The sequence below is a fragment of the Hemiscyllium ocellatum genome, assembly GCF_020745735.1.
Source record: "Hemiscyllium ocellatum isolate sHemOce1 chromosome 27 unlocalized genomic scaffold, sHemOce1.pat.X.cur. SUPER_27_unloc_15, whole genome shotgun sequence".
In the NCBI taxonomy this organism is placed as follows: Eukaryota; Metazoa; Chordata; class Chondrichthyes; order Orectolobiformes; family Hemiscylliidae; genus Hemiscyllium; species Hemiscyllium ocellatum.
The window spans coordinates 2515-63462 of NW_026867482.1; the positions used below are offsets into that span (position 1 = coordinate 2515).

A 60948-nucleotide genomic window follows, 5' to 3' on the forward strand; every position below is an offset into this window, starting at 1 on the left:
TTCGGTGGGGAAACTCTAAGACTATCAGTAGCACCCTGATTTTTCGGGGCTGGCCTTGGAACCATCCCGCAAAGTTATAATTGCTCCTTTCAGATCTCCACTTTGTATTATTTGAACCCACATCAAATTATTGTACATCGTATATTTCTTTTTAGTGAGCAGTATTACTGAGGTGGGGATTCCAGATTCGCCATGGTGTGGGACCTCTGCACAGACCCAACAGTCGGCAAGTCCCTCTTGTTTAGCATAATTCTGGCACAGCGTAGTGAAGTGATTTTGCCCACTTCCTTGAATGGTTCGTACTACTAACATTACAATACTATACCAATATCTACCCATCTCTGAACCCATATATCAGCAAACGTTAAAAGAGTCTTTTGTCTCAGTTCATTCTTTCTTTCTGAACTGTCAGAGGGTTGTCTGTAGGATGAGCGTGCCACTCCACCAATGGGGTGTTCACAGGACCTTTAACGCGAGTGTGATGACCCCACCCTTTCTCAGCAGTCCGGATAACTGTTTCACTAGTTAGGACGGTTAGGAATGGTCCCTCCCAGCGCGGGTGCAGTTTGGTATCTTTCCAGGTCTTGATCAGGACCCAATCACCCGGTTGTATTCGATGTACTGCAAACTCAAGTGGCAGTGTCTGTACCAACAGGCCTGTATTCCTAAGAATAGACAAAGACGAGCCGAGCGCCACAATATAGTTCTTTCAAAACTTCTCATTGAACTCTGACCAGCCGTTAGGCAGTCTTTCAGCCTCGATAATGCTTCCCTCTATCCCGTCTACTACAGTATATTCATTGTGCTTTTTACCCTCAATCATCGGGGAGGACCCGTCGATAAGCAACCGAGCTCTCGCATGCAACGGTACGTCTCTTAAGTTCATTTGCACTTTAGTCTGATATTCAGTAATATCAAGACAGTCATGTTCTGGATTGCCAGGGACCACCCCCCTCTCTCTCCGCCACAGAAATGCAGCTGGATTCAAGCAACTGTCTGTGACTAACACAAGGTCATCCTGTTCTATTAAGATTGTCTCTTATTTCAAGATCCTAGAGTCTGTGAGCCATTGTCCTGCATTCTGATTTAAGAATTCTTTGCCTTTTACTCCAGAAACCTTGAGACTTTTGTTAATTAATTTAACACCGCTAGGTCTAAAGCTTAGAGATGATCGTGCTGCTCCTGTATCCACTAAAAACACTGTTTCCTCTCCTTCAGGTCTCACCTTTAAATTTATCAAGGGTTCCCGGTGGGTCTCAGGAGAAGGGAACCCCTGACTCCCCTAATCTTCACCAAAAACCATCAATGATACCGCTTCTCTTTGTTGTCCCAACCTTGGACATTGTCTTTTAAAATGTCCTGTTTTTCCGCAGTAATAACATCCTGCCAGTTGCTTCCTTCCCCCTGCCATCTGCTCTCTGTCTCTCTTGTCTTCCTCTGTTCTCTGATTCTAACTTTCTCATCGTAATTTCTTCAACCACTGCAACCATTATTTTAGCTTTTTGTTTTTGTTTCTTCTCTTCCCTTTTCACAGACACTTTCTGTGCCTCACATCACAGATCTTCGATCTGTTGTTCACTCCAGCCACCTAATTTCTGTCATTTCTTTTATGTCCGGCCATGATTTAGTCACATATTGGACCTTTAAAAGTTCCTGTGCCACCGGATCATCGGGATTCATTCCCAAATATTTACTACTGGCTTATTTTAATCCCTGTAAAAAGGCTGATGGGGCTTCCTCCTTTTCCTGTCTTACTTCAAAGGCTTTAAAAAATTCTGAGATTTAGGTGCTGCTTCTTTAATACCCAAAATGACCATTTCTCAAAAGTCCCTAATTTTTCCTCTACCATGTTCATCCATACCCTTCCAACGTGGGTCCACATTGGGGAATTTGTTTTTGGCTGGGATCACTCCCTCACCCACCGGATGTCTCTTTTCCATTCCCTCAGAGCAGCTCTTCTAACCATGCCCCTTTCTTCTCCTGACCGTACCTGGTGTGGGGTGCTGACTACTCAGGCTACCCTAAAAGTAAGTTTCCGACTCTCCTCTACCAATCAGGCTATTGCTACCACTGCCTGCACACACTCTGGCCAGTAATGTAGCTTTCCATTCTTTAATTAACAATGAATTAATGCAGTCATGGTTTAAATTAACCACGAATCAATATGACAGGTCACTGAGAATGTATGAAGGAATCCTGCCAATTAATATTGATTCAGGCCAACACAATTGAATTATTATAAATATTAATTATTAATTATATATATTATATAATTCAGGATGGAAACGCAACAAGTGATGAAAACATTTTAAAACCTGTAATCGCGCAGTTCTGTTTGTTTACCAGTCACTTGTGACTTCTCATTCTGTTTCTGTCATTGTTTTGCTCGAGCACATTCATTTTTAAGAACCTCAACAGATTCCACAGCACCATTTGCAGTTAATTCGATCCTCAATTTGGTGGCAATATCTCGTCATGAGCGCAGAACCGATTCTTCATGCCTCTCATCACAAAACTGTTGCCATAATCCAATTAACTTTTTCATTCCCACTCCCTTGGGCTTAAAATTTAAGGATGACCTTGCTGCCCCCGTATCGACTAGGAAACTACGTCCTCTTTGTAAGGTCCCATCTTGAAATTTATCAAGGGTTCCTGGTGGGTCCCCGGGAACAGGAACTCCTGACACCCCTATTTATCATCAAGGTTCATACACGAATCTGGACACTCTCTCTTACAGTGCCCTGTCTTTCCACAGTAATAACATCCCGCCTGTGGGGATTCCCACTTTGATCCTTGTTCCTACCAAACCCCGGAACATCTCCTCCCCGATCCTTTCTCCTCCCTTTGTTTTCAACAAGCTGCCCGCCACCATTCCGGTTTCCTTCTCCTTTTAGTTTTGTCCTTTACTTTATTACCTCACTAACCGTGGCTTATCGTTATTTTTGCCTTCTGTCTCTGTTTCTGATGTTACGTTGCCAGATCAATTGCTCAGCCGGTTTAACCAACTGAACAGCTTTAGGGCCACCTCATGGCCATTCCTCATCACCCAATGTTTTGTTTAGACCTTGATTCTTTTAAAGAAATATTGCAATATTTCTTGCTCCCTGTAATCTCAAATACAATTTATCAATTTATGCTTGCTTTTCATTAAAGCCTGTTCCTAACTATACATTTTGGAATCTTACTTGTAAATATATATTTATATATTCTAAATTCATTTATTCAGTGTTTAATATTCAAAATACAAAATGTGCACAGTTCCCAACTCTGAAATCCACCACAATCACCCGGTTCCAGTCCCCTGATTCAAATCCAAAACTCGTCCTCCCAAGTAGTCCTGCCCAGTCATTGCTCAATTACAATGCTATAGGTCGTGAAATAACCAGAGCTGCCTTAAAAGGATTTGTCTATTCAAGTTAAAACTTCAACTGTCCTCCATAAATCGCTTTTACATAAGGATAAAAGAGATTAGTTAGAAACTGATAGTAAGGCAGTCATGACCTGTAAAAAGAACATTTTATTTCATAACCTTGCAAAATCCTTAACCTTAAAAGAAATCATGCTAAAATTTCCATAATAGAAATCAGATTCAAAACAGTCCCGGATCTCAAGCTCCCGGGAATATTCAATCACCAACAAACAAATGTGCATTCAGACTGAATCACAAAGGGTTAAACTTTCGACTAGCTGAACAGCTCTTCTCTCTCTCTCTCACACACACACACAGACACACACACACACACACACAGACACCATGTCTCACAGACACTTGGAGTTTCCCGCAACGACTCCTCTAGCTTTTGAATATTTTTCTGGGCGTCTAACCATACGTTAGTTACGAAGTGCACCCTCAGTAGCCCTTCAGCTACTAGCCCTTCTGACACGAAGCATAATCTGATTCCTCCTGACTGGAAGGCTGTTTTTCATTGACATTTGATCATTTGTTTTTTATCCTTTCCTCACGTCCGGGGATTGTCCTTCCAATCTCTTCACATTTTTCCTAAAGGACTGTCCGTTGGGATGTGGTCCTCGGACGTCCCTCTCATCTCCCCTTCTACATCTAAATTGCTATTCTTATTTCCCAGTTTAATACTCATTTTCTTTATATAACCTCTCTGAAGTTCGGTGTTACCTTCTTCCACACCCACTTCAGGGTTCTAATCTCCGCGTAGGGGTTTCCCTTCTTAATAACCGGTCTAAGGCTGGGTGATCGAATCAGCTAGACACCTTACTTGTTAGATTAATCTAGCCAATTAAAGACCTTTATTCTCTATCTTTTTAAGTTGCCAATTCCTCTGTACTTCTTGTACAGAACTGACCACCAAGCTAATACTTAAAGGTCAATTTTCGTATCTTAGGCTGTACACAAAAGTTACCTGGTCGAATGCGCGCCCCATCCCGCAGCAATACCAGACAGCAAAATACATTGTCAATCTAGGTCGCCCGAAATTTACCTTTACCCGGGTCTTATGTACACAAGAGTAACCCGACCGAACCACCACGTCTTAGTGTCCTTCGCACCGTGGTGAAACAGCAAGTGATGCTACAAATCCCGGCCGCCCGCGAATGCCGACCAACCCACCACCTCTCCACACACCCAGAACCACAGCAAAACAGCAAATAATGCTGTAAATCCCGGCCGGCCCCGAATGCGGGTCTTAAGTCCATAAGAGTTACCCGACCAACCCGCCGTGTCTCAGTGCGCCTCGCTCGTGGCAAAGACTGACAACAAAACAAAACCCGCTGCCTACCCCAGTCGCCCGGATAATACTTATTTAAGATCTTTTTCTGACCCGGGTCTTGTGCACAAGAGTTACCCGACCGAACCCGCCGCGTCGCGTCTGTCCGTCTTGTTTCCAGGGTCTCCCGGTCCGGATCACGCTCTCCCAGAGCCACCTCAGCAACAAGGGGAAACTAGAGACCGCCGAAATCAGCGAGGTGCACCTTCTCCGTTTCTCCAAGAATGCCGAGCGACCGGAGCTTGGGATCCCGGAACAGGTTTAATAACATTTAGACGAGACCACCAAAACTGGAAACAAGCCAATTTATTCTATGATCTTGCAAGAAAGGGCATCAAATGAGCAAATTAGAACTTGGGTTAGTGTACAGTTATCCCCTTTGAGCTGAGTGAGGTTATCTCTCCAGACTCCTAATTACCCAGCCTCTCTTACTGTACCAGACCACTGCCCAGCTGTGCCCCACCCTTATTACTTCCCCCTTCCCCAGGTTGGCAACCTTCCTTTCTGTAAATGCTGACACACACATTTATTTTGTCAAGATCTGGTTTAACATTTTGTATCAATTCTGCTGGTACATTCCATCCTCGGACATTTCATTAACTTGTTTCGTTTTGTGTAGCTCAAGCATTTCGGTTATCTCAGCTTTTTGCTGAAAGCATACTTTTACAAAAAGAACGTTTTGTTATAGTAATTACACACCAAAGTTAGTATTTAATTAACCACAATTATACGCTGAAAAGTCCCCAAATAGCTGCAGGGTTAATAGTTCTCTTGCTGTAGCCCTTTTCTGTATGCTTTTTCTATATCTGCAAAATCAACACTTTACCCCATTTCTAACAGTATTGAGCAATACGGCTCGGGGAATGGTTGAGGGTGAGTTACCCTTTGGAGGGTGGGTGTGGACTCGTTGGGCCGAGTGGCCTGCTTCTGCACTTGGGATTCTCTGAAGGGAAGGAATTCCTGCGAACTGTGCAGGGCAGCGCAGGCGCAGTGCGGGGTCCCGCTGCCGGCCGAGCCCCGCGTCTCGTCCCGCCCCTTTCTCTTGCCCCGCCTCCCATACTCCCCCGCCCCCTCGCTTCATCTATGACGTCACAACGAGGAAGTGGCCCTGTCAGTTTCAGAGTGAAACTCCCTCCCTCTGGACAACTGTTCATCCTGGGAAGGAGAGAGAGGGGAGAGGGGGGAATCTGTTCACTTGTAGCAGCTGGAGTGAATCCAGGGAGGGAGCAGATTCTGCAAACTTAATTACCTGGGCGAGGAAGGACGGAAGGATGGGGTGGGGCTGTTTTCCCCAGAGTCTGAAGGGTGACATTCTCGACTTTTTATAGAATTCTGAGTGGCATGGATAGGGTCAATCCTCAAGGTCTTTTCCTTCGGATGGGGGAGTCCAGAACGAGAGGGTAATAGGTTTTAGGTGAGGCGGGGGGGGGGGGGGGGGGGTGTGGAGATGTAAAAGAGATCTCAGGGACAACTATTTTTGATGGAGAGGGTGATGCAGTTATGGAATGAGTTGCCAGATGAGGTGGTGGGGTCTGGTACAATTCCAACAGTTAAAAGGCATGTGGATGGGTGTATGAATACGAAGGTTTCAGTGGATCAGGGCCAAGTGATGGCAAATGCGACTAGAGTCATAGAGATGTACAGCACGGAAACAGACCCTTTGGGCCAACCCAACTCAGTCCTAACTGCCAGCACCCAGCCCACATAGGGGCCAAGTGATGGCAAATGTGACTAGATTAATTTAGGATATCTGTTCAGCTCGGACAAGTTGGGCCAAAGGGTCTGTTTCCGTGCTGTATGACACTAGTTGTCTTTGGTAAAAGCAGAAGTGTGGTTGTGAAGACTGGACTTTCAGAGCAGCTTTCAAAGATATTTTGCCCTGACTGGGAGCAGAAGAGTTTCACTGAAGTGTATTGGTGTTCATGCCTTGATGTCTCAATTTGCTCCCACCTTCCTGGGATCATTAACCATTTTGTTCCACAAATAGCTGCATTGCAGGTTACCCCATGAATTGACACACATATGTTTGCTTCCCAGAATCAGACCTGCTCACTGTCAACAGTATCCCAGTGTTGTGGAGTTATCCAAAATGCAGAGAGATGTTAGTCTTGATGTTTTTGTTTGTCTGCCCCTGAAAGATCCTGAATCAGCACCTTCAGGGAATTAGTTAGAGTGGAGTCAGAACAGAGGGGGAGAGAGAGTGGGATGGTGCTTTCAATTTTGTGGAATAACAAAAGAAAAGAATATTCCACAGAAAGTAAAATTCCTTGTTCAGAATTTCTACCTGCACTGACAGTGATGACCTTTATAATCTCTTTTTACAGAGTATTTGAAGATCTGAAGACGGAAGTTTCAAAATCAACAGATGAAGGCTGTTTGCCCAAAACATTGAGTCTCCTGCTCCTCAGATGCTGCCTGACCTGCTGTGCTTTTCCAGCACTGCACTTTTCAAATCTGACTATCCAGTGTCTGCAGTCCTCACTTCGACAGTCACTCAGTCCATCGGGACTGCAACAGTTTTCAACTATGATTCTGTGAGAAGGAGCAAAGCTTTTTGGTTTCTGTTTGAGTACATTTTCAGCATCATGGGACTGGATGAGAGACCCTACCATTGCAGTGCACTGAGTGTGGAGCCTGAAGCAGTTATATGGCCTGGAAAGAGGAATTCACGCTGGGGATAGGCTCTGCACACGTGTGTGTGTGGCTGAAGCTCCGGCCATGGAGAAACCAGAGGAATCCCGCCGTGTGGAGAAACCGTGGAAGTGTGGCGATTGCGGGAAAGGCTCCCATTTCCCGTCTGCCCTGGATACTCATCGGCACAGCCAGACTGGGGAGAGGCCATTCCCCTGCCCTGACTGTGGGAAGGGCTTCAGCAATTCCACCAACCTCCACACCCACCAGCGGGTCCACATGGGGGAGAGGCCTTTCAGCTGCCACGAGTGTGGGAAGGCCTTTTCCCAGGCCTCCAACCTCCAGACCCATCGGCGTGTCCACATGGGGGAGAGGCCCTTCAGCTGCCCCGAGTGTGGGAAGGCCTTCAGCAATTCCTCCCACCTGCTGAGGCACCAGCGAGTCCACACGGGGGAGAGGCCCTTCAGCTGCCCCAGTGTGGGAAGGCCTTCAGCAATTCTTCCCACCTGCGGAGCCACCAGTGGGTCCACACGGGGGAGAGGCCCTTCAGCTGCCCCGAGTGTGGGAAGGCCTTCAGCAATTCTTCCCACCTGCGGAGCCACCAGTGGGTCCACACCGGGGAGAAGCTCTTCAGCTGCCCTGAGTGTGGAAAGGCCTTCAGCAATTCTTCCCACCTGCTGAGGCACCAGTGGGTCCACACCGGGGAGAAGCCCTTCAGCTGTCCTGAGTGCGGGAAGGCCTTTAGTAATTCCTCCGCCCTGCTGAGGCACCAGCAGGTCCATACGGGGGAGAGGCCCTTCAGCTGCCCTGAGTGCAGGAAGGCCTTCACCAATTCTTCTAACCTGTTAAGCCACCAGCAGGTCCACACTGGGAAGAGGCTGTTCCCTTGCACAGAGTGTGGGAAGGCCTTCAGGTATTCTTCTCACTTACTGACCCACTGGCGGGTCCACACCGGGGAGAGGCCCTTCAGCTGCCCCGAGTGTGGGAAGGCCTTCAGGCATTCCACCAACCTGCTGACCCACTGCGGGTCCACACAGGGGAGAGGCCGTTCCCTTGCCACGAGTGTGGGAAGGCCTTCAGCAATTCCTCTAACCTGCTGAGGCACCAGCGGGTCCACACGGGGGAGAGGCCCTTCAGCTGCCCCAAGTGCAGGAGGGCCTTCACCCGCTCCTCGTACCTGCTGAAGCACCAGCGAGTTCATGAGCCATCGCAGGGGGATTGAAGGAATGATGGCCGAGTGCCGTTACCAACTGGACTATCAACTCAGTTCTGGGGACTCCTGAGTTCGAATCCCACCGTGACAGATGGTGGAATTGGAATTTGGTCAGAAATCTGGAGTTCAGAAACTAATGGTAAAACCATTGTCGGTGGGGTGGGGGTGGAAGAAGTCCCCGTTCTTTTTTACTGAAGGGAACTGTTGTTGTGGGAGAGGATTCACTCAGTCGTCCCAGCTGCATCCTTTACCCAGTCTGGCCTACACGTGACTCCTGACCCATAGCAGTATGATTGACTCTGCAATGCCCATCCAACTAACTTGGATAAAGGATACAGGTTGAAAATGCTGAGTGAGGCAATACTTTCTCCGGGTTAAGGCTGTACCAGGATCCAATTCCAAAGGAATAACTTGGTGGTGACCAATAATGAAGAAAGTGAGGGGTTGGAGGGAGTGTGTGCACTTTTGGCTGTGAGCTGTTTTTAAAACATTGCTACTTTTTTTGATGCCTTTCTGCTGGGAGATTCTGAAGCTGTAACAAAGTTGGGTCGCAGTAAAGATTACCTGAACTTCACGCCGAGCTCAGACTCTCATTGAGAGCTTTGAATTGCAACAGGTTTTTGTTTTAAAACTGCTCATTTCTTACAGGTGAAAGTGAGAACTGCTGATCAGAATCAAGATTAGAGTGGTGCTGGCAATGCACAGCAGGTCAGGCAGCATCCAAGGAGCAGGAAAATCAACATTTTTCGGGCAATGTTGATTTTCCTGCTCCTCGGTTGCTGCCTGACCTGTTGTGCTAATTTTTGACAGCCTCCTGTACTATGTTTCCAATGTTGTGTATCGGTTGCAGCAGTGAATGAGTAGCCAGTATTGTTAGAAATTGTGAATTTTTTAGGATGACATCATCCCATTGTCATTGTACAGTTTCCTGGCAGCACTGGGAGGTGTGGACTGTGTCCACTGGAAACGATGTGGAGGTGCCGGTGTTGGACTGGGGTGGATAAAGTTAAAAATCACACAACACCAGGTTATCTTCCTTCTGGTTTATTTGGAAGCACTGGCTTTTGGAGTGCTGCTCCTTCATCAGCTAGCTGTGGAGCAGAATCATAAGACACTGAATTTATAGAAAAAGCTGACGGTGTCATGCAACTGATGAGGTATTGAACAAATCTAGATTGCAGATTAGTCTTTCATCTTTTACCATGGGTTGCAGGTTTCAGTTCATTAATATGTAAACCCTAGAATTACTTTTAATTCACCTTCTCGAGATGGTTTAAGGTTTTATAAAAATAGGTGATATCTCAGCTCAGATACTGCATAAAAGGTGTGAGGTTCAAGTCTGTATCCCAATCTTGAATCAGATTGGTTCTATTCACCAAAGTAGGAATTTATAAAATATTACATGCAGTTTGTGTTCTTTTTGAGCAAAAATGAATATATCTGCTAATATAATTCTGCAAATGCAAATTCACCCCATTGACTTATGTGTGACTGTGTGCGCGCATGCGAGTTTGTGCATATATGCTAATGAAGTGTGTGTGTGAGATGGAGTATAAGCCTGTGATATGGTGTGAGTGTTAGGGTGTGTATGTCTGAGAGAGTGACAGATCAAGGCAAGGGGTTGCATTTTGCTAAAACAAGGAAGGGCAGGACTTATACAGTTAATGGTAGGGCCCTGCATCGTGTTCCAGAACAGATTCATGGGGGGAGGCGGTGTGGAGGGGTTCTGGTACATAAAAGCTAAAAATCTCTCAACACCAGGTTATCGTTCAACTGGTTTATTTGGAGGCACAAGCTTTCGGAGCGCTGCTCCTTCATGGGGTGTTTGTGGAGCAGGATCATAAGACACAACTACCTGATGAAGGAGCAGCGCTCCAAAAGCTAATGCTTGCAAATGAGCCTGTTGGAGTATCACCTGGTATGGTGTGAATTTTAACTTCGTACACCCCAGTCCAACACCGGCATCTCCAAATCGAGGACATAGTTCTTTGAAAGTTGCATCATTGGTAGACAGGGTGGTGAAGGAGGCGTTTAGCACACTTTCCTTCATTGTTCACACCGTTCAGTGCAGGAGGTGGGACATCACGTTGAGGTTGAACAGCATATTGGTGAGACCACGTGTAGAGTACTGAGTACATTTCTGGTCGCCCTATCGACGACCACAAGTTGATGGGTGACCTTATTTCGATTTATAAAGTCATGGGACTTGTAGGAAAAGTAAATATCACAGGGGGAAAAAATTATGCATCTCCCCTTTTTTACTTCTCTTGGCATTTGGACACTTCAATTCTTTCGGTAACAACCTCCTCGCCAGAGAGCATACTGCGCGTGCTCGTCGGCGTCAGGATGAAATTGCGCATGCTCCTCACTGCACGCAAGGCGCGGCTCGCGACTTTCTTTTGGTGGGCCAATCAGGAGCGCTGGAGGACCGGAAGGTGACTAGTCCTCCTGCCAATCAGAGCCTTCCTATTGTCTGAATCCAGAAGCTGGAACACGAGTTTCGGAAGTTGCTGCTCTCTCTCTGAATGAAGATTGAGTTTGTTCCAGACTCCCCTCTGACTTCTGCTAATCTGATCGGTTTACCACATCTGTCTGTGGCGTGCAACCCCCCCCCCCCAACCGATAGCTGGGTCTTTTTACTTTTGCTGATGCAACACAGGGTCTTATTTGGTTATCTTGTTCATACTAACTCCCTATATGCGTGACCATTGCTACGGTCATGTTAATACATCTGCTTCGATCTGTCGACCATCTCCTTTAATTAGTTATTTCTTGGAATATACCCTCACGATTCTGCCTTGCGATTTTTGCAGAAGCAAGATGCAGCTGCTTGTAACTGCTTGCAAGCATATCTAGCTTAACATATCCCCCCAGCACAGACGAGTTGGGGCAGAAGGGCTGTTTCTGTGCTGTAATACTGGAATTGTGTTTGGTGAATGCAGAAGTGTGGTTGGACTTTCAGAGCAGCTTTCCAAGATATTGTGCCCTTACTGGGAGCAAAAGAAGTTACAATGAAGTCTTTCGTTTGTGAGACAGCAACCGAGTGAGTGAGTACATCTGGGAGTTTGGTGGAAAGTGGGAATTCGATGGAAAGTGGGAATTAATTGCACTGTGGGGATGAACCCTACCCTACCCTACCCTACCCAACCCAGTCATTTCTGCTTGTGGATTCGACCAAGCCTCAAGTTGATGGGAGTAGATTTAGGACAGAGATGAGGAGGAACTGCTTTTCCCAGAGAGTAGTCAATCTATGGAATTCTCTGCCCAAGGAAGAAGTAGAGGCATCTTCATTAAGTATATTCAAAACACAGTTGGATGGGTATTTGCATGGTGTGGGAATTAAGGGTAGTTGGGACAATGCAGAGAGGAGGATCTCAGACGATGGATATATCAGCCATGATCATAATGAATGGTGGAGTAGGTTCGATGGGCCAAATGGCCAATTCCTACTTCTTTTACTATGAAACTATAACCCTGCCTTTCCCATGGCTAACCAACCTAACCTGCACATCCCTGCGCACTATGGGCAATTTAGCATGGCCAATCCAAATCAAGGCCAGTGAGCAATGTAGTGATGTGGAAAATGAACATCAGAGAATGATAGAAAGGGACAAGGTGAGTAAATGTACCAGCAATCAAAACTGGATCTGAAGATCACAAAACTTGAAACTAAAAACGATGTTTCTGAAAGTGTGGTGCATTGTAACAAAATTGACTGCACACATTGAAGAGAATAATTATGATCTGAGACTCCTTACAGAGGCATGGCTTCAGGATGACAAGGATTGGATCCTGAATATCGAGGTGATAGTCAAATGGGAAGCTAGGTGAAGGTAGAGGGTTGACGCTGCTCATCAAAGCACTGATCACAGGGAAGTCTGGTGTCAGCTCAGATTTCAGGTCCTGATTTCTCTGTCCTCTGATGTCCCTGTACCCACAGAGTAAGATATTGTTCTGTTCTGGTCTGCTGGACTTCTGCTGAAACTTTGACCCCCCACCCCTACACCTTCTGGAACAATAAAACATTCAGTCAATCAAGACCCAAGCCACAATCCCCCAGCCTGTCAACCATCCAGACAGAGTGTAGTCCTAGCCGGAAATCAAACAAGCAAAACAGAACAAAATTAGAAATAAATAAATGCTTGTGCTTAATGTTTGTTCATGAAGAAGTAAACCAGTACTAGGGCTCTCCCACGATTCTTACAGTGCCCAACTTGAGTCATTCTCTCTCCCTAACATCTAACTATTCATACCCAGCTATGATTTACAACAATATTTACACCAACAGAATTAAAGCATCTGTTATCAAGTAGACATCGGGATATACAGCACGAAATAGACTTTTCTCTGCTTCATTCTCACACACACACACACACACACACACACACACACACACACATCCATGGGGGTGAATTTGTACTTGCAGAATTAGTTTTGCAGAGACATTCTATTTTTCTCAAAAAATGCACAACCTGCAGGCTGTTCAATCCATGTAATATTTTGTAAATTCCACTTTGGAAATAGAACCAGTCTGACTCAAGATTGTGATACAGACAGACCCTGATTTCACACCTTTAATGCATTCTCAGTGCTGAGATGTCACCTTTTCTTATGAAACTTATCCCAAGAAAATGTCTTTCAGGAATTTCTGTGATTTAGAAATGAATGATACGAGCAGCCCATACTAAAAGATGAAGGACTTAACAATCCAGGGTTTTTCAATATATCATTTCAGTGCACTGTAATGTTTTTCCATCCATTCTGTGCCTTATGATTTTATTCTCCACAATCACCTGATGAAGGAGCCATACTCCGAGTGCTAGTCACAGATGTACAGCACGGAAACAAACTCTTCGGTCTATGCCGACCAGATGCCAGTATGTCGCACCTTATGTCTCTGAATCTTTCCTATTCATATCCCCATCCAGATGCATTTTAAATGTAATTGTACCAGCCCCCACCACGTAATCTGACAGTTCATTCCATATACATACCACCCTCTGTGCGAAAGGATTGCCCCTTAGGACCCTCAGAAATCTTTCCCCTCTCACCCTACACCTCGGCCCTCCAGTTCTGGTCTCGGTGCCTTGCCCCCACGACAAGGGGAAACGACATACAAAAGTTGAGCAGCCAGACAAAATGCTAAAGGAATAAAATATCGTGCCGCAGGGAAAAAAAAATTGTGGCTCTATCTTTTTTCCGCTGTTGGCATTTGGACACTTAAAATCTGTCAGAAACACCAACATCCCCATAGAGCATACTGCGCATGTTTGCCAGTGTCAGCAACCCAGTGCGCATGCTGACCAGTGTCCGCAAAACACTGAGCATGCTCATCGCTGTACGCAAAAAAGGCGCGAAACCTTCTTTTGATTGACCAATAGGCAACATTGGAAGACTGGAAGGAGACTGGTCCTCCTGCCAATCAGAGCCAGCACATTGTCTGAATGCGGAAGTCGGACCATGAGCTTCTCAAGCTGTGACTCCTAATACTCTCTCTCTCTGAATAAAGATAGAGCTTTACCCAGACTGCGAATTCCTTCCTCTGTCCCAGATATGTGAGTACGGCACTCTCTTGCTCCCATTCCATTTCTTTTTCATTCTGGGGTTCGTTGTTGACTTGCAGCAACTTAAAGAAAAGAGTGAATCCGGAAGGGGACAGACTCTGGAAATGCTGGTCCAGGTCTGTGTCTCAATTTGCAAAATAGATAGGCAGGAAGTGGAGAAGTCGACGTTTCGGGTGTAACCCATCCTCGGGGCTGGGGCTGGCTGGAGAAGCTGCAGATAAAGTGGGTGGGAGTGAAGCGGGGATAGGTTAAGACAGGTAGAGGGTACGATCTGGTTGCTGGCAGAGAACAAGGAGAGAGGTTTTTTTGAAATTGAAAAACTCAACGTTGAGTCCTTCGGGCTGTAGGCTGCCTGGAAGATGAGGTGTGGTCCCTCCAATTTGCAGTTAGGTTCGTTGTGGCAATGGAGGAGGCCAAAGATGGTCATGTCAGAAAGGGGAATTGTTATGGATGGTGACTGGGAGGTCTGGTCGGCTCTGTGGACCCAGCTGTGATGCTCAGTGAACCATTCCCCAAGTTTACGCTCGCTCTCCCCGATATAGAGAGGACCACAATCGGCAAACACAGGGCAAATGCAGTACCACAATATGAAGTTATAGCCTCGGCTGTGGCAAAGAAAAACAGAAAGGAGGTGCATTGTTTAAATGGAGATGTATTTGGATGTGGAATTGAATTCACAACTGGGGTGTCTTCCTACAGTTAAGCGTGTCATTGAATATATTCATGGTTGAGTTATCTGATTTTTGAACAAAGAAGTGGATGTTTGTGGGGGAAGGCAAGAACATGGTTTTAAGACCAGTACAGAACAGTTCCAGAGTCATACAGCACAGAAAGAGCCTTTAGTCCAACTAGTCATAGAGATATACAGCATGGAAACAGACCCTTTGGTCCAACTCATCCATGCCGCCCAGACATCCCAACCCAATCTGGTCCCACCAGTCAGCACATGGCCCGTATCCCTCGAAACCCTTCCCATTCATTTACCAGTCCAGATGCTTTTTAAATATTGCAATTGTACTAACCTCCACCACTTCCTCTGGCAGCTCATTCCAAACATGTACCACCCTCTGTGTGAAAACATTGCCCCTCAGATCTCTTTTGTATCTTTCCCCTCTCACCCTAAACCTATGCCCTCTGGTTCTGGACCCTGACCACCCCACCGCAGGGAAAAGACCACGGCTATTTATCCATGCCCTTCATGATTTTGTAAACCTCTATAAGGTTACGCCTTAGCCTCCAACGCTCCAGGGAAAACAGACCTAGCCTCCCTATAGATCAAATCCTCCATCCCGGGCAACATCCTTGTAAATTTTTCTGAACCCTTTCAAGTTTCATAACGTCTTACCGATAGTAAGGAAACCAGAATTGCACACAATATTCCAAATGTGGCCTAACCAATGTCCTGTACAGCTACAACATAACTTCCCAAATCCTATACTCAGAGAATTGGGAAAGTTTTCAAAATCTACAAAGACAACTGGGAAAGAATGGAGGGACGAACCAAACCTTTGACGGTCAGCTTGGAGGCTCAAGGTCTCAGGACAGGGGGTGGGGATGACACATGCCAGCAAATGGGACTAGATTAATTTAGGATATCTGGTCAGTACAGTTGTGTTGGACAGAAGGGTCTGTTTCCGTGCTATATATCTCTATGACTCAGGCGTCAATGTTAATGCCTTGACATCTCATTTTGCTCCCACCTTCCCGGGGACATTAACCACTTTGTGTCTGGTTCTTCCTCAAGAGGCTGCGAGGCAGGTTCACCCTGAATTGACACTTTCTTTTTGCTTCCCAAAATCAGACCTGCTCACTCTCAGCAGTATCCCAGTGTTGTGAAAGATATTAGCTTTTCAGATGGAGGTATTCAAAGTTCAGAGAGATGGCAGTCTTGCTGTTTTTGCTTTTCTGCCCTGTAAGATCCTGAATCAGCACCTTCAGGAGAATTAGTTAGGGCCGAGTGAGGACAGAGGGGAGAGAGAGTGGGATGGTGCTTTCAATTTTGTGGAATAACAAAAGAAAAGAATATTGCACAGAAAATAGAATTGCTTGTTCAGAATTTCTACCCTGCACCGACAGTGATGACCTTTGTCATATCTTTTTTTACAGAGCACAGTAGCGCCTCGACGTACGAACGACCACGTTCATGTACAAATCGGTTTACGAACAGGATTGTACGTAAAACTTTGCTTCAACGTACGTACAAAATTCAAGGTACAAACGCAAAAAGCCCATGTGCGACCACGTGGTTTCATTATTCTGCTTTGCTACGCGCTTGTTGAACGCAAAAGCGCTCGGACCCCGCATGATCTCATTCAGTTCGTCTTTGGCGTGTGCGCTGTGAACAGCCGTCCAACCATTCTTACGCTTCCCAAACAATGGGAAAAGTTGATTCAGTTCACGAACTTTTTGGATTAAGTTCGTAAGTCGAGGCGCTACTGTATTTGAAAATCCGAGGACGGAAGTTTCAAAATCAACAGATGAAGGGCTTAAGTCCGTAACGTTGACTCACCTGCTGTGCTTTTCCAGCGCCACACTTTTCGATAATGACTCTTCAGTATCTGCAGTCCTCACTTTGACGTCAATGTCTGACGGTCACGCAATCCATCGGGACCGCAACGGTTTTCAACTATGATTCTGTGAGAAGGAGCAAAGCTTTTTGGTTCCTGTTTCAGTACGTTTTCAGCATCAGTGGGACTGTATGACAGACCCTACCATTGCAGTGCACTGAGTGTGGAGCCTAAAACAGCTATACGGCCTGGAAAGAGGAATTCACAGCAGGGAGTGGCTCCAAACTTTGGCCATGGAGAAACCCGAGGAATCCCACCTCTTGGAGAAACCGTGGAAGTGTGGTGACTGCGGGAAAGGCTTCCCTTTCCCATCTTCCCTGGAGATTCACCAGCGTAGTCACACCAGGCAGAAGCCGTTCACCTGCCCTGTCTGTGGGAAGGCCTTCAGACATTCCTCCACCCTGCTGACCCACCAGCGGATCCACACTGGGGAGAGGCCGTACAGCTGCCCTGAGTGCGGGAAGGCCTTTACCCAGGTCTCTGGACTGATAAACCACCAGTGGGTCCACACGGGGGAGAGGCCCTTCAGCTGCCCAGAGTGCAGGAAGGCCTTCAGCAATTCCTCCTCTCTGCTGAGGCACCAGCGCGTCCACACAGGGGAGAGACCCTTCAACTGCCCCGAGTGCAGGAAAGCCTTCAGCAATTCCTCCGCCCTGCTCAGGCACCAGCGGGTCCACACTGGGGAGAGGCCCTTCAGCTGCACTGAGTGCGGGAAGACTTTCAGCAATTCCTCCACCCTGCTGACTCACTGGCGGGTCCACACAGGGGAAAGACCCTTCAGCTGTCCCACGTGCGGGAAGGCCTTCAGCAATTCTTCCGACAGGCTGACCCACCAGCGGGTCCACACTGGCGAGAGGCCATTCCCCTGCCCCGAGTGTGGGAAGGCCTTCACCCGCTCCTCCCACCTCCGGAGGCACCAGCGAGTTCATGTACCATCGCAGGGGGATTGAAGGAGCGACGGCTGAGTGCCATTATCGATTGGACTATCAACCCAGTTCCAGGGGCTCCCGGGTTTGAATCCCGCCGCGGCAGATGGCTCTATACAGGGTATGGGTTGAAATTGCTGAGTGAGGCAATACTTCCTCCGGGTTACGGCTGTACCAAGATCCAATTAGAAAGGGACATCTCTGTGCTGACCAATAGTAAAGACAGTGAGGTTGGGTGGGGGTATAGGCGTGAGTGGGTGTGCCTTGACCTTGAGCTGTTTAAAAAGCAGCTACTTTTTCTCTGCCTTTTTGCTGAGGGGGATTTGAAGCTTTCACAAAAGTTGGGTCACAATAAAGGTGAAGTGAACTTAACGCTGAGCTCAGACTCTCATTGAAGGCTTTGAGCTCCGAGTGGTTTGTGTTTTAAAGCTACTCATTTCTTTCAGCCTCCTGCACTAAGCTTCCAATGTCGCTTATCAGTTGGATCAGTGAATGAGCAGCCAGTATCGTTAGAAATTGTAAATGTTTCAGGAGTGCAGAATGTGAGAATTCTATTCGAGAGGGTTCAGTAAAGATTTACCAGGATGTTGCCAAGACTGGAGGGTTTGAGTTATAAGGAGAGGCTGGGACTTTGGTAACAGTTGTGGGACTGGTAACAGTTCTTATTTTGTGATCTATTTCTCCTCTGCACAGGCACAGGTGAACAGTTTGTTTTTTGTGCTTTGTGCGAGATCAGGCTAGCAGCTTTTAAATCCTTATGTTAAGCAGTTGAAGTAAATTGTCGATCAGCAATTGTATTCCGAGAGTGATAACTCCAGCTCTGGTAACCCTGTTGCATCAACAGAGAGAGGGAGAGGATGTCACATCTAAAGAGCAGACAGAAAAGTTATTTCGCTTTTTGAGTCAGTTTCTCACTCAGATGAGACGAGGAGTAAAAAGTGAGGTCTGCAGATGCTGGAGATCAGAGCTGAAAATGTGTTGCTGGTTAAAGCGCAGAAGGTCAGGAAGCATCAAAGGAACAGGAAGAAGGGCTTGTGCCCGAAACGTCGAATTTCCTGTTCCTTGGATGCTGCCTGACCTGCTGCGCTTTAACCAGCAACACATTTTCAGCAGATGAGACTGGATACTGCTTTTAATGGATCATAATTAAATGCTATAATGGAACACTTTAAATTCAAGGAATTTTGAAAGGGCAAACGAACAGTAGCTTTGAACAGTGATGTTCTTCCATTTCTAACCTTGGGTGACCCATATGAAGCATTTTTACTGAGAGCTCCATAATCATGTTCTTGCTGGATTTTTTTCAGGGCAAACAATTTCTGGTGGGAGAAATTCTGTATCCTGGGAAGGCAGGGAAATTAGAAAAAAAAAGCTGTTAAAAGCATTTGAACTGTGGGCCCACGAGCTCTCGTGGGAGCAGTGCATTTGCCAAAGACATTTCGGAGGAATTCTGTCTAACTGTTGGACTGAAAGTAGTTTCCCCACTGAACGTTAAATAGACATTGAGAACATTACGCATTATAGTGTGTTCCTGAGGACCGGAGGAAGATTGAATTTGCCAATGTGAACCACACTTTGCAGAGAGGAAATTTCTCCGGATGGAATAGGTTGATGGAAGTCAATAATTAGCACAGCCAATCCACCCTAACCTCTACATCCTAATCTATAAATTACCTTCTCAAAAATGTCATTTAAATGTAGAGCTTTTCTGTAAGGAAAATGTCAGTCTGACTCCACAGTAGGGAGATCAGAACTGAATGTAGTATTCCAAAATTGGCTTAACCAACATCCTGGACAGCCACAACATGACCTCCCAACTCATCTACTTAATGCTCTGACCAATAAAGGCCATCCTACCAAATGCCTGGTTCACTGTTTCATGTACTTACCCCCACACTCGTGGCCCCTCAACTATTCCAGAATCTTCCACAGGCCTGTCGGACGCCATTACACATGTGGCCTCCACAGCGCCCGCGGCACCAAAGGCCGCCGCCGACCGTGACGTCACTTCCGCCCCCACCGACCTCGGAGCCCCCGCGATCGCCGCCCCAACAACTGCCCCGGTGACCACCACACACACAACCGCTTCCACGATCGCCGACGGACCCGCGACCCACGCGGCCACCGGGAATGACCACCACTCCTCCGTCGCCGCAACCATTTCCGCCCCTCCGGTTGCCGTCGGCGCAGCCACTTCCGCCCCCACTGACATCACTCACCTGCAGGAGCACAAATCCTCAGGTCTCCCCGCCCCCACGCCGTCTTTCGTCACTACGCATAACCCCGCCCCCACGCCGTCTCCCGTCGCTTCATGTAACCCCGCCCCCACGCTTATTTCCGTCACGACGCATGACCTCGCCCCCACGTCGAGCAACGTCACCACGTCTAACTCCGCCCCTAACCCCGCCCCCAGCTCCAGCTCCAGCCCCAGCTCCAGGTCCTAGCTCCCAGCCTTGCCGGATTTTCACCATCCCTCCAGATCTCCCCCTCTCTGAGGATGAAAGATCAGTCCTCAGCAGGGGCCTCACCTTCATTCCCCTACGCCCTCGGATTAATGAGTTCAACACGCGGCGAGATATTGAACAATTCTTCCGCCGCCTTCGCCTCCGTGCCTACTTTCACAACCAAGACTCCCGTCCACCCTCTGACGACCCCTTCTCCCGCCTCCAACACACTCCATCCACCTGGACACCCCGTGCTGGCCTCCTACCCGCCCTCGACCTCTTTATAGCCAACTGCCGCCGTGACATCAACCGACTCAACCTGTCCACCCCTCTCACCCACTCCAACCTCTCACCCTCAGAACGTGCAGCCCTCCACTCCAATCCCAACCTCACCATCAAACCCGCAGACAAGGGAGGCGCGGTGGTAGTTTGGCGCACTGACCTGTACACCGCTGAAGCCAAACGCCAGCTCGCGGACGCCTCCTCTTATCGCCCCCTTGACCACGACCCCACCTCCCACCACCAAACCATCATCTCCCAGACCATCCAGGACCTCATCACCTCAGGGGATCTCCAACCTCATAGTCCCACAACCCCGCACCGCCCGTTTCTACCTCCTGCCCAAAATCCACAAACCTGCCTGCCCCGGCCGACCCATTGTCTCAGCCTGCTCCTGCCCCACCGAACTCATCTCCCAATACCTCGACACGGTCCTGTCCCCTTTAGTCCAAGAACTCCCCACCTACGTTCGGGACACCACCCACGCCCTCCACCTCCTCCAGGATTTTCGCTTCCCCGGTCCCCAACGCCTTATTTTCACTATGGACATCCAGTCCCTGTACACCTCCATCCCCCATCACGAAGGACTCAAAGCCCTCCGCTTCTTCCTTTCCCGCCGCACCAACCAGTACCCTTCCACTGACACCCTCCTTCGACTGACTGAACTGGTCCTCACCCTGAATAACTTCTCTTTTCAATCCTCCCACTTCCTCCAAACTAAAGGAGTTGCCATGGGCACCCGCATGGGCCCCAGCTATGCCTGCCTCTTCGTAGGATATGTGGAACAGTCCATCTTCCGCAACTACACTGGCACCACCCCCCACCTTTTCCTCCGCTACATCGATGACTGTATCGGCGCTGCCTCGTGCTCCCACGAGGAGGTTGAACAGTTCATCAACTTTACTAACACCTTCCATCCCGACCTGAAATTCACCTGGACTGTCTCAGACTCCTCCCTCCCCTTCCTAGACCTTTCCATTTCTATCTCGGGCGACCGACTCAACACAGACATCTATTATAAACCGACTGACTCCCACAGCTACCTGGACTACACCTCCTCCCACCCTGCCCCCTGTAAAAACGCCATCCCATATTCCCAATTCCTTCGTCTCCGCCGCATCTGCTCCCAGGAGAACCAATTCCAACACCGCACAGCCCAGATGGCCTCCTTCTTCAAGGACCGCAGATTCCCCCAGACGTGATCGACGATGCCCTCCACCGCATCTCCTCCACTTCCCGCTCCTCCGCCCTTGAGCCCCGCTCCTCCAACCGCCACCAAGACAGAACCCCACTGGTTCTCACCTACCACCCCACCAACCTGCGCATACAACGTATCATCCGCCGCCATTTCCGCCACCTCCAAACGGACCCCACCACCAAGGATATATTTCCCTCCCCTCCCCTATCAGCGTTCCGCAAGGACCACTCCCTTCGTGACTCCCTTGTCAGATCCACACCCCCCACCAACCCAACCTCCACCCCCGGCACCTTCCCCTGCAACCGCAGGAAATGTAAAACTTGCACCCACACCTACACACTCACTTCCCTCCAAGGCCCCAAGGGATCCTTCCATATCCGCCACAAGTTCACCTGTACCTCCACACACATCATCTATTGCATCCGCTGCACCCGATGTGGCCTCCTCTATATTGGTGAGACAGGCCGCTTACTTGCGGAACGCTTCAGAGAACACCTCTGGGCCGCCCGAACCAACCAACCCAATCACCCCGTGGCTCAACACTTTAACTCCCCCTCCCACTCCACCGAGGACATGCAGGTCCTTGGACTCCTCCACCGGCAGAACACAACTACACGACGGCTGGAGGAGGAGCGCCTCATCTTCCGCCTGGGAACCCTCCAACCACAAGGTATGAATTCAGATTTCTCCAGCTTCCTCATTTCCCCTCCCCCCACCTTGTCTCAGTCGGTTCCCTCAACTCAGCACCGCCCTCCTAACCTGCAATCCTCTTCCTGACCTCTCCGCCCCCACCCCACTCCGGCCTATCACCCTCACCTTGACCTCCTTCCACCTATCCCACCTCCATCGCCCCTCCCCCTAGTCCCTCCTCCCTACCTTTTATCTCAGCCTGCTTGGCTCTCTCTCTCTTATTCCTGATGAAGGGCTTATGCTCGAAACGTCGAATTCTCTATTCCTGAGATGCTGCCTAACCTGCTGTGCTTTGACCAGCAACACATTTGCAACTATGGAGCCTGCACTCCAAGGTCTCTTTGTTTTGCAACACTCCCCTTAACGGTGTCAGTCCTGCCTGGATTGCTTGACCAAAATGCAACAACTCACTTTTCTCAAAATTAAATTCCATCTACCACATTTTGGCCCATCCGATCAATTCTAATTTATAGCAAACTCACTTTTCTCTCATTCCCTAGAAGCTGAAAGTCTCCATCCCACACACTCTCCCTCCATTCTCACTTGGCTGACTCTAATCCCTGCTGTACCTCATCCTGAAGGATCTGGTTCATGCTGATTAATAGGGCCACACTCGGGGGAGGATCTAATTGAAACATATATAATCCTGAACAGCCTGGACAGAGTGGACATTGCAAAGATGTTTCCATTGGTAGGACAGACTCAGACCAGAGGGCACAGCCTTAGAGTGAAGGGAAAACCTTTTAGAAAGGAGAAACTTCTTCAGCCAGAGAGCGGTGAATCTGTGGAATCTATTTCCATAGAAGGCTGTGGAGGCCAGGTCACTGGGGATATTTAAAACTGAGACAGTTGGGTTCTTGAGTATCAAGGGGATCGAGGGTTACGGGGAGAATGGGGTTGAGAAATCTAGCAGCCAAAATTGAATGGGGTGATTAGATCTGATGGGCTGAATGGCCTAATTTCTGCTCCTCTGACTTAGGGCCTCTTGCTCTTCTGGACACAGAGTGAGAGAGTTGGGAGCAAGACCAGGCCATTCGGTCTTTCAAGTCTGCACCAGCATTGAACAATTCATAACTGGATATGAATATACCTACAGCTGGGTGAATAGGCAGGGACTTTTTCACTGGAACACATGAGGTTGACAGGTGACCTTAAAAGAGGTTCATAAAATCATGAGGAGGGTAGATGAGGTGAACCGCAGGTGTCCTTTCCCTAGGATGGGGGTTTCAAGATTAGGGAGCAAATGAGGAAGGTGAGTGGAGAAAGATTTTCAAAAGACTGGAATAGCGCCTTTTTTTTGAGAGTAGTTTGTGTGTGGAATCAATGTCCAGACACGGTGGTGGATGTAGGTACAGTAACAAGGTTTAAAAGACATTTGGATAAGTACGTGAATAGGAAAGGTTCAGAGGGATATGGGCCAAATACACACAGGTGGGACTAGTTTAGTTTGTGAACACAGTCAGCACGGTTTAGTTGGACTGAAGGGTCTGTTTCTGTGTTGACTGACTCTGGAACTGTTCTAAACTGGGCTTAAAACCATTTTCTTGCCTTCCTCCATAAACATCCACTTCTTTCTTGTTCAAAAATCAGATTAACTCAACCTTGAATTTATTCAATGACCCCCTAACTGCAGGATGACATCCCTATTTCTGAACTCCATTCCTCTTGCTAATACACCATTTGCCTTGCTCATTGCCTGCTGCACCTGTCTGACAACTGGCACAGAAGGACGCTGATGCCCCTCTGAACATCCACGCATCATTCCTGATGAAGGGCTCATACCTGAAACTTTGACTGTCCTACTGCTCGGATGCTGCTTGACCTGCTGTGCTTTCTTTGCCAGACTTTCCGACTCTGATCTCCAGTTCTCACTTTCTTCACATCCCAATACATCACCATTTAAACAACACACCTTTCTGCTTTTTTTTCCCACAGCAAAGGCTATCACTTCATATGATGGTACTGCACTTGCCACGTGTTTGCCAACTGTGGTCTTCTCCACATTGGAGAGACCAAGTGTAAACTTGGGAAATGGTTCGCTGAGCATCACAGCCGGGTCTGTAGCGGCCGACCGGACTTTCCAGTCACCATCCCTTTCTGACATGAGTGCTCCAATTTCAAATAACCTCCCTTCCCATCCCCCAACTCCTGTCCCAGCTCCTCCCCCTCCCTGCCAACCAGATTCCTTCCTCCCATTGATCAACCAGGTCTTATCCTCTACCTGTCTTCACCTATCCCCACTACACTATCCTGTCCCCAGCATCCCCTTGTTCTGCAGCTCCCCCTACACCCACGCCCCGTCCTGAAGGGGTACACCCGAAACGTCGACTTCTCCACTTCCTGATGCTGCCTGGCTTGCTATATTCTTCCAGCCTCCTGCCTGTTTATTTTGCCAATTGAGACACAGATCTGGACCAACTTTTCCAGAGTCCGACACCTGCCTGGATTCACTCCCTTTCCTTTCAGTTGCTACAAGTCAATAATTTATAGAATCCCTGCAGTGTGGGAAGAGGCCTTTCGGACCAACCAACTCTCCGAAGAGCAACCCATTCCCCTATTACTCTACATTTACCCCTGAGTAATGCACCTAACCTACACATCCAATTGGGCAATTCACCCAACCTGCACATCTTTGGATTGTGGGAGTAAAACCCACGGCCCATGAGCCCAGCATTAAAAATAAATGGAAAACGGCAGTGGCAAAAGAGAGCGCCGCACTCAGAAATTGGATAGAGGAGGGAAGTTGAAGTCCGGCGTGAAGGTGAATCTTCATTCAGAGGCAGAGAATCAGCAGCAGGTTCAGAAACTCATGGAGCACCTTTCGCATTCAGACATGGGGGGCTCTGATTGGCAGGAGGACCGGTCTTCTTCTGGTCCTCCTTGGCATTCTATTGGTTCGTCAAAAGTAGGTCGCGCGCCTTTTCGGCAGACAGCGAGAAGCATGTGCAGTGATTTGCTGACACCGGCAAATATGCGTTGTGCCTTACTGACACCGAGAAGCATGCACAGTATGCTCTGTGGAGATGCCGTTATGACTGACGTTTTTAAGCGTCCAAATGCAAATCAGAAAAAAAAAGGATAGAATCACATTTTTTCCTGTGGCTTAAGATTTTATTTCTTTTGCATTCTGTCTAGCTGTTCAACTTTTTTAATGCCTTTTCCCCAGGGTAGTGGGAGCGAGTCCAGAACTTGAGGGTATAGATTTAGGATGGGGGGAAAAGATTTATGAGGGAGCTAAGGGGCAACTCTTTCACACAGAGGGTGGTGTGTGTTTGGAATGAGCTGCCGGAGGAAGTGGTGGAGGCTGGTACAATTACAGCATTTAAAAGGCACCTGGATGGGCATATGAAAAGGAAGGGTTTAGAAGGATATGGGCCAAATGCTTACAAATGGGTCACGAGATTAAATTAGGATATCTAGTCAGCCTGGACTGAAAGTCTTCGTGTACGTGCTTTACAACTCTATTTCTACATAGTTGGAACCAATTTCACGAGACTAAGTATAGGCCATTCACCCCTTATAACTTGTCCTGAGCTGTAGCCTAACTGTGTAGACTTCAATGAAAGTTTCAGAAAGATTTCAGCAGCTCTTTTTTAAAAAAAAAGTATGTGCTTTCAGATGTTTCTGAATATGGTTAAAAATCGCAACACCAGGTTATAGTCCATGGGGGAATGGACGGGGGTGCAGTGGGGAATGGACAGGGGGCACTGAGGCTGTCAGGGGGAATGGACAGGGGGTGCTCTGGGTGGCAGAGGAAATGGATGGGGGACTTGTGGCTGGCGGGTTGAATGGATGGGGGTGGGAATGGACAGGGGGTGCTATGGGTGGCAGTGTGGGTTGGACAGCCGGTGCTGTGGATGGCGAGGGGGACTGGGCAGGGGGGGGGATTGGACAGGGATACTGTGGATGTGGGGGGGGGGTGGAATGGATTGGGGATACTGTGGCTGGTTGGAGGAATGGACAGGGGCTGACGTGGGTGATGGACAGAGCACGCGGTCCAGAGTGTGAGCAGAGACCGAAAGGGGGGACTGCAGAATGTGGGAAGATAGAGAGAATGGACAGGGGCAATTGGTGGAAAGAGAAAGGACAAGAAGCAGAAGGTGCTGGGGGAGGGAACAGATGGGCGGTGGGCGGGTGGGGGTGAGAGACAGAATCAATGGCGAGAGGATGGGGTGATGGACTGGACAGGGGTCAGAGGGTGGAGTGGCGAGAGAGATAGAATGGACATCCTTCATCCCCACAGTGCAACAAATTCCCAGTTTCCACCAAAATCCCAGATGAACTCACTTAGTTGCTTGCTGTCTCCCAAATATTTCATTGTAACTTCTTCCGGTCCCAGTAAGGGCAAAACATCTTTGAAAGCTGCTCTGAAAGTCCTGTCTTCACAACCACTCTTCTGCTTTCACCGAAGACAACGAGAGTCAGACACCACAGAAACCGACCCTTCTGCCCAACTCATCCATACAAACCATATATCCGAAATCAATCTATTCCCATTTGCCAGCATTTGGCCCATATCCCTCGAAATGCTGCCTCTTCATGTACCCATCCAGATGCTTGTTAAATATTATAATGGGTACCAGCCTCCACCACTTCCTCTGGCAGCTCATTCCATCCACGTACCACCCTCTGCGTGAAAAGGTTGCCCCTTAGGTCTCTTTTATATCTTTCCCCTCTCACCCTAAGCCACATCATTCCAGATGATGGGCTTGTGCCCAATACATCAATTTTCCTACTTCTTGGATGCTGCCTGACTTGCTGTGCTTTTCCAGTGCCACACCTTTTGACTCTGATCTCCAGCATTAGCAGTCCTCACTTTCTCCACTTCCCAATATATCACCATTTAAACAATACACCTCATTTCTGCTTTTTTTTTCACAGCAAAGACTATAACTTCACACTGTGGTACTGCACATGCCAGGTGTTTGAGGCACAGACTTGGACCAGCTTTTCCAGAGTCTGGCCTCTTTCTGGATTCACTCCCTTTCTTTTCAGTTGCTGCAAGTCAACAATTGGATCCCAGCATGAAAATAAAAGAAATAGAAAAGGGAGTGACAGAAGAGAGTGCTGTTGGACAGAGGAAGGAAATTACAGTCTTGGATGAATCTCAATCTTCATTCAAAGAGGGAGGAGCAGCAGCAGTTTCAGAAGCTCATGGGTCAAGATTGAAGCCGCACTGGAAAAGCACAGCAGGTCAGGCAGTATCCAAGGAGCAGGAAAATCGATGTCTCGGATTCAGACAATAGGGCTGCTCTGACTGGCAGGAGGACCAGACTCCTTCCGGTGTTCCAGTGCTCCTCGTTGGTCCGGGCTCTAATAGTATTCTTCCTATTATAGGGCGACCAGAGCTGTACTCAGTACTCCAAAAATAAATGGCCTCACCAACATCCTGTACAACCTCAATGGAGAACAAAAAATTTACAACCCAGGAACAGGCTCTTCAGCCCTCCAAGCCAAAGCTGATCCACTGATATCCATACCTCTCTCATACACACACGCTCTCTCTCAGACATACACATACACCACCCCCTCAAAACACTCACCCTCTCGTAGGCTCATACTCCATCACAATCTCACTTTATCAAGCAGGCACTCGTGCAAATACAGACTCTCCCACGCACAGTCTTATACACAAATTCACACACACACTTCCCTGATGAAGGGCCTTTCCCCGAAATGTCAATTTTCCTGCTCCTTGGATGCTGCCTGACTTGCAGCAGCTCCACACTCAATCCTAAGCCTATTACCCTCTAGTTCTGGACTGCCCCATCCAAAGGAAAATACCACATCTATTTACCCTATCCATGCCCCTCATGATGATATAAAAGTGTATAAGGTCACTCCTCAGACTCTGGCAAGCTACGGAAAACAGTCCCAACTTGAACTTCTGTCTCTCCTCACCCGGGTAACCAAGACACATACCTGAGGTTGCAAAGTCTGCGCCCTCCCTGGATTCACTCCAGTTGCTAGAAGTGAGCCTGCTCCGTTATTCATTAAGATCATGGCTGATCTATCCATCGTTTCATCTCCTCTTCCCTGCACTGTCACAAGGAACCCCTTAATTCCCCAACCAGGCCAAATCCCACCCAACTGTGTCTTGAATATACTTAATGAAGCTGCCTCTATTGCTTCCTTGGCCAAAGGATTCCTGAGATTTTGATGAAGGGCTTTTGCCCGAAACGTCAATTTTCCTGCTCTCCGGATGCTGCCTGACCTGCTGTACTTTTCCAGCACCACTCTAATCTAGACTATTCCATAGATTCACGACCCTCTGGGAAAAGCAGTTCCTCCTCATCTCTGTTTGAAAGCTACTCCCTCTAACCTTGAGGCCTAGTCTCACCCACCAGAAATTACTGGACAGGTTAGGGCTTCATCCCCACAGTGCAATGACATTGGGAAGAAGTTTCCATTGGTAGGAGAGACTAGGATCAGAGGACACAGCTTTAAGAATAAAGGGAAGACCTTTAGGAACAGAGATAAGCGACGTCTCCTTTTCTGTCGACAGCGAGGAGCATGGACAATGTACTGGTGACACCAGCGAGCAGGTGCGCTGTTGTTCACACCGAGGAGCAGACACAATGTGCTCTGTGGCGATGCTGGTGTTATTGACAGATGTTAAATGTTCAAATGCCAAGAGGAGAAATAAAAGGTAGAGCCACAGTTCTTTTTCCCCATGTGGCTCAACATTTTATAGCTTTTGTCTGGCTGCTCAACTTTTTTTTAAATGTCTTTTCCCCAGAGTAGGGGTGAGGTTCACAACTAGAGGGCATAGGTTTAGGGTGAGAGCAGAAAGATATTAAAGGTACCTAAGGGGCAACTTTTCCATGCAGAGGATGGTGCACGTATGGAATGAGCTGCGAGAGGAAGTAGTGGAGGTCGTATAATTACAGCATTTAAAAGGTATCTGGATGGGTATATAAATAGGAAGGGTTGAGAGGGATATGAACCAAGTGCTGACCAATGAGACTAGATTAATTTAGGTTATCTGGTTGGCATGGACAGGTTGGACCAAATGGGTGTGTTCATGTGCTGTACATCTTTATGATTCTAAATAATAAAAAAGTATATTTTTCCAAATACCAAACTATCTCCAAGTTAACAAGGCTTAGTGCACCACATACTTTGCTAACCATTCTCAACAGGTCCTGCCCCTTCAATAACTGAGGAACATATACATGCTGGTACATAGTATCCTTCACTAGTATTTACACACTACCCTCAACAATTGTACAAGTAACAGCAAAGGGCAAACAGCACAAGGATTAAAAAACACAGTGAGGGGTAAACAGCACAAGCGCCAGTAAAAGCCGATGGAAAGTGAGTGTAAAATGTGACTATGACAGGACAGGCCCCACATTCCTTCCCCTCCGTCCCCCCCACAACCTGCCTCACCTTTCACCTCCCGGGCCCAGTACCTTCCAGGTGGCCCCATAGTTGACACAGGGGCCGCCCCACGACCAGTAGAACTCCACCACCCAGGCGGCCGACCAGTTCCCAAGCAGGTCCTTAATCCCATCCGCCTCCAGAATGGTCACCGGCTCCTGCCTGCTGTACAGCCGGCCGGTGTGGCCGTGACACAGCAGCTGCACCAGGAAGGCGGCGGTGACCAGTGACGGGGGTCTGCCCCGGGCCGCACGGCGCCATTTTCCTAACGGCCGCCGCTTCCCCGCTCGAGCGACTTCTCCTCCCAACCGCCTTCACCCCCGCGTGACGTCTGCACGGGGGATGGGCGGGGCCGGGGGAGCCTCACCGTCACCAAGCAACAGCCACCTCGCGCTACAACTGCTCATTCACAAAAACAAACTCTCCTGTCTCGCTCTGCAGCTGCAGGGGGGGACACTGCCACGTTTCGAGGAGCCCTGTCTACATTGGGAAAGCTCACGGCTCCATTTAAACAGATATTCCGACATCTAATACAACGATGTTAACTTTCAACTGCGTTCAGGGAACATGTATTTTGCTCTGAGTAAGTCTATTGAGTTTAACTGCAGCATGGCTGTAGTTTTAAACTTGTTTGCTTTCCTGAACAGCTAGGTTTAAATGTTTTATTCATTAGAAGAACCAAAATTAGTGATAGTTCACATATCCACCCTGAAATGGGGTGGGTAACTGGATTGAGTGGGTAGGCGCCCTGCTAAGTTTAACTTTGGGGACAGCCTTTGAGCTGCATATGAACAAACTGCTTACATGTTGCACTTATCGACTGCTAAATATCGGCTCTTGTTATCTTAACACTTAGCCTTCTGATTGGACATTGCAAAGGTTCACCTCCCGCCCACACCCCGCCAGCACCCTTCCCAAGGGTCAGACCCTCCCTCTCTCCAGGCACACAGTCTGAATAATTGACGAAGCAAAATTCACTGTCAAATCCCATCAACATGGAAGATCCCAGCCCACCCTACCTCCCACTCTGTACCCAACCCATCCAAAAACCACAAAACATCATCTCATCTTTAAAATACAAAAGAAAAACTGGACCGCATCAAAACGTTCAACAACGGTCAACGCTATGACTGTTACACACTTTACGGAGCTACATTTCAACTTGAGTTCGTTTGCACTCCCTCATGAGAGTTCACATTAAAAGCTCATTGTACCAAATCAACAGCATGCCACAGCTCTCTGGAATTCAGCGGAATTCTTCCTGGTATCCCTCATGTTTTCTGGTTTTTTTGAGAAAGGAGACCCTCCCGTGAGCTTCGCCTTCAGATCTCCTTGGCTACGCCCAAAGTTTCGGCTGATCAGTTCAAGCACAGGGTCGCAGCCTTTTCTTGCTAAGCTCAGCTGGCGTAAACGTTAGCAACGCCTCTGGTTCCCGTTGGGATTTACGCTCCCGAGCGCAGACCTGGCCCGCAGCCTGTAGTCCCACAGTTCCTGCTGACTGCAAACTGCCCTTCTGTCAGCAAAAATACAAACACGACGGGGACAGTGTTCATTTCGCTATTCTCAATGTCAACTCTGACCCCACGAAAGGTTCTCTTTTCAGGGGCGGGCATGTCAATTGCCTACTTGGGGGTTGGTGAAATGTCTCAACAAGTCTTTCGGTTTGTCTATATTTACAAGAATTCGAACCCCAACTAGACATTTACATGTAAAATCTAAGAATTATACAACGTGACACATGAAAGCATGATGAGGAGCATCTCCTGTGTCCTCTCTCAGCTCAGAGAAGACTTAAACCCCGCTCCCCCCTGTAACATTCATCCAGGTGACAAAAGGATCTTAACGCAGGCGGATTATAAGGGGTTGCTCAGTGGTCACAGCGCCAAGGGACCCGGGTTCAATTCCAGCCTCAGGGGCGACTGTCCCTATGGAGTTTGCACGTTTCCAGCCTGCGTCTGCGAGGGTTTTCTCCGGGTGCACCGGCTTCCTCCCACAATCCAAAGATGCGTAGGTGAGGGTGGATTGGCTATGCTAAATTACCCATAGTGCTCAGATATGTGTAGGTTAGGGTGGATTGGTCAGGCTAAATTACCCATAGTACCTAGGGATGTGTACGTGAGGGTGGATTGGCTATGCTAAATTACCCATAGTACTGTAAGGCCGGAATCTGTCCTTGCATGTTAGTTTTAGGAGGAGAGACAACAGACGCTCAATTGTTTGGCACAAGCAGGCTTTATTGCAGAATCGTAGTTGATACAGTGAATCACCATGCATTCACTGGAGAAGGCACGTTCTGCCTTCCCCTCCCAAATCTGCTCCTGATATACTCTTTGCTAAGCAGAGCTTCGCGGAGCTACTAAGCATTGTCTTATTAGGACATTTCGCGTTTGCGAGGCGTTTCCTGTTATTGAGCTCATTTGGGCGTTGGCAGCTGAGCTGGCCACGTAAGCAACAGTTTCGATTCCCCAAACAGCAGCTATAGCTCCACCCTCCCTTGACTTATTTTATCCTAACAGTACCCAGGGATGTGTAGGATTGGGTAATTTAGCATGGCCAATCGACCCTAACCTACACATCCCTGGGTACTATGGGTAATTTAGCATGGCCAATCCACCCTTAGTGTAGGATTGGCCAGGCTAAATTGTCCTATAGTATCCAGGGATGTGCAGGTTTGGGTGGACTGGCCGTGCTAAATTACCCATAGTGCCCAGGGATGTGTAGGCTAGGTGGGTTAGCCAATGGGAATTGCAGGGTTACAGGCAGAGGTCTGGGTGAGGGAGGGTTGGTGTGGGTTGGATGGGCTGAAGGGCCTGCTCCTACACTGCAGGGGTTCTAAGCGTGAGATGAGGTGCTTGACGGAAACGATGGGGAAGAGGCAGTGAAAACACAACGAGACCGTTTGAAAGTGGGAGCATGACAGGAGGGGGTGGGTAAATGGGATGTGGTGAGGGAGGGGGCTTAGGAGAGAAAGAGACACAGAAAGAGAGGGTCACACACAGATACAACTGGTGAAAGTGGGGAAGATTGTGATAGGTTCAGATAAGGTGGAGGAAGAAAAGCTGTTCCCTATTCACTGATAGTGACAAGGTCAGGGGCGGCCTGAAGGTCAGGGGTTTGAGCAGGAGAGAGAGGGGGAAAACAGAGGAAAAACAGGTTTACCCAGCAAGCAGCAATATGCTGGAATCCGCTGTCACCTCAGAGAGACAGACAGACGCAGAGGCAGAGAGGTAATCAGATGAATGGCCTCCCTGTGCTGTGAGATCCAAAAGGAGCACGCGAGCAGCTGCCCCAGTGTTTCTGGCGGTCTGAGGCATCTCCCCCTCACCCCATTACCGGTACCGCTCTCCCGTCCCATTGGCACCCTCCTGGTGAACGGCCCACTCTCCCACTGCACTCAAGCTGCCCCTTCCCCCCACCCCGGGGCCTGGAAGAGGACGGAACAGCCCGTTCCGGAGCGGGGCTCGGGAACGCTGTCCATGTCCGCGACGTCCTTTCCGAGAAAGGAAACAAAAAGGACGACAGACAGGGGACCACCCGCGTCAACGGGAATGACAACATTTCACCCTCAGACAAGGCTTTGTCAAGAGACGTACAGCATGGATACAGACCCTTCGGTCTAACCCGTCCATACCGACCAAATATCCCAACCCAAACTAGTCCCACCTGCCAGCACCCGGCCCATATCCCTCCAAACCCTTCCTATTCATATACCCATCCAAATGCCTCTTAAATGTTGCAATTGTACCAGCCTCCACCACATCCTCTGGCAGCTCATTCCGTACACACACCACCTTCTGTATGAAAAAGTTGCCCTGTAGGTCTCTTTTATATCTTCCCCTCTCACCCTAAACCTATGCCCTCTAGTTCTGGATTCCCCAACCCCAGGGAAAAGACTTTGCCTATTTATCCTATCCATGCCCCTCATAATTTTGTAAACCTCTATAAGGTCATCCCTCAGCCTCCGACGCTCCAGGGGAAACAGCCCCAGCCTGTTCAGCCTCTCCCTGTAGCTCAGATCCTCCAACCCTGGCAACATCCTTGTCAATCTTTTCTGAACCCTTCCAAGTTTCGCAACAGCGGGGAGACCCAGAAATGGAAAAGACTGAAGGGGGAAGTCAGCGGTAAATCTTTTGAAGAGGTTACAAAGGAGAGACCTCTGTCTGCAGCGGGAGTGACCCCCACAGTAGCAGGTCGAGGTGGACGGCATTTAAGGAGAAGCTGGTTACAGACGTCAGGGAGAAAGGAACTGAAGGGAATGCTGCTGTAAGGGAAATCAAGTGTGAGCAAGTGAAGGGGAGGTGCGTAGAGGCTCACATGGGTCAGAAATACTGAGAGAGACCAGTTGAGCTGAAGGACCTGACTGGAGACTCAATGGGACAGAGAGTGAAATCTTGGATCCACCTGCAACAGAAGGAGAAACACGTGATTTACCTTCCAGGATTAAGCAAGTCCCGCAGATTCTGCAGATCACTTTATTGGTCACAGCACTGAGTATAGGGGTTGGGGTCTGGACAGGACGTTGGTTAGGCCACTTTTGGAATACACAGGAACCTCGATTATCCAAAGGACACATGCAGGGTGTATTTCAGTCGCTTGACGATTAGATCCCTTCCAGTGTGGAAACAGGCCCAACCAGTCCACACTGACCCTCCAAAGAGTAACCCACCCAGACCCATTTCCCTCTGACTAATGTAACTAACACTACAGGCAATTTAGCATGGCCAATTCACCCTGACCTGCACATCTTTGGACTGTGGGACGGAACCGGAGCACTAGGAGGAAACCCACGCAGACGCGGGGAGAATGTGCAAACTCCACACAGTCTGTCGCCTGAGGAGGAATGAAACCCGGGTCCCTGGTACTGTGAGGTAGCAGCACTAACCACTGAGCCACCGTGCTGGTTCATCTAATTCTGGATAATCGAAGTTCCTCTGTATTATGTGCACTTCTGGTCTATCGGAAGGATGTTCCCCCGTGTGGACCCGCTGGTGGATCTGGAGGCCGGACGAGTGGGGGAAGCCCTTGCCACAGACGGAGCAGGTGAAGGCGCCCTCGCCGGTGTGCACCTGCTGGTGCCGCAGCAGGGTGGATGAGTGAGAGAAGCTCTTGCCACAGACGGAGCAGGTAAAGGACGCTCCGCGGTGTGGACCTGCTGGTGCCGCAGCAGGCTGGACGAGTGAGAGAAGCTCTTGCCACAGACGGAGCAGGTGAAGGACCGCTCCGCGGTGCGGACCTGCTGGTGCCGCAGCAGGCTGGACGAGTGAGAGAAGCTCTTGCCACAGACGGAGCAGCTGAACGGCCTCTCCCCGGTGTGGACCCGCTGGTGGGTCAGCAGGTGCGATGAGCGGGTGAAGCCCTTGCCGCAGACGGTGCAGGTGAAGGGCCGCTCCCCGGTGTGGACCTGCCGGTGCTTGAGCAGGGTGGACGAGTGAGGGAAGCCCTTGCCGCACACCGAGCAGGTGAAGGGCCGCTCCCCGGTGTGGACCCGCTGGTGCTTGAGCAGGCTGGACGATTCGCTGAAGTCCTTCCCGCACTCGGAGCAAGCGAACGGCCGCTCCCCGGTGTGGACCCGCTGGTGGGACAGCAGGTGGGGCGACTGGGTGAAGCCCTTGCCGCAGACGGAGCAGGTGAAGGGCCGCTCCCCGGTGTGGACACGGTGGTGGATCTCCAGCATGGAGGGATAGTGGAATCCTTTCCCGCAATCCCCACACTTCCACGGTTTCTCCATGGCGCGCAGAATGCCTCCTGAGACTTCCTTTCCCCACAGTGGGCAAACTGGCTCAGGCACGTGCCCCTGTGGTTCAGGTAAAGATGATACTTTAAGAGCCTACTGAAGCAGACAAAAACGTTCAAAGAATTTTCCCCTTCTGGACTGAAAGAGGGACGTCTCTCCTATCCCACGAATCAAGGGGCTCTGTCAGACCTTCACATGGTACTCAGTTGGGGAGCTCTACCTGCAAAGCTGCTCTTCTCATATCCTGTGAAAAGGGGATTACAAAAGTCATTGCTGCCTGCACATGACAGGAATTCAGAACAGATCATTCTAGTTTCTGTAGAACTTCCCCAAAACAACCAAGTTACAATATGCAGATGCCAGTGTTGGGCTGGGGTGTACAAACATAAAAAAAATCACACATCACCAGGTTGTAGTCCATTAGATTTGTTTAGAAGTTCGAGCTTTCAGAGCTCTGCACCTTCATCAGGTAGCTAGTAAAACCTCCAGGCGAAAAAGACAGCAGATGCTGGAGATCAGTGTGGTGCTGGAAAAGCACAGCAGGTCAGGCAGCATCCGCGGAGCAGGGAAAAAAATTTAAAAAAAAAAATCGACATTTCAGGCAAAAGCCCTTCATCAGGAATGAGGAAAGAATGAGGACACTTTCCTCATTCCTGAAGATGGGCTCATGCCCGAAACCTCGATTCTCCTGTTCCTTGGATGCTGCCTGACCTGCTGAGCTTTTCCAGCAACACATTTCCAGCTCTGATCTCCAGCATCTGCAGACCTCATTTTCTCCTATAACCTAGAGTTGTGTGATTTGCACGGTGGCACAGTGGTAGGGTGGCACGGTGGCACAGTGGTTAGGGCAGCACGGTGGCACAGTGGTTAGCACTGCTGCCTCACAGCGCCAGGGACCTGGGTTCAATTCCCACCTCAGGCGACTGACTGTGTGGAGTTTGCACGTTCTCCCCGTGTCTGCGTGGGTTTCCTCCGGGTGCTCCGGTTTCCTCCCACAGTCCAAAGATGTGCGGGTCAGATGAATTGGCCATGCAAAATTGCCCATAGTGTTAGGTAAGGGGTATGGGTGGGTTGCGCTTCGGCGGGTCGGTGTGGACTTGTTGGGCCGAAGGGCCTGTTTCCACACTGTAAGTAATCTAATCTCCTGTTCCTTGGATGCTGCCTGACCTGCTGAGCTTTTCCAGCAACACATTTCCAGCTCTGATCTCCAGCATCTGCAGACCTCATTTTCTCCTATAACCTAGAGTTGTGTGATTTTTAACTTTAAAAAGTGTTGCAAATCTCCACCCCACACACACACAGACACACACACTTTTCTTCAATTCTCACTCTGCTGTTTCTGATATTACCCATCCCCCAGTATTGTCCAGAAAGGGACTTATTACCTAAAAAAGCTGTAAAACTCCATCCCACACACTCTTTAACACTTGCTGTACCTAATATCCCACCTCCCTCCATGCTCCAGCAGGGTCTGACTGATGCTCATTGACTGAGCCACACTCACCTCTTCCGCGACACAGCGACCCTCCAGACCAACACAACATCAGCTCCCCACAACCCCCCGCAACGGCGCATGTGCAGGAGCATCCGGTCACGTGAATCGAGGGACCGCCGTCGTCACAAAGGCCGCGCGTTCATTGGACGAAGTGCCCGTCCGTGCGGCGGCGCTGGTCTTTGTGACGCCCACGTGACCTCTCTCCTCCTCCACCCCCCACGCGCCCCTCCCTTCACCTCGACACGGGGAGGCATGACCAATGGGGAGCTTTGGAGGACCGGAAGGAAGGCTGGTCCTCCTACCAATCAGAGCATCCCCTCATTGTCTGAATGCGGAAGTTGGAGCATGAGCTCCTGCTGCTCTCTCTGAATGAAGATTGAGTGTTACCCCAGACTGCACCAACCTCTGTGAGTACAGCACCCTCTCTTCTCACCCCTCCTATTCCATTTCTTTTCTCATTTTGGGATTAAACTGTTGGTTTGTAGGAAGTGAAGTGAAAGGAGGTGAACTCAGGAAAGGTGCATATGCTGGATGCATTGGTCTAGATCGCTGTCTCTGTCTCTCTGTGTCTGTTTGTCTCTGTCTCTGTCTCTCTCTGTCTCTCTCGTGTCCTTCATCAGGAATTGCGGAGGGGGAGGGGTGGAAAGGGTGCTGAGAGATAAATAGGAAGGTGGGAGTGGGGCTGGGGGTAAGGTAGATGCAGGTTGGGGGGGGAGGTGATGGCAACAGGGTGGAGCAGATTGGTGGGAAGGAAGATGGACAGGTGGGACAGTTCAAGAGGGTGGTGCTGAGTTGGAGGGTTGGAGCTGGGGTGGGAGGGGGGAGGGAATGTGAGGAAACTGATGATATCGATGTTGATGCCATGTGGTTTCAGGGTCCTAGGCCACCTGATACCTGGAGGAAGAATGCCTCTGCATTGGGACCCTCCAACCATACAGGATCAATATTGATTTCACCAGTTTCCTCATTCTCTCCCCCCCCCCCGCCCAATCCCAGATGCAACCCTCGAACTTGGGACTGCTCTTTTGAACTGTCCCACCTGTCCATCTGCCTTCCCATCTATCTGCTCCACCCTCCTCTCTGACCTGTCACCTTCTTCCCCCGCTTTCATCTACCCATAGCATTCTCAGCTCCCTTCCCCCAGTCCCACCTCCCTCCCATTTATCTCTCAGTCCCTTTGGGCCCACCCCACATTCCTAATCAAGGGGTTATGCCAAAAACGTCAAACCTCCTGCTCCTCAGATGCTGGCTGACCTGCTGTACTCTTGCAGCACCAGACATTTTGGTGCTTATTTGTCTGGATGTTCTGATGTGACCCATTCGCAGATGTGAAGTCACATTCGAGAAAAACTCCTTCATGGAATGTGGGCTTTTTTTTTGGCAAGGCCAACAATGTTTTTGTCACTAACTGCCCTTCAGACAAGAGGATTGCCAGACTTTAGGGGGCATTTTAAAAGTCAAGCACGTGAGCCGTCATATGCAGGCAGCACCAAGTTAACGCTGACGGATTTCCTTCCCTGAAGAGCGTTATTGAATCAAATGGGTTTTCAGAAAAGTTTCATTCTCTCAAATACTGAGACTAGTTTTCAATTCAGATTTTTAAAAAAATTTAAATTTAATTTCCCCAATGTTTGTTTTTACTGGTATTTGAACCCATGAGCCCAGATTATTTGCCTGGGGCCTCTGGATTGCTGGTCCAGTGTTGTTGTTATAGCATCACTGACTTGCCTGGACAGCATTGAGAGTCATACAGATGTATAGCACACGAAGAGACCCTATGTGCAACTGGTGCAGGCCGAGCACATAGCCAAAATTGATCTAGTCCGACGTGCCAGCACGTCCCTCCAAACCCTTCCCATTCATATTCCCATCCAGATGCCTTTCAAATGTTGCAATTGTCCCAGCCTCCACCACTTCCTCTGGCAGCTCATTCCATACACGCACCACCCTCTGACTGACAAAGTTGCCCCTTGGGTCCTTTTTATGTCTTTTCCCCTCTCACCTCTAGTTCTGGACTCTCCCACCCCAGGGAAAAGACCTTGTCTATTCACCCTATCCATGCCCCTCATCATTTTATAAACCTCAATAAGGTCACCCCTCAGCCTCCGATACTCCAGGGAAAACAGACCCAGCTTATTTAGCCACTCCCTATAGCTCAAACCCTGGCAACATCTTTGTAAACATTTTCTGAACCCTTTCAAGTTTTGTTTAACTGTACAGTAAAAATCATACTGGACTTGGATATATCTCGTGTTACTCTGCAATATGTATTTATTTATGGTTGTATAAATTTGATTTATAATTTATTTCTAGTTATATCATAGAGTGTTGTAGCCATGTTATGTATTCAAAGTTTGGGAGAAGATAGTAGTGTTATGGATGCGGATCATTAGCTGTCTTTCTGTTTGTCCTATGTAGTGTTTTGTGCAGTCCTTATTGTGTACAAAATCCCATGCAAGGACTGCACAAAACACTACATAGGACAAACAGGAAGACAGCTAACGATCCGCATCCATGAATATCAACTAGCCACGAAACGACACGACCAGCTATCCTTGGTAGCCATACACGCAGATGACAATCAACATGAATTCGACTGGGACAACACTAGTATTATAGGACAAGCCAAACCGAGAACAGCCAGGGAATTCCTAGAGGCATGGCACTCATCCACAGATTCAATCAATAAGCACATCGACCTGGACCCAATATACCGACCACTGCAGCGGACAGCTGGAACTGACAACCGGAAGCGGGCAGAGAGAAACCACTATAAATGCCGGAGGAAAGATCACAGAAGCGCTTTACAGGAGGCTCCCAAGCACTGAGGATGTCACCTAGACAGGGGACGAAGCGTCTGCAATACAAACTCCCAGTTCGGCGAACAGAACCACAGCATGTCATGTATTTCCAGTCATACTCGTTACAGGACAGGAGAATACTGGGCTCAATGCTGACTCTGTAGATGAATCTAGTCAGACTCATTCCTCTCTATATCCAGAGAGTCCTGTAAGTGTATTCCTCTATAGGGTCCCTCCAGTCTCACTTGGGTATTGAGCGACTCCACTACAGTCATCCTCAGAGCGAGCATGTTCTAGGTCTTGTTACCAAAGCAAAGTTCTTGCTCTGATTCTCTTCCCCCCCCCCCCCCCCATCTTGGTCTGTCAATATGGTAGAAAGAGAGTGGGGGGGCAGATAACTAGGTTAGCAAACTGCATGAGGGTGGCATGGTGGCTCAGTAGGTAGCACCGATGCCTCATAGTGCCAGGGACCTGGGTTCAATTCCAGCCTCGGGCGACTCTCCGTGTGGGTTTCCCCCGAGTGCTCCGGTTTCCTCTCACAGTCCAACCTTGTGCAGGTGAGGGTGGGTTGCCGTGCTAAATTGCCCAGAGTGTTCAGGGATGTGTAGCTTAGGTGCACGTGTCAGGGGTAAATATAGGGGAATGGGTCTGGGTGGGATACTCATCACAGGGTCGGTCTGGACTTGTTGGGTCGGTATGGACTTGTTGGGCCGAAGGGCCTGTTTCCACACTGTAGGGGTTCTAATTCTTAACTTTTCTTGGAGCTAGATCTGCCAAATGTCAGGAATCAGAAAAATTGGGAGGGAGCGTATTAGGTACGGCAGTAGGGAGAGTGTGTGGGATGGAGACTCTCAGGTTTTGGGTTATGGGCGTGGAATGAATATTCCGTGAAATCGATCTGTTAAACTCTGAGATTCTACGTGATACTGACAGCGATGACTTTCTAATTGACAGGCTTTCACAGGAGGATTTACCTGCATATCTTGAACTAATTGCCTCAGCCAGCTTGACTCATTGGGACTGGAATTTTATTGATCTTTTGAGTGGAGAAGGAGGATTGTCCCGCCTGCTTCCAGAGATCTGACTGGTAAAGCACTGAGATGCCGCTGTTCGAGGGTGGAGGGAGCTTTACCGGAGCGGAGAGTTAGCCAGCCGGCCACCCGCAGCAGAGTGGGACGTCAGAGGGAGCGTCGAACCTGGAGGGAGCCCGCGCCGTGGGGAAACCGTGGAAGTGTGGGGAATGCGGGAAGGGGTTTCGAGTCCCCTCTGAGCTGGAGATCCACCGGCGCGGTCACACCGGGGAGAGGCCGTTCTCCTGCCCCGAGTCCGGCAAGGCCTTCATTGGGTCCTCCAAGCTGCTGAGGCACCGGCGGGTCCACACCGGGGACAGGCCGTACCCCTGCCCCGGGTGTGGCAAGGCCCTTCACCCAGCTGTCCCACCTGCAGACGCACCGGCGCCTCCACACACCAGGGAGAGGCCTCTCACCTGCCCCGGGGGCGGCAAGGCCTTCAATCGATCGCCGACCCTGCGGACGCACAGGCGCCTTCCCAACGTGATCGCACGGAGTTGAAGTCTGCAGCGAATCCCACCCAGGACTGGGGGGGGATCGTGCCCGTGGGGGGATTGTGCCCCGTTCGAAGACAGTGGGTGAAGCGGGAAGGGAGCGAGGCTTCCTTTCTGCCGGACTGGCCGCTCTCGCTCCCTTTGCTTCCCGTGGGACCGATGCTGTTTGAGGCTGGGACTGCACGTTCCCCGGGCCAAAGATCTGCAGGAGCTGAGGAAGTGCACTCCTTTCACACCGGATGGTAAATCATGTTTGTCCCATCTATTTCAGTCTTAAATACCCTCCGTGACCTGGCCTCCCAGCCTCCTGTGGCAGTGAATTCCACAGATTCACCACTCTCTGTCTGAAGAGGTTTCTCCTTATCTCCGTTCTAAAAGGTCTAAGGCTGTGCCCTCGGCTCCTGGTCTCTCCTACCAATGGAAACATCTTCCCAATGGCCACAGATAGATCAAAGTCAAATACAATAGCCTCTATTCCATTGAGTGTCCAGCACACTTTATAACACTTTGTAAAATCAGGAGGGCCATTGATGAGGTGAGTGGCAGGTGTCTTTTCCCGATAGAATAAAGAATATTCCAGCACAGGAACAGGCCCTTCGGCCCTCCAAGCCTACACCGATCCAGATCCTCTATCTAAACCTGCTGCCTATTTTCTCAGGATCTGTATCCCTCTGCTCCCTGCCCTTTCATGTATCTGTTGAGATACATCTTAAATGATGCCATTGTTCCCGTCCCTACCATCTCCGCTGGCAACACATTCCAGGTACCCAGCACCCTCTGCATAAAGAACTTTCCATACATATCTTAAATCTTTCCCCTCTCACTTTGAACTCATGACCCCAGGTAACTGAGTCCTCCACTCTGGGGAAAAACATTTCTTGCTATCCACCCTGTCTATACCTCTCATGATTTTGTTGGCCTCAATCAGGTCCCACCTCAACCTCCGTCTTTCCAATGAAAATAATCCTGATCTATTCAACCTCTCTTCATAGTTAGCATCCTCCATACCAGGTAACATCCTGGTGTACCTCCTGTGCACCCTCTCCAAAGCATCCACATCCATTTGGTAATGTGGCGACCAGAACTGTACATGGTATTCCAAATCTGGCCAAAACAAAGTCTTGTATAACTGTAACATGACCTGCCAACTCTTGTACTCAATACTCTGTCCGATGAAGGAAAGTGTGCCATATGCCGCCTTGACCACTCTACTGACCTGCATTGCCATCTTCAGGGAACAATGGGCCTGAACACCCAGATCTCTCTCTACATCAGTTTTCCCCAGGACTTTTCCATTTACTGTATAGTTCGCTCTAGAATTGGATCTTCCAAAATGCATCACCTCACATTTGTCTGGATTGAACTCCATCTGCCATTTCTCTGCCCAACTCTCCAGTCTATTCTCTATTCTGCTGTATTCTCTGACAGTCCTCTTCACTATCTGCTACTCCACCAGTCTTAGTGTCAACTGCAAACTTGCTAATGAGGCAACCTACACCTTCCTCCAAATCATTTAGATATATCACAAACAACAGTGCTCCCAGCACGGAGCCCTGTGGAACACCACTGGTCACCGTCTCAGTTTTGAGAAACTCCCTTCCAATACTACTCCCTGTCTCCTGTTTCCCAACCAGTTCTCTATCCATCTGGCTAGAATACCCTGGACCCCATGTGATTTCACCTTTTCCATCAGCCTACCATGGGGAACCTTGTCAAATGCCCAAGTAAAGTCCATGTCTATGACATCTGCAGCCCTTCCCTCATCAATCAATTGTGTCATTTCCTCGTAGAATTCTATTGAGTTGCTAAGACATGACCTTCCCTGAACAAAACCATGCTGCCTATCACTCATAAGCTCATTTTCTTCCAAATGTAAATAGATCTTATCCCTCAGTATCTTCTCCAGCAGCTTCCCTACCACTGACATCCAGCTCACAGGTCTGTAATTACCTGGATTATCCCTGCGACCCTTCTGAAACAAGGGGAAAACATTATCAATTCTCCAGTCCTCTGGGACCTCACCTGTGTTCAAGGAAGCTGCAAAGATATCTGTTAAGGCCCAAGCTATTTCCTCTCTTGCTTCCCTCAGTAACCTGGGATAGATCCCATCAGGACCTGGGGACTTTGACCACCTTAATGCCTTTTCAGAATACACGTCACTTCCTCCTCCTTATGCCGACTTGCCCTAGAGTATTCAAAGATCTATCCCTAACGTCAACATCCACCATGTCCCTCTCCTCTATGAATCCTGACACAAAGTACTCATTAAGAATCTTGCCCATTTTCTCTGACTCCACACACATCTCTCCTCCTTCGTCCTTGAGTGGGCCCACCCTTTCTCTAGTTACCCTCTTGCTCCTTCTATATGAATAAAGGGCTTTGGGGTTGTCCTTAACCTTGCTCGCTAAGGATATCTCATCGCCCTTTTAACCCTCTTAATTCCTCATTTCAGATTGGTCCTACTTTCCCGTTATTCTTCCAAAGCTTTGTCTGTCTTCAGTCGCCTAGACCTTATGTATGCTTCCTTTTTCCTCTCAGCAAGTCTCACAATTTCACCTGTCATCCATGGTTCCCTAATCTTGCCAATTCCATCCCTCATTTTCACAGAGACATCTCTCTCCTGAACTCGAATCAATTCTCTTTAAGAGCCTCCCAAATATCGAATATGGATTTTCCTTCAAAAAGCTGCTCCCAATCCACACTTCCCCAGCGCCTGCTGAATTTGGGGATAGTTGGCCTTTCCCCAATAAGCACTCTTCCTTTCGGACCACTCTCGTCTTTGTCCATGAGTATTCTAAACCTTACGGAATTGTGATCCCCATCCCCAACGTAATCCCCACCTGAAACTTCACCCACCTGGCCGGGTTCATTCCCCAACACCAGGTCCAATATGGCCCCTTCCCGAGTTGAACTATTTACATACTACTCTGGAAACCCTCCTGGATTCTCCTTACAAATTCTGCTCCTCTAACAGTAAGTGAATCCCAGTCAATGTTGGGAAAATTAAAATCTCCTCTCACCACCACCTATCCTACATCTTTCCATGATCTGTTGACATATTTGTACCACTATCTCACGCTCACTATTGGGAGGCCTGTAGTATAGCCCCAACATTGTTACTGCACCCTTCGTATTTCTGAGCTCTGCTGAAAATGTGTTGCTGGTTAAAGCACAGCAGGTTAGGCAGCATCTAAGGAATAGGAAATTCGACGTTTCGAGCATAAGCCCTTCATCAGGAATGAGGCGAGTTTGCCAAGCAGGCTAAGATAAAAGGTAGGGAGGAGGGACTTGGGGGAGGGGCGATGGAGATGTGATAGGTGGAAGGAGGTCAAGGTGAGGGTGATAGGCCAGAGCGGGGTGGGGGCGGAGAGGTCAGGAAGGAGATTGCAGGTTAGGAGGGCGGTGCTGAGTTGAGGGAACCGACTGAGACAAGGTGGGGGGAGGGAAAATGAGGAAACTGGAGAAATCGGAGTTCATTCCTTGTGGTTGGAGGGTTCCCAGGCGGAAGATGAGGCACTCTTCCTCCAGCCGTCATCTTATGTTCTGCCGGTGCAGGAGTCCAAGGACCTGCATGTCCTCGGTGGAGTGGGAGGGAGAGTTAAAGTGTTGAGCCACGGGGTGGTTGGGTTGGTTGGTCCAGGCGTCCCAGAGGTGTTCTCTGAAGCGTTCAGCAAGTAAGCGGCCTGTCTCCCCAATATAGAGGAGGCCACATCGGGTGCAGCGGATGCAATAGATGATGTGTGTGGAGGTACAGGTGAACTTGTGGCGGATATGGAAGGATCCCTTGGGGCCTTGGAGGGAAGTGAGTGTGGAAGTGTGGGCGCAAGTTTTACATTTCCTGCGGTTGCAGAGGAAGGTGCCGGGGTGGAGGTTGGGTTGGTGGGGGGTGTGGACCTGACGAGGGAGTCACGAAGGGAGTGGTCCTTGCGGAACGCTGATAGGGGAGGGGAGGGAAATATATCCCTGGTGGTGGGGTCCGTTTGGAGGTGGCGGAAATGACGGCGGATGATACGTTGTATGCGGAGGTTGGTGGGGTGGTAGGTGAGAACCAGTGGGGTTCTGTTTTGGTGGCGGTTGGAGGAGCGGGGCTCAAGGGCGGAGGAGCAGGAAGTGGAGGAGATGCGGTGGAGGGCATCGTCAATCACGTCTGGGGGGAATCTACGGTCCTTGAAGAAGGAGGCCATCTGGGCTGTGCGGTGTTGGAACTGGTCCTCCTGGGAGCAGATGCGGCGGAGACGAAGGAATTGGGAATATGGGATGGAGTTTTTACAGGGGGCAGGGTTGGAGGAGGTGTAGTCCAGGTAGCTGTGGGAGTCAGTCGGTTTATAGTAGATGTCTGTGTTGAGTCGGTCGCCCGAGATAGAGATGGAAAGGTCTAGGAAGGGGAGGGAGGAGTCTGAGACAGTCCAGGTGAATTTGAGGTCGGGATGGAAGGTGTTAGTAAAGTTGATGAACTGTTCAACCTCCTCGTGGGAGCACGAGGCAGCGTCGATACAGTCATCGATGTAGCGGAGGAAAAGGTGGGGGGTGGTGCCAGTGTAGTTGCGGAAGATGGACTGTTCCACATATCCTACGAAGAGGCAGGCATAGCTGGGGCCCATGCGGGTGCCCATGGCAACTCCTTTAGTTTGGAGGAAGTGGGAGGATTGAAAAGAGAAGTTCTTCAATACACGGAAGATAACAAATGTTCATCAAATTGATTCCTGAGAGGAGAGGATTCATGGATCAGGAGGGATCGAGTCGATTGGCAATGAATTCAATAGGTTTGAACACAATGATGGGGAATCGCATGGGAACCGATAAAATTCCAGGAGGGATGGGTTCAGATTTTTGGGACATTGGGGCCAGTGCTGGGGGTGGAGGGACTATTACAAATCAGATGAGCTACACCCGGGCCAGACTGGAACCAATATCCTTGGGGGTGCTTTTGCTATCGCTGCTGGGGAGGGTTTAAACTAATGTGGCGGGGGATGGGAAACAAATGAGGAGGTTCGTGGTCAGGAAGGAGGTAGTAACTAAAGCCTGAAAGGAGCGAGATAATAAAGTCAGTGTGACAAAGGGGAAGAGTCACAGGGAACAGATGATGAACGCAAAGGGACAGGTGGTCTGAGGTGCATTTGTTTTAATGCAATAAGTGTAGTAGGTAAGGCAGATGGACTTAGGGCTTGGAGTCGTACCTGGGAGGATGATGGTATTGCTAATACTGAGACTTGGTTGAGGAAAGAACAAGATTGGCAACTAAATATCCCAGGATATCGATGCTTCAGGTGGGATAGAGAGGGAGGTAAAAGAGGTGAAGGAGTGGTATTACTGGTCAGAGAAGCTATCACAGCTGTGCTGAAGGAATGCACTATGAAGGACTCGAGCAGTGAGGTAATATGGGAAAAGTCCTGGGGAAAACTGATGTAGAGAGAGATCTGTGTGTTCAGGCCCATTGTTCCCTGAAGATGGCAATGCAGGTCAGTAGAGTGGTCAAGGCGGCATATGGCACACTTTCCTTCATCGGACAGAGTATTGTGTACAAGAGTTGGCAGGTCATGTTACAGTTATACAAGACTTTGTTTCGGCCAGATTTGGAATACCACGTACAGTTCTGGTCGCCACATTACCAAATGGATGTGGATGCTTTGGAGAGGGTGCACAGGAGGTTCACCAGGATGTACCTGGTATGGAGGATGCTAACTATGAAGAGAGGTTGAATAGATCAGGATTATTTTCATTGGAAAGACGGAGGTTGAGGGGGGACCAGATTGAGGCCAACAAAATCATGAGAGGTATAGACAGGGTGGAAAGCAAGAAATGTTTTTCCCCAGAGTGGAGGACTCAGTTACCTGGGGTCATGAGTTCAAAGTGAGAGGGGAAAGATTTAAGATATGTATGGAAAGTTCTTTACGCTGAGGGTGCTGGGTACCCGGAATGTGTTGCCAGCGGAGATGGTCGGGACGGGAACAATGGCGTCATTTAAGATGTATCTCAACAGATACATGAAAGGGCAGGGAGCAGAGGGATACAGATCCTGAGAAAATAGGCAGCAGGTTTAGATAGAGGATCTGGATCGGTGTAGGCTTGGAGGGCCGAAGGGCCTGTTCCTGTGCTGGAATATTCTTTATTCTATCGGGAAAAGACACCTGCCACTCACCTCATCAATGGCCCTCCTGATTTTACAAAGTGCTATAAAGTGTGCTGGACACTCAATGGAATAGAGGCTATTGTATTTGACTTTGATCTATCTGTGGCCATTGGGAAGATGTTTCCATTGGTAGGAGAGACCAGGAGCCGAGGGCACAGCCTTAGCCCTTTTAGAACGGAGATAAGGAGAAACCTCTTCAGACAGAGAGTGGGGAATCTGGGGAATTCACTGCCACAGGAGGCTGGGAGGCCAGGTCACGGAGGGTATTTAAGACTGAAATAGATGGGACAAACATGATTTACCATCCGGTGTGAAAGGAGTGCACTTCCTCAGCTCCTGCAGATCTTTGGCCCGGGGAACGTGCAGTCCCAGCCTCAAACAGCATCGGTCCCACGGGAAGCAAAGGGAGCGAGAGCGGCCAGTCCGGCAGAAAGGAAGCCTCGCTCCCTTCCCGCTTCACCCACTGTCTTCGAACGGGGCACAATCCCCCCCCAGTCCTGGGTGGGATTCGCTGCAGACTTCAACTCCGTGCGATCACGTTGGGAAGGCGCCTGTGCGTCCGCAGGGTCGGCGATCGATTGAAGGCCTTGCCGCCCCCGGGGCAGGTGAGAGGCCTCTCCCTGGTGTGTGGAGGCGCCGGTGCGTCTGCAGGTGGGACAGCTGGGTGAAGGGCCTTGCCACACCCGGGGCAGGGGTACGGCCTGTCCCCGGTGTGGACCCGCCGGTGCCTCAGCAGCTTGGAGGACCCAATGAAGGCCTTGCCGGACTCGGGGCAGGAGAACGGCCTCTCCCCGGTGTGACCGCGCCGGTGGATCTCCAGCTCAGAGGGGACTCGAAACCCCTTCCCGCATTCCCCACACTTCCACGGTTTCCCCACGGCGCGGGCTCCCTCCAGGTTCGACGCTCCCTCTGACGTCCCACTCTGCTGCGGGGGGCCGGCTGGCTAACTCTCCGCTCCGGTAAAGCTCCCTCCACCCTCGAACAGCGGCATCTCAGTGCTTTACCAGTCAGATCTCTGGAAGCAGGCGGGACAATCCTCCTTCTCCACTCAAAAGATCGATAAAATTCCAGTCCCAATGAGTCAAGCTGGCTGAGGCAATTAGTTCAAGATATGCAGGTAAATCCTCCTGTGAAAGCCTGTCAATTAGAAAGTCATCGCTGTCAGTATCACGTAGAATCTCAGAGTTTAACAGATCGATTTCACGGAATATTCATTCCACGCCCATAACCCAAAACCTGTGAGTCTCCATCCCACACACTCTCCCTACTGCCGTACCTAATACGCTCCCTCCCAATTTTTCTGATTCCTGACATTTGGCAGATTTAGCTCCAAGAAAAGTTAAGAATTAGAACCCCTACAGTGTGGAAACAGGCCCTTCGGCCCAACAAGTCCATACCGACCCAACAAGTCCAGACCGACCCTGTGATGAGTATCCCACCCAGACCTCGGTTTGGCTTATCCTATAATAGTAGTGTTGTCCCAGTCAAATTCATGTTGCTTGTCATCTGCGTGTATGGCTACCAAGGATAGCTGGTCATGTTGTTTCGTGGCTAGTTGGTGTTCATGGATGCAGGTCGTTAGCTGTCTTCCTGTTTGTCCTATGTAGTGTTTTGTGCAGGCCTTGCATGGGATTTTGTACACAATAAGGACTGCACAAAACACTACATAGGACAAACAGGAAGACAGCTAATGATCCGCATCCATAACACTACTATTACAGGACAAGCCAAACAGAGAACAGCCAGGGAATTCCTAGAGGCATGGCACTCACCCACAGATTCAATCAATAAACACATCGACCTGGACCCAATATACCGGCCACTGCAGCGGACAGCTGGAACTGACAACTGGAAGCGGCAGAGACAAACCACTATAAATGCCGGAGGAAACAACACAGAAGTGTTTCACAGGCGACTCCCAAGCACTGAGGATGTCACCTAGACAGGGGACGAAACGTCTGCAACACAAATTCCCAGCTCGGCAAACAGAACCACAACAACGAGCAGCCGAGCTACAAATCTTCTCCCAAACTTTGAATACATAACATGGCTACAACACTATGATATAACTAGAAATAATTATAAATCAAATTTATACAGTCGTAAATAAATACATATTGCATAGTAACACTCTGATATATCCCTGTCCAGTATGACTTTTACTGTTCAGTTAAACGAAACTTGAAAGGGTTCAGAAAATGTTTACAAAGATGTTGCCAGGGTTTGAGCTATAGGGAGTGGCTAAATAAGCTGGGGCTGTTTTCCCTGGAGCATCGGAGGCTGAGGGGTGACCTTATTGAGGTTTATAAAATGATGAGGGGCATGGATAGGGTGAATAGACAAGGTCTTTTCCCTGGGGTGGGAGAGTCCAGAACTAGAGGTGAGAGGGGAAAAGACATAAAAAGGACCTAAGGGGCAACTTTGTCAGTCAGAGGGTGGTGCGTGTATGGAATGAGCTGCCAGAGGAAGTGGTGGAGGCTGGGACAATTGCAACATTTAAAAGGCATCTGGATGGGAATATGAATGGGAAGGGTTTGGAGGGACGTGCTGGCACGTTGGACTAGATCAATTTTGGCTATGTGCTCGGCATGCACCAGTTGCACATAGGGTCTCTTTGTGTGCTATACATCTGTATGACTCTCAATGCTGTCCAGGCGAGTCAGTGATGTTATAACAACAACACTGGACCAGCAATCCAGAGGCCCCAGGCAAATAATCTGGGCTCATGGGTTCAAATACCAGTAAAAACAAACCTTGGGGAAATTAAATTTATTTTTTTAAAATCTGAATTGAAAACTAGTCTCAGTCATTGAGAGAATGAAACTTTTCTGAAAACCCATTTGATTCAATAACGCTCTTCAGGGAAGGAAACCCGCTAGCATTAACTTGGTGCTGCCTGCATATGATGGCTCACGTGCTTGACTTTTAAAATGCCCCCTAAAGTCTGGCAATCCTCTTGTCTGAAGGGCAGTTAGGGATGAAAACATTGTTGGCCTTGCCAAAAAAAAAGCCCACATTCCATGAAGGAGTTTTTCTCGAATGTGACTTCACATCTGCGAATGGGTCACATCAGAACATCCAGACAAATAAGCACCAAAACGTCTGGTGCTGCAAGAGTACAGCAGGTCAGCCAGCATCTGAGGAGCAGGAGGTTTGATGTTTTGGGCATAACCCCTTGATTAGGAATGTGGGGTGGGCCCAAAGGGACTGAGAGATAAATGGAAGGGAGGTGGGACTGGGGGAAGGGAGCTGAGAATGCTATGGGTAGATGAAAGCGGGGGAAGAAGGTGACAGGTCAGACAGGAGGGTGGAGCAGATAGATGGGAAGGCAGATGGACTGGTGGGACAGTTCAAAAGAACAGTCCCAAGTTCGAGGGTTGTATCTGGGATTGGGCTGGAGGGGGGGGGGGGTGTCGGAATGAGGAAACTGGTGAAATCAATATTGATCCTGTATGGTTGGAGGGTCCCAATGCAGAGGCATTCTTCCTCCAGGTATCAGGTGGCCTAGGACCCTGCAACCACATGGCATCAACATCGATTTCACCAGTTTCCTCACATTCCCTCACCCCTCCCACCCCAGCTCCAACCCTCCAACTCAGCACCACCCTCTTGAACTGTCCCACCTGTCCATCTTCCTTCCCACCAATCTGCTCCACCCTGTCGCCATCACCCCCCCCAACCTGCATCTACCTTACCCCCAGCCCCACTCCCACCTTCCTATTTATCTCTCAGCACCCTTTCCACCCCCCTCACCCCCCTCCGCAATTCCTGATGAAGGACGCGAGAGAGACACAGAGACACAGACACAGAGAGACAGAGACAGCGATCTAGACCAATGCATCCAGCATATGCACCTTTCCTGAGTTCACCTCCTTTCACTTCACTTCCTACAAACCAACAGTTTAATCCCAAAATGAGAAAAGAAATGGAATAGGAGGAGTGAGAAGAGGGTGCTGTACTCACAGAGGTTGGTGCATTCTGGGGTAACACTCAATCTTCATTCAGAGAGAGAGAGAGAGCAGCAGGAGCTCATGCTCCAACTTCCGCATTCAGACAATGAGGGGATGCTCTGATTGGTAGGAGGACCAGCCTTCCTTCCGGTCCTCCAAAGCTCCCCATTGGTCCTGTCTCCCCGTGTCGCGGTGAAGGGAGGGGCGCGTTGGGGTTGGTGGAGGAGAGAGGTCACGTGGGCGTCACAAAGACCAGCGCCGCCGCGTGACGCACGGCGCGGTGGACCAATGGGAAAGGCTGGAACGCCGCACGGGCGGGCGCTCATTCCAATCAACGCGCGGCCTTTGTGATGACGGCGGTCCCTCCATTCACGTGACCGGATGCTCCTGCACATGCGCCGTTGCGGGGGGGGTTATGGGGAGCTGATGTTGTGTTGGTCTGGACGGTCGCTGTGTCCAGGAAGAGGTGAGTGTGGCTCAGTCAATGAGCATCAGTCTGACCCTGCTGGAGCATGGGGGAGGGAGGTGGGATATTAGGTACAGATAAAGAGTGTGTGGGATGGAGATTTACAGCTTTTTTAGGTAATAAGTCCCTTTCTGGACAATACTGGGGGATGGGTAATATCAGACACAGCAGAGTGAGAATTGAAGAAAAGTGTGTGTGTGTGTGTGTGTGTGTGTGTGTGTGTGTGGGGTGGTGGAGATTTGCAACACTTTTTAAAGTTAAAAATCACACAACTCTAGGTTATAGGAGAAAATGAGGTCTGCAGATGCTGGAGATCAGAGCTGGAAATGTGTTGCTGGAAAAGCTCAGCAGGTCAGGCAGCATCCAAGGAACAGGAGATTCGACGTTTCGGGCATAAGCCCTTCTTCAGGAATGAGGAAAGTGTCCTCATTCTTTCCTCATTCCTGATGAAGGGCTTTTGCCCGAAACGTTGATTTTTTTTTTTCCCTGCTCCTCGGATGCTGCCTGACCTGCTGTGCTTTTCCAGCACCACTCTGATCTCCAGCATCTGCTGTCTTTTTCGCCTGGAGGTTTTACTAGCTACCTGATGAAGGTGCAGAGCTCTGAAAGTTCAAACTTCTAAACAAATCTAATGGACTACAACCTGGTGATGTGATTTTTTTTACCTTTGTACACCCCAGCCCAACACTGGCATCTGCATATTGTAACTTGATTGTTTTAGGGAAGTTCTATAGAAACTAGAATGATCTGTTCTGAATTCCTGTTGTGTGCAGGCAGCAATGACTTTTGTAATCCCCTTTTCACAGGATATGAGAAGAGCAGCTTTGCAGGTAGAGCTTCCCAACTGAGTACCATGTGAAGGTCTGACAGAGCCCCTTGATTCGTGGGACAGGAGAGATGTCCCTCTTTCAGTCCAGAAGGGGAAAATTCTTTGAACGTTTTTGTCTGCTTCAGTAGGCTCTTAAAGTATCATCTTTACCTGAACCACACGGGCACGTGTCTGAGCCAGTTTGCCCACTGTGGGGAAAGGAAGTCTCAGGAGGCATTCCGCGCACCATGGAGAAACCGTGGAAGTGTGGGGATTGCGGGAAAGGATTCCGCTCCCCCTCCGTGCTGGAGATCCACCGCCGTGTCCACACCGGGGAGCGGCCCTTCACCTGCTCCGTCTGCGGCAAGGGCTTCACCCAGTCGTCCCACCTGCTGACCCACCAGCGGGTCCACACCGGGGAGAGGCCCTTCACCTGCTCCGTCTGCAGCAAGGTCTTCTCTGACTCGTCCCACCTGCTGTCCCACCAGCGTGTCCACACCGGGGAGCGGCCCTTCACCTGTTCCGTCTGTGGCAAGGGCTTCACCAAGTCGTCCAACCTGTTCTCGCACCAATGGGTCCACACCGAGGAGAGGCCGTTCAGCTGCTCCGTCTGCGGCAAGGGCTTCTCTCACTCGTCCCACCTGCTGACCCACCAGTGGGTCCACACCGGGGAGAGGCCATTCACCTGCTCGATGTGCGGCAAGGGCTTCTCTCACTCGTCCCACCTGCTCAAGCACTGGCGGGTCCACACCGGGGAGCGGCCCTTCACCTGCTCCGACTGCGGCAAGGGCTTCTCTCACTCGTCTCACCTGCTCAGGCACTGGCGGGTCCACACCGGGGAGCGGCCCTTCACCTGCTCCGTCTGCGGCAAGGGCTTCACCCAGTCGTCCCACCTGCTGCAGCACCAGCAGGTCCACACCGGCGAGGGGGTCTTCACCTGCTCAGTCTGCGGCAAGGGCTTCACCCAGTCGTTCACCCTGCTGACCCACCAGCAGGTCCACACTGGGGAGCGGCCCTTCACCTGCTCGTTGTGCGGCAAGGGCTTCACTCGCTCGTCCACCCTGCTGCGGCACCAGCGGGTCCACACCGGGGAGCGGCCCTTCACCTGCTCCGTCTGCGGCAAGGGCTTCACCCAGTCGTCCAACCTGCTGCGGCACCAGCAGGTCCACACCGGCGAGGGGGCCTTCACCTGCCTGGTCTGCGGCAAGGGCTTCCCCCACTCGTCCGGCCTCCAGATCCACCAGCGGGTCCACACGGGGGAACATCCTTCCGATAGACCAGAAGTGCACATAATACAGAGGAACTTCGATTATCCAGAATTAGATGAACCAGCACGGTGGCTCAGTGGTTAGCGCTGCTACCTCACAGTACCAGGGACCCGGGTTTCATTCCTGCCTCAGGCGACAGACTGTGTGGAGTTTGCACATTCTCCCCGCGTCTGCGTGGGTTTCCTCCTAGTGCTCCGGTTCCGTCCCACAGTCCAAAGATGTGCAGGTCAGGGTGAATTGGCCATGCTAAATTGCCCGTCGTGTTAGGTACATTAGTCAGAGGGAAATGGGTCTGGGTGGGTTACTCTTCGGAGGGTCAGTGTGGACTGGTTGGGCCTGTTTCCACACTGTAAGGGATCTAATTGTCAAGCGACTGAAATACACCCTGCATGTGTCCTTTGGATAATCGCGGTTCCTGTGTATTCCAAAAGTGGCCTAACCAACGTCCTGTCCAGACCCCAACCCCTATACTCAGTGCTGTGACCAATAAAGTGATCTGCAGAATCTGCGGGACTTGCTTAATCCTGGGAGGTAAATCACGTGTTTCTCCTTCTCTTGCAGGTGGATCCAAGATTTCACTCTGTGTCCCATTGAGTCTCCAGTCAGGTCCTTCAGCTCAACTGGTCTCTCTCAGTATTTCTGACCCATGTGAGCCTCTACGCACCTCCCCTTCACTTGCTCACACTTGATTTCCCTTACAGCAGCATTCCCTTCAGTTCCTTTCTCCCTGACGTCTGTATCCAGCTTCTCCTTAAATGCCGTCCACCTCGACCTGCTACTGTGGGGGTCATTCCCGCTGCAGACAGAGGTCTCTCCTTTGTAACCTCTTCAAAAGATTTACCGCTGACTTCCCCCTTCAGTCTTTTCCATTTCTGGGTCTCCCCGCTGTTGCGAAACTTGGAATGGTTCAGAAAATATTTACAAGGATGTTGCCAGGGTTGGAGGATCTGAGCTACAGGGAGAGGCTGAACAGGCTGGGGCTGTTTTTCGAGAGCGTCGGAGGCTGAGGGATGACCTTATAGAGGTTTACAAAATTGAGGGGCATGGATAGGATAAATAGGCAAAGTCTTTTCCCTGGGGTTGGGGAATCCAGAACTAGAGGGCATAGGTTTAGGGTGAGAGGGGAAGATATAAAAGAGACCTACAGGGCAACGTTTTCATACAGAAGGTGGTGTGTGTACGGAATGAGCTGCCAGAGGATGTGGTGGAGGCTGGTACAATTGCAACATTTAAGAGGCGTTTGGATGGGTATATGAATAGGAAGGGTTTGGAGGGATATGGGCTGGGTGCTGGCAGGTGGGACTAGTTTGGGTTGGGATATTTGGTCGGTACGGACGGGTTAGACCGAAGGGTCTGTTTCCGTGCTGTACATCTCTTGACAAAGCCTTGTCTGAGGGTGAAATGTTGTCATTCCCGTTGATGCGGGTGGTCCCCTGTCTGTTGTCCTTTTTGTTTCCTTTCTCGGAAAGGACGTCGCGGACATGGGCAGCGTTCCCGAGCCCCGCTCCGGAACGGGCTGTTCCGTCCTCTTCCAGCCCGCGGGGTTGGGGGGGGGGGGGGGAAGGGGCAGCTTGAGTGTATTGGGAGAGTGGGCCGTTCACCGGGAAGGTGCCAATGGGACGGGAGAGCGGTACCGGTAATGGGGCGAGGGGGAGATGCCTCAGACCACCAGAAACACTGGGGCAGCTGCTCGCGTGCTCCTTTTGGATCTCACAGCACAGGGAGGCCTTTCATCTGATTACCTCCCCGTCTCGGTCTCTCTGGCTCTGTCTCTGGCTCTCTGTGTCTCTCTCTCTGCGTCTGTCTGTCTCTCTGAGGTGACAGCGGATTCCAGCGTATTGCTGCTTGCTGGGTAAACCTGTTTTTCCTCTGTTTTCCTCCTCTCTCTCTCTCCTGCTCAAACCCCTGACCTTCAGGCCGCCCCTGACCTTGTCACTATCAGTGAATAGGGAACAGCTTTTCTTCCTCCACCTTATCTGAACCTATCACAATCTTCCCCACTTTCACCAGTTGTATCTGTGTGTGACCCTCTCTTTCTGTGTCTCTTTCTCTCCTAAGCCCCCTCCCTCACCACATCCCATTTACCCACCCCCTCCTGTCATGCTCCCACTTTCAAACGGTCTCGTTGTGTTTTCACTGCCTCCTCCCCATCATTTCCGTCAAGCACCTCATCTCACGCTTAGAACCCCTGCAGTGTAGGAGCAGGCCCTTCAGCCCATCCAACCCACACCTCACCCAGACCTCTGCCTGTAACCCTGCAATTCCCATTGGCTAACCCACCTAGCCTACACATCCCTGGGCACTATGGGTAATTTAGCATGGCCAATGCCCCCTAACCTGCACATCCCCAATCACTATGTAATTTAGCACGGCCAGTTCACCCAAACCTGCACATCCCTGGATAGTATAGGACAATTTAGCATGTTCAATTCACCCTCACCTACACAACCCTGGACACTATGGGTAATTTAGCCTGACCAATCCACCCAAACCTGCACATCCCTGGATACTATAGGACAATTTAGCCAGGCCAATCCTACACTAAGGGTGGATTGGCCATGCTAATTTACCCATAGTGTCCAGGGATGTGTAGGTTAGGGTAGATTGGCCATGCTAAATTACCCAATTCTACATATCCCTGGGTACTGTTAGGATAAAATAGGTTAAGGGAGGGTGGAGCTATAGCTGCTGTTTGGGGAATCAAAACTGTAGCTGTAGCTGCTGCTTGGGAAATTGAAACTGTTGCTTACGTGGCCAGCTCAGCTGCCAACGCCCAAATGAGCTCAATAACCGGAAACGTCGAGCAAACGCGAAATGTCCTAATAGGGCAATGCTTAGTAGCTCCGCGAAGCTCTGCTTCGCAAAGAGTATATCAGGAGCAGATTTGGGAGGGGAAGGCAGAACGTGCCTTCTCCAGTGAATGCATGGTGATTCACTGTATCAGCTACGATTCTGCAATAAAGCCTGCTTGTGCCAAACAATTGAGCGTCTGTTGTCTCTCCTCCTAAAACGAACATGCAAGGACAAATTCCATCCTAACAGTACTATGGGTAATTTAGCATAGCCAATTCACCCTCACCTACGCATCTTTGGATTGTGGGAGGAAGCCGGAGCACCCGGAGAAAACCCTCGCAGGCGCAGGCTGGAAATGTGCAAACTCCACACGGACAGTTGCCCCTGAGGCTGGAATTGAACCCGGGTCCCTTGGCGCTGTGACCACTGAGCAACCCCTTATAATCCGCCTGCGTTAAGTTCCTTTTGTCACCTGGAGGAATGTTACAGGGGGGAGCGGGGTTTAAGTCTTTTCTGAGCTGAGAGAGGACACAGGAGATGCTCCTCATCATGGTTTCATGTGTCACGTTGCATAATTCTTAGATTTTACATGTAAATGTCTAGTTGGGGTTAGAATTCTTGTAAATATAGACAAACGGAAACACTTGTTGAGACATTTCACCAAACCCCAAGTCGGCAATTGACATGCCCGCCCCTGAAAAGAGAACCTTTCGTGGGGTCAGAGTTGACATTGAGAATAGCGAAATGAACACTGTCCCCGTCGTGTTTGTATTTTTGCTGTCAGAAGGGCAGTTTGCAGTCAGCAGGCACTGTGGGACTACAGGCTGCGGGCCACGTCTGCGCTCTGGAGCGTAAATCCCAACGGGAACCAGAGGCGTTGCTAACGTTTAAGCCAGCTGAGTTTAGCAAGAAAAGGCTGCGACCCTGTGCTTGAACTGATCAGCCGAAACTTTCGGCGGAGCCAAGGAGATCTGAAGGCGAAGCTCACGGGAGGGTCTCCTTTCTCAAAAAAACCAGAAAACATGAGGGATACCAGGAAGAATTCCGCTGAATTCCAGAGAGCTGTGGCATGCCGTTGATTTGGTACAATGAGCTTTTAATGTGAACTCTCATGAGGGAGTGCAAACAAACTCGAGTTGAAATGTAGCTCCGTAAAGTGTTGTGTAACAGTCATAGCGTTGACCGTTGTTGAACGTTTTGATGCGGTCCAGTTTTTCTTTTGTTTTTTAAAGATGAGATGATGTTTTGTGGTTTTTGGATGGGTTGGGTACAGAGTGGGAGGTAGGGTGGGCTGGGATCTTCCATGTTGATGGGATTTGACAGTGAATTTTGCTTCGTCAATTATTCAGACTGTGTGCCTGGAGAGAGGGAGGGTCTGACCCTTGGGAAGGGTGCTGGCGGGGTGTGGGCGGGAGGTGAACCTTTGCAATGTCCAATCAGAAGGCTAAGTGTTAAGATAACAAGAGCCGATATTTATCAGTCGATAAGTGCAACATGTAAGCAGTTTGTTCATATGCAGCTCAAAGGCTGTCCCCAAAGTTAAACTTAGTATGGCGCCTACCCACTCAATCCAGTTACCCACCCCATTTCAGGGTGGATATGTGAACTATCACTAATTTTGGTTCTTCTAACGAATAAAACATTTAAACCTAGCTGTTCAGGAAAGCAAACAAGTTTAAAACTACAGCCATGCTGCAGTTAAACTCAATAGACTTACTCAGAGCAAAATACATGTTCCCTGAAAGTAGTTGAAAGTTAACATAGTTGTATTAGATGTCGGAATATCTGTTTAAATGGAGCCGTGAGCTTTCCCAATGTAGACAGGGCTCCTCGAAACGTGGCAGTGTCCCCCCTGCAGCTGCAGAGCGAGACAGGAGAGTTTGTTTTTGTGAATGAGCAGTTGGAGCGCGAGGTGGCTGTTGCTTGGTGACGGTGAGGCTCCCCCGGCCCCGCCCATCCCCCCGTGCAGACGTCACGCGGGGGTGAAGGCGGTTGGGAGGAGAAGTCGCTCGAGCGGGGAAGCGGCGGCCGTTAGGAAAATGGCGCCGTGCGGCCCGGGGCAGACCCCCGTCACTGGTCACCGCCGCCTTCCTGGTGCAGCTGCTGTGTCACGGCCACACCGGCCGGCTGTACAGCAGGCAGGAGCCGGTGACCATTCTGGAGGCGGATGGGGTTAAGGGCCTGTTTGGGAACTGGTCGGCCGCCTGGGTGGTGGAGTTCTACTGGTCGTGGGGCGGCCCCTGTGTCAACTATGGGGCCACCTGGAAGGTACTGGGCCCGGGAGGTGAAAGGTGAGGCAGGTTGTGGGGGGGACGGAGGGGAAGGAATGTGGGGCCTGTCCTGTCATAGTCACATTTTACACTCACTTTCCATCTGCTTTTACTGGCGCTTGTGCTGTTTACCCCTCACTGTTTTTTAATCCTTGTGCTGTTTACCCTTTGCTGTTACTTGTGCAATTGCTGAGGGTAGTGTGTAAATACTAGTGAAGGATACTATGCACCAGCATGTATATGTTCCTCAGTTATTGAAGGGGCAGGACCTGTTGAGAACGGTTAGTAAAGCAGGTTGTGCACTAAGCCTTGTTAACATGGATATGTTCATTGGAAAAGTTGACTTTTTATTATTTAGAGTCGTAGAGATTTTCAGCACGGAAACAGATCCCCTCAGTCCAACCTGTCCGCGCCAACCAGATATCCTACATTAATCTAGTCCCCATTGCCAGCACTATATCCCTCTACACCATTCCTATTCATATATCCATCCAGATACCTTTTCAAGGCTGTAATTATACCGGCCTCCTCCACTTCCTCTGGCAGCACATTCCATACACACACCACCCTCTGCATGGAAACGTTGTCCTTCAGGTACCTTTTATATCTTTGTGGCCTCACCCTAAACCTATGTCCTCTAGTTGTGAAGGTCACCCCAACACGGAGAAAAAGACTTAAAAACATTGCTTTTGCATTTGTTTGGCTGCTCAATCAAATATCGAGACACATGGGGGAAAAAATATCGCTCTGCCCTTTTTGATCTTCGATAGACATTTGGAAACAAAATCTGTCAATAACACCAGCATTGCTACAGGGCATATTGTGTACACTCCTCAGTGTCAACAAGCAGGGCACATGTTTGCCAATGTCATCAAAACATTGGGCGTGTTCCTCACTGTCGGCAGAAAAGGGGCAAAATCTACTTTTGATGGATAAATAAGGATCACTGGAGGACCGGAAGGAGACTTGTCCTCCTGCCATTCGGAGCTCCCCTATTGGTGAATGCGGAAGTTGGGCCATGAGGTTCTGAAGCTCCTGCCCCATCTCTCTCTCAATGAAGATTGAGCTTCACTCAGACTGCAGCTTCCTTCCTCTGTCCAACATCTGTGTGTACAGCATTCTCTTTTCTAACCCCCTTTTCCATTTACGTTTCATTCTGGGGTTCAATTGTTGACTTGGAGCAACTGAAAGGAATGGGAGTGAATCCACGAGGGGACAGACTCTGGAAAAGTTAGTCCAAGCCTTTGTCTCAATTTGCAAAATAGACAGGCAGGAGACTGGAAGAACGCAGCAAGCCAGGCAGTATCAGGAGGTGGAGAAGTTGAGGTATGTGTGTAACCCTTGTTCAGGATTGGGAGTGGGTATAGGGAGAGCTGTTGAACAAGGGTGTGCTGGGGGCAGGGGGATGAAGTGAGGATAGGTGGAGACAGGTAGAGGGTACAATAGACAATAGGTGCAGGAGTCGGCTCTTCTGCCCTTCGAGCCAGCACCACCATTCATTATGAGCGTGGCTGATCATCCTCAATCAGTATCCTGTTCCTGCCTTATCCCCATAACCTGGTTGGTGAATGGGAGGAAGGAATCTAGTTGGCAGGGAAGAGTGAAAGGGGCTGGGAAGTGAGTTGAGGGATGGGATGGGAGATTATTTGAAATTGGAGAACTCAGTGTCGAGTCCTCCGGGCTGTGGACTGCTCAGACAAGATGAGGTTTTGTTCCTCCAATTTGTCAGAAGGGGAGTGGGAAGGGGCATTAAAATGGATGGAGACTGGGAAGTCCGCTCAGCCTCTGTGGACCCGGCTGTGATGCTCGGCAAACCATTCCCCAAGTTTACGCTTGGTCTTCATGATGTAGAGACGATCACAACTGGCAAAGCTCAGTGGGTCGAGCAGTAGGACAGTCGTATTTTGGGGCACAAGCTCTTCATCAGGAATGATGCGTGGATGTTCAGAGGGGCATCAGCGTCCTTCTGTGCCAGTTGTCAGACAGGTGCAGCAGGCAATGAGCAAGGCAAGTGGTGTGTTAGCAAGAGGAATTA

General features: G+C 49.7%; 1 protein-coding gene and 1 pseudogene across 2 annotated transcripts; one reads left to right on the forward strand and one right to left on the reverse strand.

Moving 5' to 3' along the window:
• The first annotated feature begins 7609 nt into the window (after positions 1–7609).
• On the forward strand, positions 7610–55378 carry LOC132807356 (zinc finger protein 91-like; annotated as a pseudogene).
• On the reverse strand, positions 31848–47841 carry LOC132807351 (zinc finger protein 239-like). Of its 2 annotated transcripts, none has more exons than XM_060821582.1 (2): positions 47661–47841; positions 31848–35612 (listed from the first exon to the last, which is right to left on the reverse strand). In XM_060821582.1, exon 2 carries the CDS (start codon positions 35360–35362, stop codon positions 34571–34573), a length of 792 nt encoding a protein of 263 aa, XP_060677565.1. In that variant the 5' UTR covers positions 35363–35612; positions 47661–47841; the 3' UTR covers positions 31848–34570. The 2 variants fall into 2 exon arrangements, with proteins under 2 accessions (XP_060677565.1, XP_060677564.1); XM_060821581.1 differs by lacking the exon at positions 47661–47841 and adding an exon at positions 36873–36933.
• Positions 55379–60948: the final 5570 nt, after the last annotated feature.

Coding starts and splice junctions, on each gene's coding strand:
- LOC132807351 (XM_060821582.1), bottom strand. CDS start 35,362: ATGGAGAAACCGTGGAAGTGTGGGGATTGCGGGAAAGGATTCCACTAT.